General features: G+C 41.2%; 1 protein-coding gene and 1 long non-coding RNA gene across 2 annotated transcripts in view; both read left to right on the forward strand.

The window, feature by feature from the left end:
* Positions 1-16,561: 16,561 nt before the first annotated feature.
* LOC117268457 (serine/threonine-protein phosphatase 4 catalytic subunit B) lies at positions 16,562-48,593 on the forward strand. Its single transcript, XM_033644931.2, has 9 exons — positions 16,562-16,701; positions 17,374-17,662; positions 17,905-17,956; positions 18,069-18,119; positions 18,483-18,584; positions 18,791-18,964; positions 19,177-19,303; positions 19,491-19,680; positions 47,682-48,593. The coding sequence occupies exons 2-9, from the start codon at positions 17,553-17,555 to the stop codon at positions 47,809-47,811; spliced, it is 936 nt and encodes a 311-aa protein (XP_033500822.1). The 5' UTR covers positions 16,562-16,701; positions 17,374-17,552; the 3' UTR covers positions 47,812-48,593.
* A 21,431-nt stretch (positions 48,594-70,024) lies between these two features.
* The window catches only part of LOC144458662 (uncharacterized), a 2,143-nt gene continuing 78 nt past the window's right edge, over positions 70,025-72,089 (forward strand). The window contains exons 1-3 of the long non-coding RNA XR_013488045.1: positions 70,025-70,207; positions 70,378-70,524; positions 70,647-72,089. The exon at positions 70,647-72,089 is cut by the window's right edge and continues 78 nt beyond it. This is a non-coding gene — a long non-coding RNA (uncharacterized LOC144458662). The remainder of the gene's footprint in view (positions 70,208-70,377; positions 70,525-70,646) is intronic.

The following is a 72,089-nucleotide window of genomic DNA, read 5'->3' on the forward strand; positions in this document are numbered from 1 at the left end:
TTTTTGAGCATCACAGCCAGAGTTTATGTCATGCATATACAGGCTTTCAATCAATCAATCAGTTTTATTTATAAAGCCCAGTATCACAAATTACAATTTGCCTCAGAGGGCTTTACAGCATACAACATCCCTCTGTCCTTAGGACCCTCGCAGCAGATAAGGAAAAACCGTAATCCATATGACACAATGAGACAGAAAGAGAGACAGAGACAGAGAGAGATGCAGGACAGACGGTAATGACAGTAGCTTACAACAACATTAATTAAAGTAATAATTAGAGGTGCATCGATACCACGTTTTCCTTCCCAATACCGATTCTGATCCCTGAACCTTAGGTATCTGCCGATACCGAGTACCGATCTGATACCAGCGCATAAAATAAAAATGGATGGGATATGAATTGTTGTATGTCTCAACTCCTAAAACTCTATGTAAAATATTAAGAAATAAATACATAATAGTAGAATGAATGCCATAAAACCTTTTTTAGGGTCCGGGCAGCTAAACTGCCAGGACACTATTGTAATCCTAGGTATTCTTCTTCTTCTTCTTCTTCTTCTTCTTCTTCTTCTTCTTCTTCTTCTTCTTTCTTCTTCTTCTTCTTTCTTCTTCCGAGGAAATCATACTTCCCATGGGTGAAAACTCACCAAACTTTGCACAAAGGTCCAGTCTCATGCCAGATATCCTCAGCTGTAAACTCAAGCCAATAGTCCTGATGGTGGCGCTACAGCAAGCGTCTAAAGTTCAAAATTTGAAAATTTATAACAAATCAACCATACATGCTACAACTTCACAACTTTCATCCAACTGTAGCCCCAATACTGAAGAAACTTTTGTACATTTAAATCTATTAAAAATTATGAAGTTCATCACTGTTTTTTTTTCAAAAACTGTTAAACTTCTTAAACTTATCTCCTCCCACACTTTTTGCTCAATTGACACCAAACTTGCTATAGAGCATCTTCAGACTGTCCTACAAAAACTATGTTTCTCAGATTTTTGATTTATCAAAAATTCAGCCTACAGTGCATCAAAATGTTTGACTGTAAACGGTACTGTAAACATATACATGCAAATTCTTGCTATATAAATCTTCAATGTTCATGAAAAAAAAATGACAAAATTCTAGAGTCATGGTAGATGATGTGTGGCAAATTTCAGAATTTTATCTCAAACTGAATTTTTGACAGCATTTTGAATTTTGCTCTAATGTGAACAATTGGAGTCAATGTAAAAATGGCAATTTTAAACATCAGTTTTTCACTTATGGAGCAAATCAATCATTGTTACAAACAAATTACCAACATCTCCATGCTGTCTAGATGCAATACTGTATGTGTATTTTCAGATTTTTGTCTTAATAACTGAATTTTTTTTACAGTGGTTTCAAATCTGCCTTTCCATGCACGGATGGCTGCTTTCCTACACAACAGTGAATGGCTTACTCAATTTGTGAAGCCACTGTTGAGTTGCTACTTGCCAATTAGCTCAGAGCGGTAGATGACCATCTTAGGTTCCAGAGGTTGCTCAGAATTGCCTAAAAATGCCCGGACCCGACCCATCGCTGTGCAGCAGCTATAATTTATTATTATTATCCAGTGCTGACACAGATCAAGACATAGGTTAAAGTGCAGCCACACAATTTGGTAAAAAAGACATTTTAAAGGCTACAGTAGAATGCTTTTTAAACATAGGCTGTACTTGCCAATACCCAATACCGCATTTTAGGCAGTATCAGAGGCATTTTCGATACTGGTACCGGTATCGGTACAACTCTAGTAATAATATTCTAATTCTAATTACGGCTATTGTGATACAATATGTTGAAAGTATATATTATCTGATAGTATACATGTGTGACAATAATCATGTGTATAATAACAGTAGAAGTATGACTAATGATAACAGCAGCAGCAGACGGCATCTGGCAGGACCACGGCAGCAGCACAACCACACACGGCACACTATCTAGGCACCGCTGTGATATAAGTTAACCTGTGAGACAGTGGAGCACAAAGGCTCCGGAGAAGAAGCCGAGTTAGTGACATGCAGTACGGCCAAGTTAGCAAGATGCAGTAACAGGACAGAGGGACAGAGAGAGAGAGAGAGAGAGAGAGAGAGAGAGAGAGAGAGAGAGAGAGAGAGAGAGAGAGAGAGAGAGAGAGAGAGAGAGAGAGAGAAGGTGCCCGGTGTATTATAGGAGGTCCCTCGGCAGACTAGGCCTAAGTCAGCCTAACTAGGGAGGCAAGCCTGAGCCAGCCTTAACATAAGCTTTATCAAAGAGGAAAGTCTTAAGTCTAGTCTTAAATGTGAAGACGGTGTCTGCCTCCTGGACCGCAACAGGAAGATGATACCACAGGAGAGGAGCCTGATAGCTGAAGGCTCTGACTCCTGATCTACTTTTGGAGACTTTAGGGACCTCGAGTAACCCTGCATTCTCAGAGCGCAGTGTTCTGGTGGAATAATATGGCACTATGAGCTCTCAAAGATATGATGGAGCCTGACCATTTAGAGCTTCATAAAAATCCATGCCTACATTCAGAGCGAGGGGGTGACAAGGAAGTAGAACTACACATGGCATACCTACACACAAAAGGATGGCAAAAGCAAGCGCTTGAAAGTAAGATTCAGTGGCGGTACACATTACCAGGAAGAGGTGAGAGCAGCTGCCTGCTAAAGCCCATATTCAGAACCAGTCACGGCCGCACTTAAGGCCAGAAAATAGATCTGCTAGCATTATGTGCAGTTTTAAACACCACTTTGTCTGTTTCTTAATTGCTTTTAACTCATTCCGAATTGCTTCTGAACCGTCTGTGCTGTGTTTTGGTCCATGCTGGACGGTCACAGAGCCTTGTCCGGAGTCCGGACATCTTCCTTTCTCCCCCAGCCCCGAGAGTCCGGTGGTCTCCTATGAGCCCAGCCTTTGAGATATGCAACACTCCGTTAAATGTCATTCAGTTCATCAAAAAATATCCCAATTAAAATCAGTAGCATAATAAGCAGAAATGTTCCATTTTATTTTGTTTAATTAATTTCAACTACACAGAGAGCAGCTTGAACAAGCTGCGTCAGGGATTTCACTCTCAGCAGTATGTGACTGTGCATGCACGTCTACTTCCGAAACACAGCGGTTGAGGTGCGTTTGATTTATTGTACTGGGATGTTTGATTTTTCCACAACTGGACCACGGACGTCAAAAAACCGGGACAAGTCAAACAGTAAATGAAACCAAGGAAATTCCACACATTCTTGTGGTTGGCTCAAACGCTGTCAGTGTGATTTAAATAGTAAATATTCAAATAGTTTATTGGGGATGTTGATCAATAGGTAGGTAGATAGGAAAAATAGGTTAAGAGGAAAAGAGAAAAAGAAAAAAATGACATGCAGTGTTTATTAAGGTTTCATACATGCCAGCACCCTAAACATTAAAACAAATATGTTGTAATACACGTGAAGTGTTTCTAATTTCTTTCTACTTTATACAGGTACAGTAAAATATTGAAATGTTTTTATTTGTTTGTTTGGTTTTTGACTTTGCTTTTTAAAAATGTATGAAGCGAGGAGAGGTGAACAATATGAAGCAATGAAGGTTTTGGTAATAGTACCGGCAAAAATTTAAAACTACTTTCACCCCTGTATATAAGTAATATCAATCTGTTGATAACAATGTTATTTTATATGCAAATATTTTAATACAGTGTTTCTTGTTTAAGTACATGAGATCTTAGGATTTTTTTTTTTTTTTTGTACTGTGGTATGGACTTTGGTATCGCAAATCCTGTAATTATACTGGTATTGGCACCGACACCGAATTTTTGGTGTCCTGACATCCCTACTAACTATAAGCTTTATCAAAGAGGAAAGTCTTAAGTCTAGTCTTAAATGTGGAGACGGTGTCTGCCTCCGGACCGCAACAGGAAGATGATTCCACAGGAGAGCAGCCTGATAGCTGAAGGCTCTGGCTCCTGATCTACTTTTGGAGACTTTTGGGACCATGAGTAACCCTGCATTCTCAGAGTGCAGTGTTCTTGTGGGATAATATGGCACTATGAGCTCTCTAAGATATGAAGGAGCCTGACCATTTAAAGCTTTGTACTTTAGGAGAAGGATTTTAAATTCAATTCTGGATTTTACAGTGAGCCAGTGCAGAGAAGCTAAAACAGGAGAAATATGATCTTGTTTCTTAGTTCCTGTTAGTACGCGTGCCACTGCATTCTGAATTAGCTGGAGAGTTTTTAAAGACTTATTAGAGCTACCTGATAATAGAGAGTTACAGTAATCCAGCCTAGAGGTAACAAAAGCGTTACCAATTTTTCTGCATCTTTTCGGGTCAGGATAGGCCTAATTTTTGCAATATTACGCAGATGAAAAAAACGCAGTCCGTGAGATTTGTTTTAAATGGGAATTAAAAGACAAATCTTGGTCAAATATTACTCTGAGGTTTCTTACAGTAGTGCTAGAGGCCAGAGCAATGCCATCCAGAGAAACTATATCATCAGATAAAGAGTCTCTGAATTGTTTGGGGCCAAGAACAATAACTTCAGTTTTGTCTGAATTTAACATAAGGAAACTGGTGCTCATCCAGGTTTTTATGTCTTTAAGGCATTTTTGAAGTTTAGTTAATTGTTCAGTTTCTTCTGGGTTTATCGATAAATACAATTGTGTATCATCCGCATAACAATGGAAATTTACAGAGTGATTTATAATGATGTTACATAAGGGAAGCATATATAGAGTGAATAGGATTGGTCCAAGCACAGAATCTTGTGGAACTCCAAAACAAACTTTAGTACGTAGAGATGATTCATCATAACATGAACGAACTGAAAACGATCAGATGAATACGATCTAAACCAGCTTAGTGCACAACGTTTTAGGCCAATTAAATATTTCAGTCTCTGTAGCAGAATTTGATGGTCTATAGGGCTCAAAAGGGTGACGTAGCGGAAGTGGAAAAACTGCGATGCATTGTGGGCTTTGCGGGCAATTGTTAAGTTGTTTACGTTTCAGGACGCTACGCTTGTGTTCTGTTGTTGTTGTTTTAGCATTTTAAAAGTAACTATCGTTGGAAAATGGTGCAGACTTGCTGTGTCATTAACTGCCACCAATTGTTCTCACGATCGCTATGGGAAGAAAATCGACGGGCTGAGATTTTTCTCCTTTCCAACTTGGAAACAAAGCCAGGAACCCCGGATCTGTGAGCTAACAAAGAGGCGCAGAATGGCTTGGATAGCGGCAGTGAGGCGACCAAACCTGACTTTAAACAACATCACCCGACACATGTTGGTGTGTTCACTGCATTTTCACACCGGTAAGTTGGAATCAAAGCATGTGTTATGTGTTAGGCTGCTAGCGTTAACCAAGCTAGCAGAGGGTAGCCTTTGTACCAAGACGTTTCTGAAATAACCCCATTTTTTTTGGAGCAACTACGGGTCTTTATAGATTTACGTCTCCATAAACATTCAAATCAGGTGAGGTGAGTACATGTTTGATTTGAACGTTTATGGAGACATAAATCTATAAAGACACGTAGTTGCTACTGAAAAAAGGGAGTTGTTTCCAGCAGCTCTCCCCCAACATATAGGAGATTAAGTTCGAGCTTACATCACAACTGACCTATTTTTTTTGTCTTTAAGATTTCAGAGAGTCTCCCCTCTTCATATATGGTAGAATATGTCTTCTTCCAACTTGCTATGGTGAGATACATGTAAAAATGTAAGAATTTAGTCACACGGATTTGTTTTTTTCATTGATATAAAAATTAATATAAAATACAGGCACATAGAAGGACATGAAATGATGGCAAATCTGGTTAGCCCTGATTGACCTGAAAAAAAAAACAAGATATAGCATGTGTATGTAGCCTTTATAATGACTGTGATATGAGCTTAAAAGTTGTCAAGTGACCCTCACTCTTGGGAGGTTTAAACTGCAGCTTCCCCCACTTGAAAAGGCAACTTGCTTCAGAAGTTTGGACAGGGATTCACTCAATGACCAAGATTCAGCTTTCTTTCTTTTCTTTCTTTTATTTTTGAAAGTTGACGAGGCCAATAACAGGTGAAAAACCTTAAATACAAACACAAAAAGAGCTTTAAGAAAATGTAACCCAAGAAACCATAACCAACCAACATAACCTAAAGTTAAAAACTTAAATTTTAACCTACTAGAAATTAATTTAAACCTACTAGAGATTAATTTTGAAAATAAGTAGAATACCAACACTTAAACACCCAAAATAAATTAAGTACAATCTAAAGCACTGTTCAATAATGATTTAACCAATCTTTAGCAGTTTTTAACTCTTTTAAATACACATAAATCACATTTATTAAATTACTTTTAGCTTGAATACTTTAAAATACACACCATTTCTTAACTGTACTTTTAACCCACATGATTATTAAATATAATACATTTTAACTTCCATTTTAATCACATGACCTTTTAATTCACCACATTTTAACCTAAATTTAATCACATCGGATTTTCTCGCAAGAGTGTGTTGTTGAGACAGAAACAGGTCTTGAACAAAGTAAATTTTCTCCTGATTTGTCCGTCTGAAATTTGCCATTTTGGTGTCGGAATGTTCTGAAGATATGTGGCTTGTGATAAATGGGTCCAATATCTGCTTCCATGACTATGGGGCGAAAGAATCAGCCATAATCTGTAATCACGTTCATTTCTCCCACTGAAGTCAATGGACTCAGGACCTGCTGTAGTCTCCTAAAGGGGCATGGTGGTTGCGAACCCCACGTGACACTGATAGAGGAAACTGACTCACAGTGGACCGTCTTGGTTTATCCACCGTCTTTGATTGTGTCAAATGCCGCACTAAGATCTAATAAAACAAGTACAGAGACGAGTCTTTTGTCTGAAGCAATCAGAAGATCATTTGTAATTTTAACTAGTGCTGTCTCAGTGCTATGATGCATTCTAAATCCTGACTGAAATTCCTCAAATAAATTATTATCATGGAGAAAATCACACAGCTGGTCTGCGACTACTTTCTCGAGGATCTTTGAAAGAAAGGGAAGATTAGATATTGGTCTATAGTTGGCTAACACCTCTGGATCCAAGGTGGGCTTTTTAGAAGAGGTTTAATTACAGCTACCTTAAAGGACTGTGGTACATAGCCTGTTAATAAAGATATATTGATCATGTCTAATACGTGAGTGTTAACTAAAGGTAAGACTTCCTTAAGTAGCCTAGCTGGGATGGGGTCTAAGAGACACATTGATGATTTAGATGAAGAAATCATTGTGGTCAATTGTGGAAGAGAAATCGGAAGCTATCTAAATATATATTAGGTCTTACAGCTGTGTTTGAGGGCAGATTAGTTCCGTTTGAGGGTAGGAGGTCATGAATTTTGCCTCTAATAGTTAGAATTTTGTCTTTAAAAAAGCTCATAAAATCATTACTGCTAAGGGCTAAAGGAATACAAGGCTCAATAGAGCTGTGACTCTCAGTCAGCCTGGCTACAGTGCTGAAAGGAAACCTGGTGTTGTTCTTATTTTCTTCTGTTAATGCTGAGTAATAGTTTGCTCTGGCAATGCGGAGGCCCCTCTTATAAGTTTTGAGACTGTTCCCAGACTAAGCGAGATTCTTCCAGTTTGGTTAATCGGCAATTCCTTTCAAATTTTTGCGATATTTGTTTTAATTTTTGGGTTTGAGAGTTATACCAAGGAGCGAACTTTCTTTGCTTTGTTAACTTTTTTTTAAGAGGTGCTACAGAGTCGAGTGTCGTTTGCAGCAAACCTGCAGCGCTATTGACAAGATGATCAATTCGGGAGAGTTTAAAGTCAGTACGGTTACAGAAGGACATGGTATTAAATTCAACGTCGATGGAATCTTTGCCTGAAATTTTGTGACAGCACTATCTGATAAACATATAGTATAGTAACTGTTGCTGAGTGGCGTGTAATTGAGTAGAAAGAAATCAGAAGTTATTAAATAATGATCTGATAGCGAGGGATTCTGTGGAAAGACTGTTAGGTTATCAATTTCAATTCCATACGTCAGAACTAGATTGAGGGTGTGGTTAAAACAGTGAGTGGGTTCATGTACACCCTGACTGAAGCTAATGGAGTCTAATAATGAGATAAACGCGGTAGCCAGGGAGTCATTATCAACGTCAACATGAGTGTTAAAATCACCTACCATAATAACTTTATCTGATTTAAGAACTAAAGTGGATAAAAACTCTGAGAATTCAGATACAAATTCAGAATACGTGCCAGGAGCACAGTACACTACAACAAATAAAAGTGGCTGCGACGTTTTCCGGGTCGGATGTAAAAAACTAAGAACAAGGCTTTGAAAGGAATTTTAATCTAGTTTAGGTTTAGGGCTGATTAACAGACTAGAGTTAAAAATGGCTGCAACGCCCCCTCCTCGGCCACTGCCTCGAGGAATGTGGCTATTATTATGACTGGGAGGAGTGGATTCATTTAGACTGACATATTCATCTTGACACAGCCAGGTTTCAGTGAGGCTGAGTAAATCAACATGATTATCTGATATTAATTCGTTTACTAACACCGCTTTAGATGTTAGAGACCTAATATTTAATAGTCCACATTTAATTCTCCTGTTTTGTCTTTCTGTCACAGAAGAGGTCTTAATTTTTATTAGGTTGTTATCAGTGTTGGGGGTCGTTACTCAAAAAAGTAAAGTATTACACATTACACACTACTTAGGAAAAAAGTAATTCCTTACTTTACTTGATTACTCCCTGGAGAAAGTAATTAGTTACAATACTCGTTACATTACTAGTTACTTTGTAAAATTGCCTGAAATGCATTGTCACGTAATTTGCCAGTTAACGATATAGCATTAAACCTTACATATGTGTCACAATCCTAAGGTAGGTATCGTTAACTAGATGGATATACCCAGAGTCGGCTTCACGAGGGGGCATCAGGGGGCAGAGCCCCCCAATTTCATTCACTGTGCCCCCTCACTTGTATAAAATATATGTTTTCTCCCATCAGTGTAATGTAGCGATGACTGAAATCCATTATGCTATTAGGCTGTTGCATGAGGTGTCAGGCCAGAGCTTCTTGTTCATTGCACAGCTGGTTCACAAGGTAGGCCCCTAAGCAGACTTCCCTCTTTCTCTCCTTCAGTATTTGCAGGGTTTCTGCCAGAGAAGTTGTTATGCCAGGCGGGGGGTGGTTACCGTGTATCAAGGTGTTATGATTATATTACTTGCCCACTGCCCCACAGTCATTTAGTTCATTTTTGCATATCAGCGCCACGTTCGTCACATAAAAAAAAAAATAAAAAAAAAATAAAAAACTGTAATGTGATTACTGCATTTAGGGACAGTAGTGTCTTACGCTACTCATTACTGAAAAAAGCCATTTTTGGCAGTAACGCGTTACTTAACACTGGTTGTTATGCACAACTCCTCTTTGTTTAATTTTAGATTTAGATCATTTAGATGGGACTAGGGTTGGGATCCGGATCCGGTTCTTTTTTGGAACGGGGTCCAAAGTTCTGGTTCCGGAACCGGTTCCATCACATTTGGAGTAACGGAGTAAGGGTTCCTACAAACGGTTCCTAGATTGTAAAAAAAAAAAAAAAAAAACACGTCACGTGCATTTCCATTAGAGTGCGGCACGGGCTGCATATTTCTGTCCGAACCCGACCGAGCCCGACATTTAAGTACTAAAGCACTGAGTTTGTGTTACAGGCTATTTAACAGGCCAGAGGTCCAATGCTTCCAGAGAGGGGAGAGGGAGAAATATAACAAAATAAGATAAAATAGGAAAAACCTGTCTCCCTCTTTTATTTAATTTTCAGCGTTTAATCAAGACGGAGGCGGGCGGCGGAAGGTTCGACGCTTCCAGCGAGGGGAGCGGTAGAAACAAACAGCCAATGTGTGTGTGTGTTCTGTTCAGGTGTTGTCATGTAAATAACAGTGCCCAAGCATGAATGCATATAAGTATTTTTTTATTACATTGCTATGGTTAATTTGAGGTAATAGTGTTACTGTAGAAATCAGATAATCACTTTTTGTTGTTATATATTCTCAGGGAGATGATACAAGCTCTAAATCTGAAATACACACCACACACAAATGTGTATTTTCATCTAATTGTACTGTGCAACAGTTAGAATAAGGTTTTTGTATTTGTATGATTGCATTTGTGTTTATTATATTCTACCGAATGTGTGCAAAGTTGGGCTGGAAATATTTTGAAATTTTGTATGTTTTATTTCCAAAACTTTGTCCCTATATATATTGTACCATATGTAAAGGTCACATATCTAGTGAAATGACTGTAAATTTTTATATTGTATTTTCAGACTGTTTTGGAATGTTTTTCCTCTCCCAAAATGTGTCACTACTGAAACATATAGTATTATATTCTACAAAAATATATATACCAACATGTTATGCTTGTTCCTTCCCTTATTTAAAGATTTAAATTTTTACAAATTTTGACTGAAGGTTTTCACAATTTAAATCTATAAAAATTAATATTTTAACAAATTTCGAAGTTCAAATTATAGAATTCTCAGAGTTAATAACTGATGAAACGGAACATAAATGTAACTGATTAGCATCATAATACTTTAATTGATAACTCAATATACTTTATTTTTTACAAAACACCCAGTGTTTCGGTAGTGACTGTCCTGTTTCGGTAGTGACCATTATACTGTTTTTAAGGTTGCATCATATTTCCTCAAATGTATGCCTTATGGTGGGAATTACAAATTCAAAGACAAATGTTTTGTGGTCAATAAAACAATTTAATTTTTGAGAGGGGAGAGCAGAGTAGAGTAGAGTGTAGCAGAATAGAGCAGAGCATAGTAGAGTAGAGTGGAGAAGAGTATAGTGGAGCAGAGTATAGTAGAATAGAGCAAAGTAGAGCAGAGTAGAGCAAAGTAGAGCAGAGTAGAGCAGAATACAGTAGAGCAGAGTAGAGTAGAATACAGTAGAGCAGAGAAGAGCAAAGTAGAGTAGAGCAGAGTATAGTAGAGCAGAGTAGAGCAGAATATAGTAGAGTAGAGCAAAGTAGAGCAGAGTAGAACGGAGCAGAATAGAGTAGAGAAGAGTAGAGTAGAGCAGAGTAGGGTAGAGAAGAATAGATTATAGAGTAGACCAGAGTAGAGTAGAGTAGAGCAGATTATAGAATAGAGCAGAGCAAAGCAGAGCAGACAAGAATAGAGTAGACCAGAGTAGAGCAGAGCAGAATAGAGTAGAGCATAGTAGAGTATAGAATAGAGCAGAGTATAGCAGAGTAGAGCAGAGCAGAGCAGAATAGAGCACAGTAGAGTAGAGCAGATTATAGAATAGAGCAGAGTATAGTAGAGTAGAGCAGAGCAGAATAGAGTAGAGCATAGTAGAGTAGAGTAGAGCAGAGCAGAGTAGAGTAGAGCAGAGAAGAGTATAGTAGAGCAGAGTATAGTAGAGTAGAGCAGATTAGAAAGTAGAGCAGGTTAGAACAGAGCAGAGTAGAGCAGAGTATAGTATAGTAGAGCAGAGTAGAGCAGAGTAGAACAGAACAGAGCAGAGTAGAGCAGAGTAGAGCAAAGTAGAGCAGAGCAGAACAGAACAAAGCAGAGTAGAGCTGAGTATAGTAGAGCAGAGTAGAGCAAAGTAGAGCAGAGTAGAACAGAGCAGAGTAGAATAGAGTAGAGAAGAGTACTTGTTTGTTTTACTTGTATACTTGTTTAAGTATAGCAAGTATAATGAATATAATGTAGGAATCGGTAAGAGGAATCAGTAAGGAATCGGACCGTTAAGAAGGAATCGGTAAGGAATCGGAATCATTAAAATCCTAACGAGTCCCAACCCTAGATGGGACAGACACCGTTTGTATACAACTATGGGTGGGTAACTGCACTAGAAGCTCAGAGAAGCATGCAAGACTGTGACTCTTATTCCTGGTCTCAACTCTGGGTTGTCAGGGTTTTGAATTACTAATAAACATGGCCAGGTTTCTAGATATGAGAGCAGCTCCAGCTAAAGTCTTTCCTAATCAGACCAGGTTTTCCCCAGAAAGTTTGCCAATGATTAAGGAAACCCACATCGTTTGCTGGACACCACCTGGACAGCCAGCGATTAAATGATGACATGCAGCTAAACATCTCAACAGTGGTCCGATTTGGGAGGGGTCCAGAGAAAACTATGGAGACCGACATAGATTTAGCATATGCACACATCGAGGCAACATTAATTTTTGTGACCTCCGATTGGCGTAACTGGATGTCATTGCTGGCAACGTGAATAACAATCTTAATAAATCTATGTTTAGCCTTAGCCAGCAGTTTTAAATTAGACTCGCCCGCCCTGGCCCCAGGGATACATTTGACTATGGCCGCTGGTGTTGCTAACTTAACGTTTCACAAAATAGGGCTGCCAATGAGCAGAGTTTAGAAAAAAAAAAAAAAATGACCAGAGTTTCTCCTCAGCGGGTGTGTCGCTGAGTGGGGAAAAACGGTTGGAAACATGAACAGGCTAGTGGTGAACAGTGGGCTTCAGCTTGGTACTACGCTTCTCCTGGACAGTTACCCAGCCTCTCAGCTGCACGGGCGTTACCAGGGGACCGCTAACAGAGGCTATTCTAAGTGGCTCCGCGCCGGCTACAGGGGGCTGGCTAACTACCGCAGCTACCGAGTGATTTTCCATGGTGCAGAACCGTGCTTCCAATTCACTAAGCCTCGCCTCCAACACAGCAAGTAAACTACACTTGTTACATTTACCACTGTCACTAAAGGAGGCAGAGGCATAACTGAACATCTGGCACACCGAGCAAGAAAGAGCAGAAGGAGAAGCCATCGCTAAGTGTTAAGCTAACGTAGCTAACAAGGCTAATAATGTGCTACCAACAGCTAAGATTAGCAAGAAAGTTGTTAAAAAGAGGAGAGCTATAAGTGCTTAAACAGAACTAGTGTGGGTTAAGGCGTGAAGTAGATGTTAAGCAACTGAAGTGAGGAAAAACAGAAAACAAGCTGGTAGGAATTCACTAGAGCAGCACAAAGACGCTATCACAGAAACACCGGAAATGACACAACGCGCTTACTGCAGTATGTCAGCACGTCCAAGCACTTTCAGCCGGTATCAAGTGTAGTTCTTCTTCTTCTTCTTCTTCTTCTTTCGTTTTATGGCGGTTGGCAAACAACTTTTAGGTGCATTACCGCCACCTTCTGGACTGGAGTGTGGAACAGAATATACTACGTAGTAAATTCTATTTACAAGCCCTGTTGCTTCCAAAAACCTGAAAATCGCTCCAAACACAACATCCCCTGAATTTCTCCTCAATAGATCTGCTACATTAAACGGTATCTTATTTCTCTAAAATGCTGCTTTGAGTGTGTATCTCTGTGTTTGGTACTTTGGACACTAGAAGAGGATATGTTCTGCAGTTTCTCCTGACCCTCAATGTTCACAATTTCCTGTTTCATGTTTCTGTATTATGAATAATGTGCTATTTAACCCTGTATGACCAAACCTCACGCGTGATATGATGTCTTCTTCCGTGCTGCTCCTATGACTTTCTCTCATTTCTCCAACATTCCTTTGTATACTGTAAAACTGTCGACCTCTACTCTCTCTGTCCCATTGCTTCTGCCATTTCTTCTTCATCTCTGACTTTACTATACTTTTAATCTCAGCTTTACTACATGTTACAACCATTGATATTTGTTCCTTTCTTGTTGCACCCTTGGCATAGCCTACTTATCCGCCAGTTCATTCCCCTCAAATCCTGTATGTGCTGGAACCCAAATGAACTTGAGCTCTACTCCTGCTCTCTTTATTCCCTGTAATATATGTGCTATCTCGAATATTATGTCTTGTCTTGTATCTGACTGAATACCAATGCACTACTGGAATCTGATGCTATAAGCACTTTGCCTGGTCTGACTTCTTGTACCCAGTTCAGTGCCATATGAATGGCCAGTAGCTCGTCTGTGTATACTGCTAAATCATCATTGATTCTTTTATTCAATACAATATTTAAATCTGGAACTACAAATGCTATTCCTACCCTGTTTTGCCCTGATTTGGATGCATCTGTATATACTTTAATAAACTGACTGTATTTTCTATTTATATATTTGTTCACTTAACTCACACTCACACTTTTTCCTTTTTCTTTCTTTAATAATCTCAAATCAATAATTCATTAAGTCAAAAAAAAAGGTGAAATAACTGAAAACATGTTTTATATTCTAGTTTCTTCAAAATAGCCACCCTTTGCTCTGATTACTGCTTTGCACACTCTTGGCATTCTCTCCATGAGCTTCAAGAGGTAGTCACCTGAAATGGTTTCCACTTCACAGGTGTGCCTTATCAGGGTTAATTAGTGGAATTTCTTGCTTTATCAATGGGGTTGAGACCATCAGTTGTGTTGTGCAGAAGTCAGGTTAATACACAGCCGACAGCCCTATTGGACAACTGTTAAAATTCATATTATGGCAAGAACCAATCAGCTAACTAAAGAACAACGAGTGGCCATCATTACTTTAAGAAATGAAGGTCAGTCAGTCCGGAAAATTGCAAAAACTTTAAATGTGTCCCCAAGTGGAGTCGCAAAAACCATCAAGCGCTACAACGAAACTGGCACACATGAGGACCGACCCAGGAAAGGAAGACCAAGAGTCACCTCTGCTTCTGAGTCACCAGCCTCAGAAATCGCAAGTTAACAGCAGCTCAGATCAGAGACCAGATGAATGCCACACAGAGTTCTAGCAGCAGACCCATCTCTAGAACAACTGTTAAGAGGAGACTGCGCCAATCAGGCCTTCATGGTCAAATAGCTGCTAGGAAACCACTGCTAAGGAGAGGCAAGAAGCAGAAGAGATTTGTTTGGGCCAAGAAACACAAGGAATGGACATTAGACCAGTGGAAATCTGTGCTTTGGTCTGATGAGTCCAAATTTGAGATCTTTGGTTCCAACCGCCGTGTCTTTGTGAGACGCAGAAAAGGTGAACGGATGGATTCCACATGCCTGGTTCCCACTGTGAAGCATGGAGGAGGAGGTGTGATGGTGTGGGGGTGTTTTGCTGGTGACACTGTTGGGGATTTATTCAAAATTGAAGGCACACTGAACCAGCATGGCTACCACAGCATCCTGCAGCGACATGCCATCCCATCCGGTTTGCGTTTAGTTGGACGATCATTTATTTTTCAACAGGACAATGACCCCAAACACACCTCCAGGCTGTGTAAGGGCTATTTGACCAAGAAGGAGAGTGATGGAGTGCTGCGGCAGATGACCTGGCCTCCACAGTCACCGGACCTGAACCTAATCGAGATGGCTTGGGGTGAGCTGGACCGCAGAGTGAAGGCAAAGGGGCCAACAAGTGCTAAACACCTCTGGGAACTCCTTCAAGACTGTTGGAAAACCATTTCAGGTGACTACCTCTTGAAGCTCATGGAGAGAATGCCAAGAGTGTGCAAAGCAGTAATCAGAGCAAAGGGTGGCTATTTTGAAGAAACTAGAATATAAAACATGTTTTCAGTTATTTCACCTTTTTTTGTTAAGTACATAACTCCACATGTGTTCATTCATAGTTTTGATGCCTTGAGTGAGAATCTACAATGTAAATAGTCGTGAAAATAAAGAAAACGCATTGAATGAGAAGGTGTGTCCAAACTTTTGGCCTGTACTGTATATATATATATATATATATATATATATATATATATATATATATATATACATATATGTATATATATATATATATATACACATATGTTTGGTAGACTCGTCATGTTTGGTGAGGGACTAAACCTTAGAGTGATTGCTTGTGAACATCAGTGAAGAAATAATATGTGCCCAAGCAGAACATGTGTTTTATTAAAGTATGTTTTTGGTCCCTGTTAATATAATCTTAAAATGGTTTCATATAAATATAGATTCCAATCACCTGCATGTCTCCAACTGGGTGAGGAGATTGTATTCCAGTCTAGCAATGCATATTATTTGCTTTCACACTGTTTATATTGATATTACTTTTTTACTTTAATTTGTAAAATGTGTCTTATGATGTTTTCTTTTGTATATTAATGTGCTGTTGTTTCTTTTAGATTTCAGAATAAGAAACTAGAGAGGAGCTAACCACTGTTTTCCCCAGACTTATTGCATTTTAGTGTGCTTAACTAATTAACTGAAAGGGCCATCTCTCTCTATATTTGCAAAAGAGTTAGCATGGTGGTACAGTGGTTAGCGCTGTCTCACTGTAGCGAGGGTTTTCTGTTTGGATCAAACACATGCAGATTGACTCTACAGTCACTCACAGATGAATGAACTAAATTGTTGTCTGCTATGTGTCAACTATGTGTCTGCCCTGCAAACCTGTCTAGGATGTACCCAGCCTCGTACAAAATTGGCTGGGATAGGCTCCAGCTCCCCGCTGAATGTTCGAAAAGGAGTAACTACGAGGAAGTACCTTTTTCTTTATCATTTATTTTGAAACTTAATAAGCACTCTTTCAGCTTCGATTTCCTTCACGTTTAATAAAATCCTAGTATTTTCCTTTTGACTAAATTGTAAACTCCCCTACACACCCACTCCACCCAATATACACTGAGCAATGCGCGGTCCCTACACCGGAAGTTACAGTCAAGAAGCTAGTGTTCATGAGCTCGGCAGGAGTGGACCGGCAAAGACGATACCGGGGGAGAATAAGCGTCAGTTGACGGCGAAACAACGCACATTCCACGGAATGAAACGTATTGAGGTTTGTTCTACTATTAACATCTTAACGGTAATCACTCTTACTCGTGTTTCGTCGAAGTAGCGGGGGATTGTGAATCCTTTTTACGTGTGTTGTTTCCAAAATTAGCCGAGAAGCGCTAGCCAGTGTTACAACAGCCGTGGATAGCGGGCTAACATAGAGCTTTTCATCAGCTAATTACGATAAATAACGTTACATGTCTGCATTCCACAAGCACGCTTAGGGTGTTTAGTTCTTCGGTACTTGTTGGCAGACATTCGCGTTAGCCTTCAGGACAAATTCCCGAACAAAATGGTTGTTTAGTTACCAAACAATCAGTTGTTCGCTGACGTCGTTAGCTGTGATATAAGCTAACATGCTAATGGTTAGCTTACTGTTTGAGCTACGCCCGTAGGCCTTACCATTGCCAAACGAATAACGTCATTTTTCTCTGGTGCACTGTTCATCTGCATTCTGTGTAAATAAACGAATAATGTAATGAGAGTTTTCTGTCGTACAGAATGCGTTGTCGTTATTATGTAATGCGAGTTAGCAACCCGTTTGAGGAAATTCAAGTTAAATATCAAATCTAAACTAACGTTAAAGATATGTATCCTTTTGTGTGAGGGTTAGTGCATTGATTTTTATTCAGATACGTTGTTTGATTGCTTTACCCTGTCTTTTTCCCTGTTACAGTTACTTATTGTGAACATCAGCATTGCAAGAGCCTGACGTCCAAGTGTTGATAAGTCTTGTCTATTTCTGAGGAAGGAGTGTGACTGGCCGCTCTGTTGACTGGGGACAAGGATCCTGTTCTTTCAGTGACCCCGGTGCGTGTCTGTGTGACCATAGTGTGTGAGCAGCTCTACCTCCCTATGTGTGTCACAATGGGGGACATCAGTGACCTGGACCGACAGATAGAGCAGCTCAGACGCTGTGAGCTTATTAAAGAAAATGAAGTCAAGGCACTGTGTGCCAAAGCCAGGTAATCAGAACTTTACTTATATATATATATATATATATATATATATATATATATATATATATATATATATATATATATATATATATAATGTGTGTATATATATGTGTGTGTGTGTGTATCTATATGTCGATCAGTGTTTCCCCCACCATTATATTAGGGGGGCGCCGTGCGTGCGCGTGCAAATACATGTTTTAATATATACCTGTCAATTGGTGTATCAGTCAAAATTTATGTACTTTCAGAGAGATCCTGGTCGAAGAAAGCAATGTCCAGCGAGTAGACTCTCCTGTCACAGTATGTAACACTTTATTTTGGCTGTTGTTTGCTCAGAATTAAGTAGGTAAAAGTAGTTTAATTGTGGTAATAATGTTTCTCCGGTTTTGTGTTTGTTTGTTTTTCCTCATAGGTGTGTGGTGATATACATGGTCAGTTCTATGACTTGAAAGAGCTGTTTAGAGTAAGAACTGTTTCTTGTTATACACTACTGTACTACAGACTTGTAGTAGACTTGTAAAATTTTATCGTTATTTCTGTATGTAAGTTTTTCTAAAGAGATTTGTCATCACAGTGCCCACACCTGGCATGCCAGCTTGAAGCAAAGTGTAGATAAATCTTTTAGCATTGAGCTTGCAGGGACATGCTCTATGTGTTAGATGGAATTTGTATGCTAGGAGTGCTTCTCCCTTGTACAAACAAACAGATTCTATGTCAAGCTTGATACAGGTGAAAATGGCAGTGGTGTCTATGTAATGTTGATGCATTTACATCAAGTTCACAGTACCTCAATGTTAAACTAATTTTTTTTCTTTTTACGTGATAGGTTGGTGGTGATGTCCCAGAGACAAATTATCTCTTCATGGGTGATTTTGTGGACAGAGGCTTCTACAGTGTGGAGACTTTCCTTCTTCTGCTAGCTCTTAAGGTATAAAGTTTCTTCTTTCAGAAAAGCGGTCATATCTCTCTACCTGTACTGCACATCTCACAGATGTTTTTAACAGGAGAAGCGGCTCTGTGTTGTTTCTTGTACATATTCTACATTCTTGAGCATATATTTTCATCCCTTGAGCCATGCAGAAGGCTTATTACATTCCCATGGCCTCATCTCTTTGCTTCTGCTGTGCTTCCCAGGTGCGCTATCCAGACAGGATAACCCTGATTCGGGGAAATCATGAGTCCCGCCAAATCACCCAGGTCTATGGCTTCTATGATGAGTGCCTTCGCAAATACGGCTCAGTCACAGTCTGGAGATACTGCACTGAGATATTTGACTATTTGTCCCTCTCTGCTATCATTGATGGCAAGGTGAGATACATTGTGCAGTATTTTTTTCACTTTGATAACAATTAAAATCCATGCTATAAATTCCCAGAGACTTAAATGTTTCTGTGGAAGTATTGCAACAATAATAGATGGTTAAGTAACTTCTCAGTTTCTGAGGATCTTATGTATAGTCCATCAGTTGGTTGATACATCTCTCTCTGTCTCTTTCTCTGTCTGTCTTTCTATCTCTTCAGATCTTTTGTGTGCACGGTGGCTTGTCTCCCTCTATCCAGACACTGGACCAGATCCGAACCATAGACAGAAAACAGGAAGTTCCACATGATGGGCCTATGTGTGACCTACTGTGGTCAGACCCTGAAGGTATGCAAGCATCCTGCCAAGCCCTGTTTACTCACACATTTATGAATGTCCAAGGAGACTGTTTGATGAAAGGAAAACTGAAAGCCGTGGTGGAACTGTAGTTTAATATACAGCAATAATTATCAGAGGTTAACCCTGATGCCATGTCAGAAGCAGATCTTCTCTTGACTGACCTTTTCTTCCTCAGACACCACAGGGTGGGGTGTGAGTCCCAGAGGTGCTGGCTACTTGTTTGGGAGTGACGTGGTGGCCCAGTTCAATGCTGCAAATGACATCCACATGATCTGTCGAGCACACCAGTTGGTCATGGAGGGCTACAAGTGGCACTTCAACGAAACAGTGCTCACTGTGTGGTCAGCACCCAACTACTGCTACAGGTATGTAGATACAGTCCCTGTTTGAAGAGACATAACATTAGCACCTCTTTAGATAAGTTAACAGATTAAATCCCAGTTGATAACACAGCTTTAAAGATGGATCATACTACAGTACTGTACAGAAAAATACGGTGTTGTTATTCATTTGAGTTGTCTGTTGACACAAGGGGATGCAAATGTAGAGTTGTTCAGCAAAATAGTTGATACTGGCTCAACTTTTGCTGCAACACAATACAGTGCTGGTAAAAATAGTGCCACCAATACACACACACACACACATTCACACAGAGTGAAAGAGCTAACTGTTAGCATTACATGGCAAGGCTGACATCAACAGTTACATAGGGGACAGAGTTGAGCTGTTTAGACGTTGATGTGAGTGACCGCTAAACAGCTCTGTGCTGTTGTTGTGGTCCTGCATGCTAACTGGGCAGGCTAACTGACTGGGAGGAAAGTAGCTCAGAGATGGTCCTGCAGCAGTGCTTATAGCCTATGTAACATTAACAGCAGCAACAAAAAGTTTGCTGATTTTTCTTTGGTTAACTTGGAATTTATGTTTTTTATCGGGATTTATACGTATGCATTGACTCAATGCCGTACCAACAGTGTAGGCTCTGTCTAGATCTGTCTAGACTTCCTGATTGTTTGTCAGCTGAAACCATTTCCCTTAGTGGAAAGGAAGCCTTTATTTTCATTTATTTCACAGAAAAAAAACAATGAATAGTGAAGACAACAAAACCCCCACAAAATAGCATTGTAAGTCTTGTGTGTGATCTATCCTGGCTTCATATGAGTAGAGGAAAGTAGATAGCCACAAGGGTAATTTGTGCTATGTAAAATATTATAGGATCATGCTGATAACTTAAGCATGTTGTGGGAAAAGATGTCTAGTGTAAGACAATTGTTTTGTTGGTGAACCTTGTGAGTTAGAAGGCCACTTTGGCCTTTGATAAATACAAATTTATTGGGGCATCACGGCCAAAATGTGGGACACCAAGGCCAAAACCAATGGCGCAATAACAATATGTGCTAATTACATTGAATGAAGACAAAACAATATATGTGTTGAAAAACAGTACTGAGTTTATTAAAACTGTAAACTGAACATTTGACTTTTCCACGAAATGCTGTGTGATAAATGTTATTAAAATTAAATTAAAATGTGAACAATTCATAATATTCATTGTTATTGTTATGATAAAAAAGTCTAAATGGACTAAGGAAGATCAGATTAGACAGGAGTATTCACCTAACATAGCCTACATATTTTTAATTATATAATTATTTATATGTCTCTATGTATATTTTTACATAAATCCCCAATATTTTATTTGACTTTAAAAATATCCTCTTCCTTCATTTAATTTGACAGTGTTTATTGTATTGTATTATATGTATTAATTCTCTACAGGTTCTTGTATGTTCTTTAATGTGTGTTCAATTTATTAAAAGAAAAAAAACGTTTTGGTGAACCCTGCAGCAAAGTGAACCCTCTTACTCAGAGAGGATCTTTTCCTCCCAGTTTGTTCCTGGCGGCAGAGCAGAGTGATCCGTTTTTCTTCTCAGAGGATCTTTGTCCCATGCTCTCCGTGTCCGCAGTGTAAACAACTTTCGCTGGCGATTTGACAGTCAATAGAAGCACATTATGACCCTTTGTAAAAGTTTCTGTGTGGTACCTGTGTTGTACATGAGCTAACGTTAGCGGCTAAGGACTGAGAGGCTCTGTCTGACTGTCTGACTGTCTGACTGACTGCCGGCCGGCCGGCCGGCTGTCGCTCTGCATCACGTGGTATAAAGCTGCGTCGTTGGGAGCGCTTGTTTTCATGCAGATGATGTCCTGACTCCTGGCACGGGTGGGGCCGGCTGAATCGCCGTCATTGAAAAATTAGATTGCATATGCATATGAATCAAGATCACGATTTTATTACGATTAATCGTGCAGTCCTAATGCAGAGGCTACAATTGCAGTGAGCAGGAATGAGCTAGAACAGGGGTGGCAAACCAGTCAGAGACCAAGAGCCACAAACATTACCATGATACTACAAAGAGCCACATCATACACGTGTGCTTACTAGGGCTGTCAACGAATATTCTAAATTCGAATTTAAATTTGAATTTGAAAAAAATGGACCTTCAAATGTGAAAATTGATATTCGATTGTGGAGGAAAAAAAAAACACCACCGCAGCTGTCCTCTTTGCGAGTGGGCGTTGGCCTGGGCCGCTGCACCGAACGCACTGCATAAGGCCACACCGCCCGTGGAGGTGCTGCAAAGCGCAGCGCACGAGCCGGAGCATTTCCGTTCACATCAGACGCGCATTTCTCCATGCTGGTCGACAAGCAGTTCTGCTCCCAGCTGTTGTCTCCGTCACCTGGCTTGACACATTTGCTCACGCACAAATACACCAGAGCCGGCCACGGAGCTGCACGGCGCGGTGCAGCGCAGCCGGTGTGGATGACACAATCAGTTAACATGGGCGCCGAAAGGAAACTGGCTTCGCTTCGAGGCTATTCGCAGCGCTTCTGCGAGCGGTGTGGCCTGACGGGTCAGAGAGGGGGGGCAAGCGAGAGGTCCGCGGTCATAATATAACGTAATGTTATAGATAATTGTTTTATGTGTTTTAATGTGTAGGTATGTACATGTTTTCAAAGACGTTTATGTTGAACTAAAAATACCTACAAGTAGGCTAGTTATGTTTCCTTGTATTAGTTTGCCCTCTTGTGGACATAATGCGGAAAAAAAATTTGAATGGTTCGAACCTATGAGTTATTTTTAGAAGGAATATTCGAATGTCATTTTGGAGCAATTTTGACAGCCCTAGTGCTTACAAACGCACTCCATCTCTCACACAAACACAAAAGGACATAAAATCTAAATCCATACATTTCCAATTTCCAAAGCCAGATTTATTTATCTCACACACAAATGAATTACTATGAATAGAGATACACACAAACATAGTCTCTCCGCCTCATACTCTCTCCACGCAGTCTCTCCCTCTCTCATACTCTGTCCACAAACATCCACACACAGTCTGTCCCTCTCTCATACTCTCTCCACACACATCCACACACAGTCTCTCCCTCTCTCATACTCTATCCTCACAGTCTCTCCCTCTCTCATACTCTCCTCACACAGAGTCACTCTCCCACTCTGCTAAAAATGTCCTTTTAATGGATCGAAGACTGATAGACTGATAGGCATAGAGCCGCATGCGGCTTGCGAGCCGCGGGTTGGCCACCCCTGAGCTAGAAATATGAAACTTGGTTCAATAAATGGAATTGATGTGCAAATACAGTAGCCCAGGAATTGGTACTAAAACCCGAAAATGTGTTAGCATTATACCTGTCACAGTTACCTTGTGTCAGTGAGTTTTTTCAGTGGGTTTTTGGTTGGATACCTGAAAATAGGTTAGTGGTTAAAACAAGCTTAAGAGAGTTTCACAATTTGTTCTACCACATAAAGTACGTCACTAAATACCCCACTTGTTTATTTGAAGCTTTTGTGTGTCTTAAAATAAGTGGTTGCCAACAAATAATGATAATAATTTTATTTATGAAGCACTTTTCAAGCCATGCACAAAGTGCTTTCCAAAATAAAACAAACACAAAAGACAGTAAAAACCATAAAACATAATATGTGATGGCCTACAGTTGTAGGCCATAGTGTAGAAGTGGGTTTTGAGAAGGCTTTTGAAAGTTGTGATGGAATCTGTTGATCTTACGCTGAGGGGAAGACTGTTCCATAAGCAAGGGGCCATCACAGAGAAAGCACGGTCACCCTTTGTTTTTAATCTTGAGTGAGGAACCATTAATAAATTTTGCTCCTCTGATCTCAAAGGTCTGGCTGGTGAGTACTCCGTTAAAAGTTCTTTAATATATTCTGGGGCCAGATCATGAATTGCCTTATGGGTGATTAATAGAATTTTGAACTGAATTCTAAAATTAATGGGCAGCCAGTGCAGAGAGGCTAAGATTGGTGTGATATGACATGACCTTCTTGATTTGGTTAATAATCTAGCTGCTGAATTCTGAATAAACTGTAGTTGTGAAACTGAGTGACAGTTTAAGCAGGTAAAGAGCAAGTTACAATAGTCCAGGCGTGATGATATAAAAGCGTGAATAACTTTTTCTGTGTTGTTGTAGCTGAGCATGTGTCTGATTTTTGAAATATTTCTTAACTGATAGAAGCAAATTTGAGTTGTCTTTCCGATGTGGTGTTCAAAGGATAAGTTACTGTTGAAAATTACACCAAGGTTCTTTGCAACCGGTTTAACATTGTTACTGAGTGAACCAAGAGAAGACTGTATCTGTTGTTTATGACATTCTGGGCCCAAGATCAAGACCTCAGTTTTGCTACTGTTGAATTGAAGAAAGTTAGCTGCCATCCAGTCCTTGACACTTGATAGGCAGGAGGTCAGTGTGGTGAAATTGTTGAGTTCATGTGGCTTTAATGAGAGGTATAACTGTGTTGCTATACGTGAGACTACAAAACGTCATCTCGCCAGCATGGGTTTACACTGTAAACAACGTAGTCTTCACATCGCCCTTGCAGCATGGCTGTAAACTTTACAGCCATGCTGCATGGGCGATGTGAAGACATGTGGCTACGTTGTAGTTTGCTTATAGCCAAACATAAGCTTTTTACATCTTAAAGTGACGTTCATCTGTGGAGATTATCTTGCTGGACGTGTGAGTATATCATGAACATTTATTTGCCACAGAGTTTATTTTCTGCAATAATCTGAACGGCGTGGCCAATTTCCCATCTCCAAAATGTTCGTAAGCTGGGGGAAAAGTTTCTCCCATCAAGCCTCTTTCAAGCCTTATTTGATTATAAATGAGACCCCTGGTTTAAACATCTGAAAATACAGACCAAGTTTCATTCAATTCAGATTAAAGGGGGGCAAATGGCAGGATTTAGAGTGTACTGTAATTGAAATGTTGCATACGTTGTATTGGTTTGACAGGTGTGTGATTGGTTTCACTCCTTAAGACAGAACAAGCTGAATTGACTTCACTTAGCTTTGTGAAGCCCCAAAAGCATTTACTGTTACTTGCGGCTATGATTTTAGGAAATTGAGCTGCTTCCTGCTGTTGGCAGAGAAAGAGCTTGAACACCAGATTGATGCGTGTAGCTATATGATTTGATATTGTCTTTATTGAGCCATATTTAATGCGTGTTTATGGCGTGTTTTGAATCAATCAGACTTAGCAGCACTTCACAGAAACCCCACCGCCGACTAGCGTGTTGGAGGCCAAACTGCAGAGCAATACACACCACCGCGTAAGTGTGTAAATGATGCACAATGGCGTGGGCCACTTGCATAGGCCACTTATATAGTCTGGGGCTTCATATGCTAATTATGACAAGATTAACATGTATGTCTAAAAAGATAAAGTGACTAAGTGCTGACATTTTATAACAAAAAGCTCAAAGGTCAACTTCACTGTGACATTATAACATAACATGAATACTCTGGCCATTATTTAATTTTTTTTTTTTTTTTAATAATTATTATTTTTTATTATTTCCATCAAGAAGTAATACATATACCAGCATACTGTATAATTTCATACTCGAACAGAATACAACTCCTACTAGTAACAGTATTCCTCTGCTCCACAGGTTCTTAAACCACACTCATGCATGCTGATACTCATACTTATACATACACACCTCCCCAGCCATATGCATACAGTACTCTCCATATTTCCACTCATCCACATATACCACTTATCCACATTCCACTCATCCACATATATCATTTATTCCCACTCATCCACATATATCTTTCACACTTTCCTGTTCGCAGACCCCATTGGCACACATACACAAAGACACACACACCCACACCTACACCCACACACACACACACACACACTGGGTTCCCAGCTCTCAGTCATCATACCTTGTTCCTATTTCTTAGCCATTAAAATTACAAGGCTTCATATATGTCCTGCCATACCTTGTTGAATTGTTGCCTTTTGTTCCGGTCTTCAAACACTGATTTTTCTATACTTAATAATATTTCATTAGTCCCTTCCATTGCTGTAGTGGTGGGGCCTCTGTGTCCTTCCAATACTTTAAAATTAGTTTTTTGTATACCAAAGAGGAGAAAGGACCATCCATCCTATGGGGTATTTTAGCTTGTCTGTCTTTTGGAAGATACTGCTTAAGACTGTAAATTCAATTTTGATTTTACAAGTGTTGGTCATCCACTTTTGGATCTCTAACCAACCCTTATAAACCTCACATTCCCAGAAAGCGTGTATTATTGTCTCCTTGTATATGCCACATTTTACACAAACGGGAGAAAGAGGCATCGAATTTATTATTTTGGATTTAGTGTAGTATATTCTTGTATTGTATGAGTCGCAGATTCTCATTGGTGGTGATAGTATTGGTTAAGTTTAGGCAATCTTTCCAGGTTATATCAGCAGGGCTTGACGCTAACTTTTTTCCCAAGGAGCACATGTGCTCCTAAGTTGAAAAAGTAAGGAGCGCACAAAGAACTTTAGGGGCACAATGTAAATTGATCAGATAATGTGTTTTCTGTAATAAACGTGATGCAAATAGACATTTACAAGCAAAATTATTTAATTAATTTGCATACAAAATGTACAAAAAGGTAAAATCAGCAAGTTTTGAATTTAATTTTGTCTTTAATGTTATCTTATATATATTATCGTTGCAATATGATTATCTTATATAATGTTATTACTATCCTAAAACATTCTCCAGGTCCTCTGAAACTCTGCAGGACTTATTTCCACCCTGCCCAGCAGTACCGTGGCGAACGGTCCCTAACTGCGGGGAGAATGGAGCAGGCTTCCCCAGAGGTCCGCCGCTTTTCCCAGTCCCTCTTCTCCGCCACACTTTGACTTATTCCCACCCAGCCAACAGCTTGGCCGTGGAGAACGGTCCCTAACTGCGGGGAGAACGGAGCGGGCTTCCCTGTAGGTCCACTGCTTCCTCCACACTTTGACTTATTTCCACGCTGCTGACAGTGGGACTTATATTCATTGTGCCGACAGTGGCTTGGAAAACCGCCCATAACCATGTCACACGGGGAAGAGGGAAGAGGGAAGGCGGCTGGAGTTCCTCCAACATTTACGGTTAGATTATCATATTTTTTAATTGACAAAAATATAGGCTGCTTCGGCTGGTTTTTTTTATGCGCACATGTGCCCCTAAATATTTTTTACAGTTCGCACACACCTATTTTTAGTCGCAAATGCAAGTGAAATGCTCACACTGTCAAGCCCTGATCAGAGTTATTTCTTTAAAGATCTTTGTTCCAACTCATATAATTTTTGGAGTGAGTAATTATTTGCCTGTGCTTTTATAAGGTGTTTGTACACTTTCCCTATTAATTTCCTGTTTTCTCCTGAGTTTAGAAATAGCCTCTGAGTAACTGAGGGTTCTGTATTATAGTTTAAGACAAAGTTGTCTGTTATCCAGCTCTTTAATTGAAGATATCTAAAAAGTTCCTTATTAATTAAATTGATATATATAATATATATATATATATATATATATATATATATATATATATATATATAAATATAAATATATATATATATATATATATATATATATATAAATATAAATATAAATATAAAAGCAGAATTATAAGGCTACGAAAACCAAACGAATTTTATTTTATAGCGATCATACACTTGTATAAACATATTAATGGGTAGAATATTCAGATTCAGATTCAGATTGACAATAAACCATGCCAAATATTACACACTGGCCCTTTAAGGGTGAAAAATTATCTTTTTATAATTTTGCTTTGTCTAAACTGATATAACGCCCTAGATATTTAATCCTTTCCTTTTGCCATTTAAAGTTGTATTTTAATAAGTTGTGATTTTTAGGCGAAAGTCCTGTTGTTGATAGAAGTTCTGTCTTTTCTATGTTCATTTTGTAACCAGATAAGTACAGCTCACTAATTTCCATTATATATGGGATGGATTTTTCCGTGTTAGTCAGATACAACATGAGATCATCTGCATACAAACTAAGTTTATAACATTCTCTTCCAACATTAATACCGCCTGTCATGTTTGATTGGCGAATTTTCTGAGCCAAGGCAAAGAGTGATGGGGATAATGGGCATCCCTGCCTTGTGCCCCTAGTTATCTGGATTGCCTCTGATAGAATCTCATTTGAATAGACATATGGCACAGGAGACTTACATACAGTTTTGATCATTTTTATTATTTCGTTTGGGAAATTATATGCAGCTAGAACCTCATAGAGGTAGCTCCACTCTAAACGACGGTCAAATGCTTTTTCAGCATCTACCGCCATCAGTGTCACATCAAGTTTTTCCTTTTTAGTAAATTGTGTTAGAGATATACAGGTTCTAACATTGGTTTTTAAAGGTCTATCTTTAATAAACCCTTTTTGGTTAAAATGAATGATTGATGGAAGTAATTGGTTATTCTGTTATTTAAAACTTTTGTAATTATTTTGTTATCACAATTTATTAGACTTATTGGTCTGAAATCAGAGGGTTTATTGCGCTCTTTACCTGGTTTAGGAATTACATTAATAATAGTCTTACACATTGAAGGTGGCAGGATTTCATTTGTAGAGGCTTGTTTTATAACATCAAAGAAGAGAAGTAGGGCTGGATATTGTAAAGAACCTCACAATTCGATTCGATTTCGATTCTTTAGGTAACAATTCGATTCGATATCGATTCGATATTGATTTAAACACTTCGATATTGATTCAGTAATAAGTAGAAATACACAAAAAATTCATTAGAGTACCTGTTAATTTCAAAATTGTTTGTTTATTTTCATGCCCATATGAACAGCCATGGTATAACATGGTATAACATTTTTTTAGCAAAAACATCTGACAATAAAGAATTAGCACAATAGTATGTGTGCTGCTGAATATGTAGTACAAAAGTAAAAAATATGACAGTACTGTACTAAAACTAAAGTGCATGTAAACTTAAATTGAATTTCTTTTCTCTTGGCAATTGTGTTGTAACTCTCACAACATTTCTGAGCAATAAAACATCTGACAATAAAGAATTAGCACAATAATATGTGTGCTGCTGAATATGGAGTACAAAAGTAAAAAATATGACAGTACTGTACTAAAACTAAAGTGCATGTAAATTTAAATTATATTTCTTTTCTCTTGGCAATTGTGTTGTAACTCACACAACATTTCTGAGCAATAAAACATCTTAATACAAAGCATTAACACAATAATTAGTGATGGCTGAATGTAGCCGCATGAATCATTTTCTTTATTTTCTGAGCCCACTAGATGGCGCTTTTTTTTTTGTTCAACAAAAACCAGATTTCCATTCTTTTAGATTTAGCCTCTCTCTTTAAACCAAGAGCACCATCTAGTGGGCTCAGAAAATAAAGAAAATGATTCATGAGGCTTAATTCGGCCATCACTAACAATAATACTACTTATGCTGAGTATGGAGTACAAAAAACACAACAGTACTGTATTAAACTACAGTAAAGTGCATGCAAACTTAAATTATACTTATACTTTCCTCTTGAAACTGTGATATAACTCACATAACATTATTGAACAATAACACATCAGAACTAAGTGCCTTCATTTCTGGTTACATACTAGATGTGCACATGTAGATTTTTGTTTAAGAAAATCAGCTGGTCTACATGTTCAGGCTTCAGTGCATTTCTCTGGGCTGTGACAATGTCACCAGCTGTTGAGAAGATCCTCTCAGCTGGTACACTAGTTCCTGGGATACAGAGGTATCTTTTAGCTTGGCATGACAAAAGGGGGTATTCCCCTCATGTTCCTTCCACCAGTTGAGTGGATTGGTGGAGAGTGGCAGTGGTTTTACCTCTTTGTACCTCATCACCTCATCTTATGCCTTGTCATTTGCGATTCTGGACACTGCTACTGGAGTATATGTGTTCCCCAGGAGATCAGCCAGAGCACAAGAGTCCCTTGCTTTCTTTGATGGGGGTCCAGGGTCATCAGCTGGCTCTGCCTGCTGCTCCAGCACCTCACCTGCCTCACTGTATGCTGTATTTATTGGTCCACTCTGCTGAAAAGTAAATGAAGGTACTACAGGTACTGTAGGCCAGATGCTGCAGAGAAATCCGTATTAACAAGAGGCAGAAGAAAATAAAATAAATCCAATTAAATGACGTATTTGCTGCCACAGAGTAATTCTGTGAACTGACAAGGAATGACCAGTGTGTGTGTGTGTGTGTGTGGGTGTGTGTGTGTGTGTGTTTCTGTAAGTTATTTCTAACTTACTCAGAATGCTGCTCTGTCACTTTCTGACCCGCCCCACCCAACCTGCGGGTTGCTTGTCAACACATGCATCACTATTGGCAGGTGTATAAGTAAACAAACAACAACAACCACAAAGATCATTATTCAGTCTCATATTACATTTATGGGAAGTTATTACAGTTTAGATTTTCACCTTACACATGTAATAATTTCCTGCAAATGTAATAGTTATTACATTTGCAGAAAATTGTGTGTTACGTTTGTAGTAGGCAGCTGCTATTACGTTTGTGGGAAATTTATTACATTTGCGGGATTATTACATTAAAAACTGCAGATTTGTATTACGTTTGTGGTTTATTACGTTTGTGGGCTGTTATTACGTTTGCGGGTGTAACAACAAACCAACTTCTGTACAATTTACAGATTTTGTGCCAGGAAAACTAACCTGTCAACACTGTCAGGTTTCAGGGATGCGCTGTGGCAAGTTACAATGTTCCCACTGCAACTGAAAACCCTTTCGGAAGGGGAGCTGGTGGCTGGCACACAAAGGTACTTTTTTGCTAGGCAGCTCAATGTTGGCAACAAGTAGCTCGAAAGCTCATTTTCTACTACATCTACTAGGTGTGCTGTGCTCAAAGATGCTCGCCAGAGATTTCTTCTTTTTAGCTGTAGGTGGCACTGCCACTGCTGCCTTCCCTCGGTCTGTATGCTCAGTCACAGCTGGGTTAGGCATAGGGCTGGGTGATAAATCGATTTTATCAATTAATTCGAATTTGTAGTTTAGGTCGACATGTTTTAATGAACATCGAGTTTCTCTTTAAAATCTGCCACCGACACTCCCTGCTGGGCCTCTGTAGTTCAGAGTGGGCTCACCCCTCCTCCCTGCGTGCTTGATACACAAACAACATGGCAGCGGTTTAAATCGTGAATCAGATTTGTTGTGGAAAAAATAGATTTTTTTTTTTTCTTAGGCCATATCGCCCAGCCCTAGTCAGGCAGCTCAGACAAACAGCTGGCCTGGACACTGGGCAAAGACTCCGCCTTTGTGATGACTGTTGATGCTTCAGTGCATCAATTTTTTTCTCCTGAGTTGTACCTGGTCTTGAACCGGGGATCCAGTAAGGAGACGATGTCCAAGGTCACTGGTCGATGGGTCAGCATATTTATTGTTGAAGTAATCCACAATGCAGGACTTGATGGACTTGCGCAGCTCAGTATCTCCCTCTTCAGGTGCCAGGAGACTGGTGTTAAACAGGTGGAGCACAGGCCTGATGTATGACAGGTAGTGCTGCACGATTTGATAGAAATGTGTGATTGTGATTTGAGTGGACAATATCGCAATTTGCGATTGCGATTACAATATAATAAATAAATGGCATCATGAGTCTTCTTGCTTGATTCAGTGTTTCCCCTACATTATATCAGGGGGGCACTGACCTGACCTGACATAGTTATTGTTATGGACAGTGTAAATAACCATGAGCATACTGGACACAGTCAGACACGCTGCTCGCACAGCAGCGCAGCACGGCACTGTACACACAGCGGAGCGAGCCTATGTTGCGTTCAAGCGTTGTCACGTAAATGACAAATTTCAGCACACCATAGCACAACACAGCAGCATGTCAAGTGGGCCAAAACCGAGCAAAATTGCTCAATTTTTCATTTGTTATTATATTGTTTGTTATGGAGTCCGTGATTTCCGGGGACACCGGTGTATTATAGGGGGTCCTCCGGCAGACTAGGCCTAAGTCAGCCTAACTAGGGGCTGGTACAAGGCAAGCCTGAGCCAGCCCTAACTATAAGCTTTATCAAAGAGGAGATGGTGTCTGCCTCCCGGACCGTAACAGGAAGATGATTCCACAGGAGAGGAGCCTGATAGCTGAAGGCTCTGGCTCCTGATCTACTTTTGGAGACTTTAGGGACCACGAGTAACCCTGCGTTCTCAGAGTGCAGTGTTCTGCTGGGATAATATGGCACTATGAGCTCTCTAAGATATGACGGAGCTTGACCATTTAGAGCTTTATAATTTAACAGTAGGATTTTAAATTCAATTCTGGATTTTACAGGGAGCCAGTGCAGAGAAGCTAAAACAGGAGAAATATGATCTTGTTTCTTAGCTCGTGTTAGTACATGTGCTGCTGCATTCTGAATTAGCTGGAGAGTTTTTAAGGACTTACTAGAGTTACCTGATAATAGAGAGTTACAGTAATCCAGCCTTAAAGTAACAAAAGCGTGGACCAATTTTTCTGCATCTTTTCGGGTCAGGATAGGCCAAATTTTCGCAATATTACGCAGATGAAAAAAATGCAGTCCGTGAGGTTTGTTTTAAATGAGAATTAAAAGACAAATCTTGATCAAATGTTACTCCGAGGTTTCTTACGGTAGTGCTAGAGGCCAGAGCAATGCCATCTAGAGAAACTATGTCATCAGATAAAGAGTCTCTGAGTTGTTTGGGGCCAAGAACAATAATTTCAGTTTTGTCTGAATTTAACATCAGGAAATTGGTGCTCATCCAGGTTTTTATGTCTTTAAGGCAGTTATGGAGTTTAGTTAATTGATTACTTTCTTCTGGCTTCATCGATAAATACAACTGTGTATCATCCGCATAACAATGGAAATTTACAGAGTGATTTCTAATGATGTTGACTAAAGGAAGCATATATAGAATAAATAGGATTGATCCGAGCACAGAACCTTGCGGAAGTCCAAAACAAACTTTGGTACGTAAGGATGATTCATTATGAACGTCAACAAACTGAAAACGATCAGATAAATAAGATTTAAACCAGCTTAGTGCAGAACCTTTTAGGCCAATAAAGTGTTCCAGTCTCTGTAGCAGAATTTGATGGTCAATAGTGTCAAACGCTGCACTAAAATCTAATAAAACAAGTACAGAGACGAGTCCTGTCTGAAGCAATCAGAAGGTCATTTGTAATTTTAACTAGTGCCGTCTCAGTGCTATGATGCACTCTAAATGCTGACTGAAATTCCTTAAATAAATTATTATCATGGGGAAAATCACACAGCTGGTCTGTGACTACTTTCTCAAGGATCTTTAACATAAAGGGAAGATTAGATATTGGTCTATAGTTGGCTAACACCTCTGGATCCAGGGTGGGCTTTTTTAGTAGAGGTTTAATTACAGCTACCTTAAAAGACTGTGGTACATAGCCTGTTAATAAGGATATATTGATCATATCTAATGTATGAGTGTTAACTAAAGGAAAGACCTCCTTAAGTAGCCTAGTTGGGATGGGGTCTAAGAGACACGTTGATGGTTTAGATGAGATCACTGCGGTCAATTCTTGAAGAGAAACTGGGGAGAAGCAATTTAAATATATATTAGGTCTTACAGCTGTGTTTGAGATTAGATAGGTAGGCCTACTATCTGAGGACAGGAGGTCATGAATTTTGCCTCTAATAGTTAGAATTTTGTCATTAAAAAGGCTCATAAAATCATTACTGCTAAGTTCTAAAGGAATACAAGGCTCAATAGAGCTTTGACTCTCAGTCAGCCTGGCTACAGTGCTGAAAAGAAACCTGGGGTTATTCTTGTTTTCTTCTATTAAAGCTGAGTAATAGTTTGCTCTGCATTGCGGAGGCCCCTCTTATAAGTTTTGAGACTGTCTGCCCAGATTAAACTAGATTCTTCCAGTTTGGTTAATCGCCAATTCCTTTCAAACTTATGTGATATTTGTTTTACTTTAAGTCATCCATGAAATGCACCGTCACACTCATGCATGGTCCGCAGGTCCTGCTGGACCACATGTCAGTGGTCAGCACGTAGTGAGATACTTTTGCGAGCCGGGCAGCAAGACTGGCTCTGACATCTGTGTACATTTTGGGTAGTGCCTCTCTTGCGAAGTAATTACGACTGGGCAATTGGTATCTCGGATTCATTGTTTTTAGCAGCTGTACAAAGCCGGTCTGCTCCACTGTTGCTATGGGGGCCATGTCTTTAGCGATATGGTAAGCTTTGGTAATATCACGCCACTTTTCACTTGTTCTTTTGTTAGGCACAGCATGGGCGAATGAAGCTTGCAGCAGGGTTTGTTTCGGGGCAGTAGGCTGGGGAGGCTTTGTGGTCTGAGTCGCAGCACACATTTTGACACACTCTTCGTATTGCACTTCATGGCACTGTTGTAAGTGGTGGAAGAGATTTGTCGTGCTCAAACCTTTAGTTGCAACTGGTTTTCGACAGTCTTTACAGAAAACATTTTGCTGCTGGTCAGCTGACACTTTAAAACCAAACCATCTCCAAAATTAGCGAGCCATTGATTTTTTTCATTTACTGACCAACTCTTCTTCTGTGGCGCACTCCGTCTCCATGTTGTCGCTGAGTGTAGGTGAGAGTGGAAGGGGAGGTAGAAGGGTTGTGGTTAGGGCTGGGCGGTATGGCCTAAAATCACTATCACGGTATTATTTTGGGGGGATGCGGTGACGGTATGATATCGCGGTATCGTAAAAAATAAAATAAATGGATAAATAAAATAAAATAGAAAGATTTCTCTCTCTTTGACTTACTTACTTATACGTACTTATTTATTTTTTTCCCCCATGCTTTATTATCAGTGTTTAACACGGGAGAGGGCGACGGGAGGTTGGCCACTTCCAGAGAGTGGAGGGGGAGAAAAATAATAATTAAAAAAATAAATAAATGGATGGATGGATAAATAAAATGAATTAGAAAGAAAAATGTCTCCCTCTTTTGTTTTATTTCTTCTTCTTTTATTTTCAGTGTTTAAGACGGGTGAAGGTGGCGAGGGGGCCAGGCGGCTCCCAGGCCCTCTTTTGGGGCGGTTGTCCAGGCCAGGTGGAGGCCACCTCCATCACGTAGCGAGGGAGATGTGTGAGGCAGGCCGGCCACCGCGAATACCGCCCAGCCCTAGTTGTGGGCACAGAGCGAGGAAGGCGGAGCAGAGAGGTTGTGTGTCTGTGAGACAGGGACACAGGGAGAGGGAGAGGAGAAATAGGGGCGAACTTGCGGCCCATGTATCGTCATTTTAACACAAAATGAACTGTATTGATAGAAGCGATATTGTCTCGTGTTATATCACGTTTAGAAATATATCGATATACATTAAAATCTCGAGATATTGCCCAGCCCTATCTCAGTCCCACAATGCTGTACAAAAAAATGTGGTTTTAAGAGTTAAAATTCAATAAGTAGATGTGGCATTACTGTTTTTCACATTTTGCAAAAGTTCTTCATGGTGGACTTTAATGGTCCAAGAGGCTTTGTTGTACGGCACATCGATCTAGATATGTGTCCCAAATTTCATGTCAGTCTGACTTGTGTAAGGGGCATGGTCTTTCCAAAATCGTGCTTTTTGGCATTAAGCACAACGCCATCATGTGGTCGACTGGGGTCATAGTTCTAGGAAAGCATTTGCACAGCATTTCCAGTTATTTGGCCAAGGTCCTTTGTTTCTAGCTCATTCCATCTCACAGCAGTTTAAGCAGGGGCGCCTGACAGCGAATAATAATAATAATAATAATAATAAACCAGCACAGACTCAATAGGGTTCTGCCTCCTTGGGGTTCAAACTCTAACTACAACAATAACAGAATTATGGCCAATAATAGTAGTACCACATGCTAGCATACAGTATCTCACAAAAGTGAGTATACCCCTCACATTTCAGCAACCATTTTATTATATCTTCTCAAGGGACAATACTATAGAAATGAAACTTGGATACTTAAGAGTAGTCAGTGTACAGCTTGTTTAGCAGTACAGATTTTCTATCCACTGAAAATTATTCAACACACAGCCATTATTGTCTAAACAGCTGGCAACACAAGTGAGTACAACCCTAGTGATACCTGTACATGTCGTTCAAACATGCAAAGCCACCTATCCTATTCATCATGTTCATGTTTTTGCCTTTTCATGGATTAGAGCTGTAAAATTTGGTGCTTTGGGTACAGTTACCTCACACTGGCCACTGGATGTTCAACATGGCACCTCATGGCAAAGAACTCTCTCCCTGAAACTACAGATGTACCAATACCACTTTTTCCTTCCCGATACTGATTCCGATCCCTGAATCTTAGGTATCTGCCGATACTGAGTATCATACCAGCATGTAAAATAAATATGGATGGGATATGAATTGTTGTATGTCTCAATTCCTAAAACTCTATGTGAAATTATTAAGAAACAAATACATAATAGTGGAATGAATTCCATAAAACTTTTTTATTATTATTATCCAGTGTTGACACAGATCAAGACACAGGTTAAAGTAAAGCCACACAATTTGGGAAAAAAAGACATTTTAAAGGCTACAGTAGAATGTAGGGCTGCACGATATTGGAAAAAACTGACATTGCAATATTTTTTTTTCTCAATATATATTGCAATATTAAAAAATGCAAGAATTTTCACCAGATGACTTAAAGTAAGAAAATTAAAAAATAATGGCGGGGCTTTTGCTCACCACAACTGCAGAGGCTACCAGCTTCATTTGAAACAGACTACATTATAAAAGGGCCGTTATTTATCATTCCCTCTGTATCTTTATATTTTTACTTTTTATCCGCTCCCGTTGCCTTGATAAATTTAACGCATGGTGCCATCATTTCAACTCAACACTTCCTGAACTTGTTTCAAATTAAAAACCCCTTATAACCTCGGCTGAGAGAATCCCTCCATTTTCTAAATAGGCTTTTATTGTGAAACATTTCAATCAATCAGTCAATCAGTTTTATTTATAAAGCCCAATATCACAAATCACAATTTGCCTCACAGGGCTTTACAGCATACAACATCCCTCTGTCCTTAGGACCCTTGCAGCGGATAAGGAAAAACTCCCCCAAAAAAACCCTTTAACGGGAAAAAAGCAGTAGAAACCTCAGGAAGAGCAACTGAGGAGGGATCCCTCTTCCAGGACGGACAGACGTGCAATAGATGTCGTACAGAACAGATCAACATAATAAATTAACAGTGTTTTTTGTGACCAAATTTTTTTATTGGTTTTTTCTTTTTGTTTTCATCATGGAGGAAACACTACAACTGAAAAATACAGTATTGACAATACATGCCATATCTACATCTGTACTTAAGGGTATCCACAAATACATTAAGCATATAGTGTATTTATGTAAATTAGATGAATAGCAATACAAAAATAAATTGGAGCAATACTCAAAATGTAAATATACCTTCACTTATCCTCCTATAATCTAAACAATAGTTTGACCCCTACTCTTTACCCCCCCCCCCCCACTCTACCTATTGCCACTACAATAAAATGATGACTGCCAGTAACGTATATTTAAATCTTGTGGACGTTTCCATCTCATTACTACTATTTCTTTTGCTGCATTTAATCCACAAAAAAGAGTCTTTCTTTGATGGCTTGATAGAGCAAGCGAAGAATCATCATTCAATAAAATAATATTTGGAAGGAAGGGTATAGTTAATTCCAATATATTTGATACAGTTCTTGTTACTTGCATCCAGAAGATGTTAACCACCGGACATTCCCATAGCATATGTATATATGTTCCAATTTTCCTTTGAGAGCATAATGGACGTATTGGGCTTGAGGTCAGTTTAAGTAGGGAACGCTTTCTTGGGGATAAATAATACTTATGAATTACTTTATAATTAAGCAACTGATGTTTATAATTACATGAAGTGAGTGGAATGTTATTCCAGACTCTCTTCCAATCTATATTCTGTTCATAGCTTTTAAGATCTATGTTCCACACAGCAATGATACCCAATGGAAAGTTCAGCTGTTGTTGAAATTTTTTATACAAGTAGGACACAAAGCCCCTACCATGTTTATAACCTTTAATTATTTCAACCAATGGGTGAATAGGTACTGGCTGGGTCCATGGTACCCCATATGTACGCATGGCCGTGCGCAATTGTAAATAAAAAAAGAAGGAAGACCCCGGTAAATTAAAAATGTCTTTAAGATCTTGAAATGACCGTAGGCCATCATTATTATAGATATCTGAGAGAATATGAATACCACTATTTTTCCACTTTGGGAACTGTATGGGTTTTCCACCTATTTGTAAAATATTATTATTAAATATTGGCATGTCTGCATTCCACTTTGTTTCCCAATGGCCTATCTTTACACAATGCTGCCAAGTATGAATCGAATGTCCTATTATTGGTCCAAATTTAGTACTACATTGCTTATATGATAGACCTGAAAAAAGAACATCTTTAAAAGTATATGGTGATATGATATGTTTTTCTAATTGCACCCAGGGCGTCTTTAACTCCTCTTCGAACCACTTTGCCAGTGAACGAAGCATAAAAGATAAATAATACAATTCAAAATTTGGGACATTTAAGCCGCCTGATCCATTATCACGCTGAAGAACTTTATATTTAATCCTTGGTTTTTGTCCTTTCCGTATAAACTTTGATACAAGGTTCTGTAATTTATTCCAATAACCTGCTAATGGGGGCATTTGTAACATACTACAGAAAAAGATAATCCGAGGAAGTAAATTCATTTTTACGATAGAAATTCTAGCTGCTAATGATATTGTTAGTTTTAACCACTTACTTAAATCCTCTATAATAGAATTTGAAAGTTTTTTGTAATTTTTCATCACTGTTTTGTCCAAGAAAGAATAAATGTCAAGTCCCAAATATCTAAACTTAGACACTACTGGTATTCCTGAAAGAGAATTTGTGTTAATACTCTTCATCGCCGCATTTAAGGGCAGCAAAGAAGACTTTCCCAAATTGATCTTATAACCAGAAATGGAACCAAATTCGTTCAATATATTTAAAACAATTGGAAGAGAAGTTGATACCTGGTCAAGATATATTATCAAATCATCTGCATATAAAGATGTCTTGTGAATTGTGTCTTTTACTGTTATTCCCTCCAACTCTTGCGAATTTCGTATTTTTTGGGCTAGCGGTTCAAGGGATAAGACAAATAGAAGTGCTGACACAGGACACCCCTGACGGGTACCCTGAGCAATGGCGAACTGTGGGGAACATTGATTGCCCGTTAAGACCATGGCCGTTGGATTAGCATATAAAATTTTAAGCATATTTATGAACATTTTCCCAAATCCCATATGCTGCAGTGTGTACCACAAATATGACCACTGAAGCCGGTCAAAGGCTTTTTCTGCGTTGACGGATAAAACTGCACATGGTGATGATATAGTCTGACTAAAATGTATAATGTGGAGGAGACGCCTTATGTTGTCCGCAGATAATCTGCGCTTAACAAAACCCGTTTGGTCCAGGTGAACCAGCATCGGCAATACTCTCTCAAGACGACGTGCTAGAATTTTTGCATACAAGTTGATATCACAATTAATGAGGGATAAGGAACGCCAATTTGAGCACAATTTAAGATCTTTACCTTTCTTATGCAAGACAGAGATAATTGCGGTATTCACATTTCTATTGAATTCACCTTTATGTATAGATGTTTGTATCATATGTAATAATAGAGGACCCAATTCATGCCAAAAATTTAGATACACCTCAGGGGGGATACCATCCAACCCCGGTGATTTTCCTCGGTTCATCTCTTTCAATGCAGCATATAATTCATCTAACGTTATAGGAGAATCTAATAATCTTGCGTCCTCACTGGAAAGAGTGGGTATATTAATCCCTTCAACAAAAAGGTCAAAATTATATTTTGTATACTGTTCTTTTGAAGAATATAGTTTCATATAAAAATGTTGAAATTCACGATTAATTAGTAATGGGTCATACAGTAGAACACCATCATCGGACATAATTGGAGAAATATCAGCCATTTGATCATTTTCACGTATTTTGCTAGCTAACAGAAAACTAGGGCAACTTCCATCCAAATATTCTTTTTGCCTCCCTCTATGAACGAGAAACTCAGCTCTTCGTGTAAGTAGTGCATTTAATTCTGCTTTTACTTTGGATAATTCAATTTCATTTTCAGGATCAAAATTACTCTGCTGCTCTGCAATCAGTCTAGCTTGAATATGCTCTAGATCTGTGATTTTTTAAAGATTTGTCTTATTGAGACCAGAGGCAAATGCTATAGTATTATTTTGAATGAAACCTTTGGTAGCATCCCATAAGAACCTTACATCGTTCACAGAATTCTCATTGAGATCCAAGAATTCACGTAAAGCTAATCGAAACTGTTCACAGTACTTTTCATTCTGTAATAATGTTAAATTAAATCTCCATCTAGGGGCCCGAGTTGGAGTATTAAAAAATTCGAATGTGCATAAATTAGCATGATGGTCAGAAATGGACATGTATAAAATTTCTGTCTTCTGCACCAAATAAGTAATCTTAGCTGATATCAAAATATAATCAATTCTGGAGTATGTTCGATGTCTAGCTGAGAAAAAAGTAAATTGTTTCCTATCTGGATGATACACTCTCCAAATATCTACCATGGCATAATTTTTCACCATATTAGATAATGCTAAAGTTGAGAGAGAGCCAGTACTAGTTATTTTAGAGCGATCCATCAAAGGATCAAACACAGAATTCATATCTCCTCCAAAAATTAATTGAAAATCAGTCATATCATCCAAGATACTAGATAATTTAGCAAAAAAAGCAGGTTCATACATATTTGGTGCATATACTGACAGAAAAGCTATTCTTTTCTCACAAAAATTTGTTTTTATAAAAGCTATTCTACCTTCTTCATCTTGCCCTTTAGCAATTACATGTAATTTGAAATTATTGCGAAGCAATATTATAACTCCCTTGGTTTTGTTATTGGCAGAAGATGAAGCAACTACTTTATACGCATTATTTCCTATTTTGGGAGTGTCTTGTTGGATTATTCGGGTTTCTTGAAGTAATGCAGTGTGGACATCTTGTCTGCCAATAACATCAGGACACCCTATTCTCTTAGTCTGGTTATTAATCCCCTGGACATTCCACGATAATACTTTTAAATTAATCTTTGACTGTGTATAAAAATTGTTTGGTGAACCCGTTTCCATTTTAACTTTAGCTGCACAACTTATATGACATTACTTGTATGTGAAATGAGGGAGACTGTAACAACCCAAAAAGTGTACACATATAAAATAAAAATAAAATAAAGTAAATTTTACCTCCAGGCCACTTCCTCATGTGATTCCCCAGCTTTTTTTCCCAAAACCCACCAAGGGGAGTCATCCATTCATAATTATACACATAATTTCTCCCTATTTCTGTGACTACAACATTTGGGCTGGCACCTGAACAGACACAGTGACTGAAATAATAGTAAAAGTAATAAAAATAGGACAAGAATAACCCGGTGACATCACACACGTCGTGAAAGACGACCGGGGATAATTGGTGTGTACCATCATGTAGTGTGTCATGTCTGTCAGCCAAGTCACGGCACGATTTCATGACTCCACAATCGTGTAATGTGACTTTCAGAACGGGCAGAAAAGTCGTGTAGTGTGTTCCAGGCATTAATCCTCCTTTACCATTTCTCCCTCTTGCATGTCGCTCATTTTCAGTATGTGACTGCAGCATGTGCATGAGAGGGGGAGGGGCTGCTGTTGTCAGAGAGGGAGAGACAGAGAGAGAGAGGCGAGCGGAGTGGAGCTTCAGAGCTGCTTTTCTGAAGCAAAACAAAGGTTTACATGTTCTAAAAAGAGAAAACATTGCATGTCCTGCGATGTGACTATCGCACATGCGCACATCGCGATGGCGATGTTCAAACGATATATTGTGCAGCCCTAGTAGAATGCTTTTTAAACTCTGCTCCGTTTCCGTTTCGTTTGCCTGTAGCATGCGTATGCGTAATGATGTGAGGCATTACGTGGTATCGGATTGGTCATAGGCTGTACTCGCCGATGCCCAAAGCTGCATTTTAGGCTGTATCAGAGGCATTTCCGATACTGGTATCGGTACAACTCTATCTGAAACTGAGCTACACCGCGGTGGCTAAAATCATATAGCGGTTTTCCAAGATGGGTTCCACTCGGAACAGGCCTTGCCAGGGTCGATCAAAGAAGTTGGCTTCAAAAAACAGATGCATGAGTACTGCCAGCATTGCTGCAGAAGTTGAAGAAGCGGGAGGTCAGCCTGTCAGTGCTCAGACCATACGCCGCACACTGCATCAAGTCAGTCTGCATGGCCGTCATCCCAGAAGGAAGCCCCGTCTCAAGCAGGCTCACAAGAAAGCCCGCAAACAGTTGGCTGAAGACATGCAGTCCAGGAGCATGAATTACTGGAACCATGTCCTGTGGTCTGACGAGACTAAGATAAACTTGTTTGGCTCAGATGGTGTCCAGCATGTGTAGCGGCGCCCTGGTGAGGAGTAACAAGATAATTGTGTCTTGCCTACAGTCAAGCATGGTGGTGGTAGTGTCATGGTCTGGGCCTGCGTGAGTGCTGCTGGCACTGGGGAGCTGCGGTTCATTGAGGGAAACATGAATTCCAATATGTACTGTGATATTCTGAAGCAGAGCATGATCCCCTCCCTTCGGAAATTGGGCTGCATGGCAGTTTTCCAACATAACAACCCTGAACACACCTCCAAGATTACAACTGACTTGCTTAGGAAGCTGAAGGTGAAGGTGATGGATTGGCAAAGTTTGTCTCCAGACCTGAACCCAATTGAGCACATACGGGGCATCATCAAGCAGGAGGTGGAGGAGCGCAAGGTGTCTAACATCCACCAGCTCCGTGATGTCATCATGGAGGAGTGGAAGATTCGAGATTCCAGTAACAACCACAATAAATCTTTATGTTGAAAAAAATCGTGAGAGAATCGTGATCTCAATTATAAGCCAAAAAATCATGATTCTCATTTTTTCCAGAATCGTGCAGCCCTACCCTGATATAATGTAGGGGAAACACTGAACAGTTCAGTCACTGAACATTTATAATAATGAACTTTGTAAGAATAGTTAGTGTGATTCCGATACCCAGCTTTATGAATTATCTGTGTTGCTCTTTTTTGGAGAATAGAAAGTGAATGCAGTGAATTTTTGTAATTGTTGCCCCAAACTCTCTGCACAGTATTTTAGATATGGTAAACTAGTGAACAGTAGAGATTGTGTAGTGACTAGGCTTGTGCTGGTTTGAAAATTCTCCAACCGGTTTGATTTAAAGCCAAATATCTAACCGAACCGATATATCGAATTATATACCTAATTTTACCACTGGGGGTCGCAGTTTTTCCCAATAAAAGCCCATTATAGGTGTAATGCTCTTCCAATCCACTAGGTGGCGGTAATGCTGTATTAACCGCCAAGACACACAAGGTTACACAAGAAGAAGAAGAAACAGAAGGACACCAAGATGTTAGGGCAAAGACGGTGGATAAACCAGTAATAATAGTAGTAATAGTACAGTGTAGTATATACTGTATAGTACAGTACTAATCCAGTATCTTTGGTTAGGGTAACAAACTGAATGACTGCTGACTCCCTCGCACTTTTCCCGGCCCCCAATGAAATTTGATCTCTCGCAGCAGCAGCAGACAGCTGAGCGGAGCTGCAGAGTCCCTCTGCAGCCTCTGAGACAAACTAAACAAAACACTTGTGAGCTCCTCCACTTCATTTATAAACAAACATAAACCTTATTAAGTTGTCATAATGCATGTTACAATGCAAGATAAGTTGAATATAGTCCCTTGACATGCTACCGCCCCCCCGGTTTATCCGGTTGACGTGAATTAAACCGGGTGGAGCTCTTCAACCGGACCAAACCGGGTTAACCGGACATCAGCACAAGCCTAGTAGTGAATTGTGATTTCCAAACCTGCTTCACTTTGGTCAAAATTGAAATGCTTCTTGACAGTTAAATTTGTACATGAGTGATGTGTGTGTGGATTTTGTTGTAAAATAATGAGGTATTGTGTCAATTAGTCCTCCTTTCAACTTCATGAATCAGCTGTTTTCATCCACTGCAGCAGTTCAGTGATGGGAACAATCTAAACAGGACATCATATAGAAGTCCGGCTCTTAATGGCATCCCGCTTTGCTCGTGGCAAGTTAGGTCACCCCTTCCACTGGCTTCAAATTCAAAATGTTATTTGCACAGTTTTAGTTTCCTTTAGAGATTAACCCTGACATGTCTCCTCTAGTCACGCAAAAAAACAAATGAACTTTTGAACTATTGAGATCACGATTATTTATCATGATTATTAATTCATTTTAGGCACAAAATAATGTTACTGCGCTGTCAAATAAACAGCGCGCCTTTCACTCCCATGCTGTGCTACATTCCTGCTAATAGCCCCTTTTCCACCGCAGGAACTTTTATCATTTACCCGGAATTTTGAAAAACCTCGGCGCGTTTCCACTGAAATTACCCGAGGGGAAAAAACTTCCCCTCAACCCCAAACTTTCCCTGAAAAAAGTACCTAGTAGGGGGTAGGACTTTTCAGATTCCCCAGAATTCTTGAGGGGCGGGGCTGTGTGCTGAAGAACTCTGATTGGTGGAACACACACTTGCAGCGTTCCGCACAGTGTGGCTGCAAACTTTATTTAATTTCTACAAGCTTAACTTTGTTTGTGTTTTGATTAAGGATGGGTACTGTAACCCGGTACTAAATCAGCCCTGGGGCTAAATTATCAAAGACCGTAGTATTGATAAGCGCAAACGGTATTGGTTCTTTTGTGCCAGCGCTGAACTCCTCCACATACACACACACACGCCTACGCGACATGGTAACGGGTGAACAGCTGAGCAGCCGTGGTGGAAACGAAGTGAAGATAACTCGAAAATGATTCGAGTTGACAGCAGCTACACTCGTTGCTGTAAGTGACATTAACCATTGGCGAGTAAGAAGCTAATACTTTATTAATACATGTGTTCAGCAAGCATGAAAATGTAAACATGTAGACAGCAGCGATATTCAATATGCTCCATCCACAGTCTCTCATCCATGACTCTAATGTTATGTCTTACACAAGGACAGCACGCTAGTTCAGCTAATAGTGAATTGTTACAAATAAGCTCAAATGACAGCTGTCTGTATGTAGACTAACTTAGTTTGACACTTATCTTAAAATACTTTTAAACTTAGCTGCTGGCTGAGACAAACAGCCCTTATTCTCTCTACCAGCACTAATGTTACCATGTTACCAGCCAATAAGGTGGCGGAGCCAAATATAGGGCACATGCTGAATCATCTACGTCATCAGCCTGATTTGAATACATTTTCCGGAACTTTGAGGTGCGGTGGAAACGCAAACCACACAGATTGCCGGGAATTCTTTTACCCAGGTAAATTAATTCTTTGAAATAAAAGTTCCTGGAAATGTTGGTGGAAAAGGGGCTATTGATCAAATCTTTGGAGCATAATTTGTCTGGTCCTTATTCACAGTGCATCTCCATTAAAATTGTATTCAAACTTTTTACCTTAAATTAAATCAGCAGAGCACTGCTTGAACTTTACTTTGCACCTGAATTCAGTGCATCTGCTAGAAGCAAAATATAAATAAAGATGTACCAATTTTCCATTTTTAATGGAAACGCCTTCAGTAAAGGGAATTGCATCAATTATTTCTGTCTGTCTCGGGTAACTGGTTGAATTGGGTGATGCACTGTACAGTGTAGCTGTTATGGTGTCTGAGTGGTGGAAAAGGACAGGGACTCAGTGAGGTAATGCAAAGTAACATTGGTGATGGATGATGACCCGTTCTGAGGGCCTAGCTCTTTGCCCTCTGCTCCAAGGATGTTGTTTTGTCTATCTGCTCTGTTGTATATTACTCTTTTTCTCTAGATTGCAGCTGCAACATTAAATTAATTTAATTTATTTTAATTAAATCAGCAGCATGACAGTCCCCTAAAAAGGGAGGCTGACCGATAGTTATATCCTTTATATTCATAAATTTAGGCACATTGTATGACTCTAAAATACAAGGTTATTGTCTACCAGTGATCCTCAGGGACCCATTCCATACCTCTGACACCGCCTTAGTGCACATGCTTCGGAGAGCTGGGGATCACAGTGGGTGGTCAGGTGTCAGACCTGGGGGAAGCACTGGAACAAAAAACTGACACATCTGTAGCAACTCATAATGTAATAATGGCTCATAATGTAATAGCGCTTCATAATGTAATAACAGAAATGTAATAGAAGTTCATAATGTAATAATCTACTCATAATGTAATAAAATCATGAGCGTGTAACGTAATAACAGCTTTGTGCATAATGTAATAATGTAATAACTTACTACATTATGAGCCTTACTGGCGCCGCTCATAATGTAATAACAGCTTATAATGTAATAATGGCTCATATTGTGAGAAAAGTGTTGCATTATCATCATTTTTAGGTCAAAACTGCACACACTGACAACAAGAGTGCACTTAAGGGCAGAGGTTTGTGTTTGACTATGATTTGTTTATAGGTGGCGCGACAGTAACCAACTCAAAAGCCGGCTGGAGAAGAGGGTCTATTAGGGAAGAAGGAGGGGGACTGTAGTTCATGTAGTTCAAAAGAGCATTTCCTTTGTGTACTATTGCTACAATAAATGCAGGACACAATAACTTCTACAATAAAAACACATTTAAGATTGGTCTTTTCAAATAAGTAAGTGAACGCTCTGTCCTTCCATACAACCTAGTGAAGACCTTCCAGTCAAAATGTTGTTGTTATTGTTGGTCTTAATGCCAATTTAATAAAGACTTTTAATAAGCATTGTTTTCCTACTACTTCCGTTAAATACATGATAGCAGTGTAACATTCATTCAGTTTACTTTATTTTGGAATTTGTGCAAGAATGAGAAGAGCGTTTTAGAACCATGTAATAACAATAAACCAGCTCAAAAGTTCTTAAAATGTAAACACAGGGATTTAAAAAAAAAAGAAAAGAAAACTTTACTTCTTCCAATGAATGTCTTTAATATGGACCCATCCAAAGGATATATGTTTAGTCACGATCTAGGCTGTAATCCACCTGGCATTTTGGCTGAAGAGCTGCCTGATATTAGACGCAAGGCCACTATTGCGTCCAGCCACTCTGTATAACCTACTAATACTTATACAGCAGTCTTCATCCGTCACAATATTTAAACTTTCCACCAACTGCTTACTTGCAACAATCAGACAGTGGAAGTGAGCATGGCATTCTCAAAGGCCCAAAATACCTAACACGGGTGCCACCTAGTGGCTCAACCTTATACATCTTAAATAATAAAATGTGAGAATGCAATTACGATTAAATAATTCTTGGTTTCACTAATTTAGTTTACTATGCGCTGAAAGCCATGCCATTTGCTTTATTTGCACCTTTAAGATGTAAAAATGATGATAATGCAGCAGTTTTCTCACGATATGAGCCATTATTACATTATGAACTGTTATTACATTATGAGCGATGCCAGGAAGGCTCATAATGTAATAGGTTATTACATTATTAAATTATGGGCAAAGCCGTTATTACGTTATGTGCTCATGATTTTATTACATTATGAGCCGATTATTACATTATGAACTTTTATTACATTTAAGTTATTACATTATGAGCCGTTATTACATTATGAGCCATTATTACATTTTGAGTTGCAACATCACTTACAGTTTGATAATAGCATTAAAAACACAAGTTTCACTACTAGTGGTTTCTGTGACACAAGAAATACTTAAGTCAAACAATGTCACTGTTTAATATGGATCTGGTTTTCACAGTGTAATAGGGAGTCCCTTGGACTCGTCAGTAGTGAGTTTAATGCATCCTTTCAGATTTGAATGTGTCAAGGACACAGGACATGTAGCTGGCAACATCATTGTATGTGAATGTCCTAACCACTTCTTTCTCATCAGATGTGGAAATGTGGCAGCCATCTTGGAGCTGGATGAGCATCTACAGCGGGAGTTCATCATATTTGAGGCAGCGCCGCAGGAGACCAGAGGCATCCCCTCTAAGAAGCCAGTAGCTGACTATTTCCTGTGAAGCCTTTGAGAAGACGGCAATGATGTGTTGAAATCTCTGGTACAGTTTCACACCAGCTGCCCTCCATCCTGCTGCAGGACGGTCCTGTCAGTCTGAACTCAAAGCAGTTAGACAGAAAACCTGCCAAACCCTGCAAAGCTTCATACAGCTTCAGCTTAAAGAGCTGGGTTTTTGCCGTACTGCCTAAGGCTGACAGAGCAGTCATTGTGAAGGATGTATGGGCGAGGTGGATACTGGGCCCATGACTGTTGTCACTTCTCCTCATTTTCTCCCCTCAGCCTCCTTCCATTGCTTTCCCTCTCTCCCTGTAGATACCACATTTGACCTCTACCACTCTTTTAGTATTTCTCCAAGACAGACATTGTCATTTAGTTGAAGAAGTATATGGAGAGAGTTATATCTTTTTTTTTCCTTTTCTTTTCTTTTTTTTTTCAAAAATGTGCAGATGTAGAAAGTTTAACCATTTTATCATTTATGAATTCCTTCAGTGCATATGTTGTCTTGTTTTTGATTTTTGTGTAATTGTTGCTACCAGGATTAAATGCAAGATGACATATTTCCTCACCCCCTTTTTGTTCTTATGTTTAACTGTCATCTGTCATGTGCATCACTAGTTAACATGTGCTGCTGCTCTGCACCATCACAAATACCAGAAATGTAATGACTGGCCAACAGAAATCACTATATTCACTGTATTCTCTCTTAATTCATTTAAATCTACAAATCTCTGTAGGTCTGTCAATTTTGATATTGTGAGAATAAAGTTTTTGTATCAATGCTGATTTCTTTTCAGGTGTGGTTTAATGTCACATGCATACTAACTATGGCTGCAAATTAGGGGTGTTCACAAAATCCTTGTTTTATATTTTCAATTTTATTTTATTTTACTTAAGCTACAGTACAGGCCAAAAGTTTGGACACACCTTCTCATTCAATGCGTTTTCTTTATTTTCATGACTATTTACATTGTAGATTCTCACTGAAGGCATCAAAACTATGAATGAACACATGTGGAGTTATGTACTTAACAAAAAAAGGTGAAATAACTGAAAACATGTTTTATATTCTAGTTTCTTCAAAATAGCCACCCTTTGCTCTGATTACTGCTTTGCACACTCTTGGCATTCTCTCCATGAGCTTCAAGAGGTAGTCACCTGAAATGGTTTCCACTTCACAGGTGTGCCTTATCAGGGTTAATTAGTGGAATTTCTTGCTTTATCAATGGGGTTGGGACCATCAGTTGTGTTGTGCAGAAGTCAGGTTAATACACAGCCGATAGCCCTATTGGACAACTGTTAAAATTCATATTATGGCAAGAACCAATCAGCTAACTAAAGAAAGACGAGTGGCCATCATTACTTTAAGAAATGAAGGTCAGTCAGTCCGGAAAATTGCAAAAACTTTAAATGTGTCCCCAAGTGGAGTCGCAAAAACCATCAAGCGCTACAACGAAACTGGCACACATGAGGACCGACCCAGGAAAGGAAGACCAAGAGTCACCTCTGCTTCTGAGGATAAGTTCATCCGAGTCACCAGCCTCAGAAATCGCAAGTTAACAGCAGCTCAGATCAGAGACCAGATGAATGCCACACAGAGTTCTAGCAGCAGACCCATCTCTAGAACAACTGTTAAGAGGAGACTGCGCGAATCAGGCCTTCATGGTCAAATAGCTGCTAGGAAACCACTGCTAAGGAGAGGCAAGAAGCAGAAGAGATTTGTTTGGGCCAAGAAACACAAGGAATGGACATTAGACCAGTGGAAATCTGTGCTTTGGTCTGATGAGTCCAAATTTGAGATCTTTGGTTCCAACCGCCGTGTCTTTGTGAGACGCAGAAAAGGTGAACGGATGGATTCCACATGCCTGGTTCCCACTGTGAAGCATGGAGGAGGAGGTGTGATGGTGTGGGGATGTTTTGTTGGTGACACTGTTGGGGATTTATTCAAAATTGAAGGCACACTGAACCAGCATGGCTACCACAGCATCCTGCAGCGACATGCCATCCCATCCGGTTTGCGTTTAGTTGGACGATCATTTATTTTTCAACAGGACAATGACCCCAAACACACCTCCAGGCTGTGTAAGGGCTATTTGACCAAGAAGGAGAGTGATGGAGTGCTGCGGCAGATGACCTGGCCTCCACAGTCACCGGACCTGAACCCAATCCAGATGGTTTGGGGTGAGCTGGACCGCAGAGTGAAGGCAAAGGGGCCAACAAGTGCTAAACACCTCTGGGAACTCCTTCAAGACTGTTGGAAAACCATTTCAGGTGACTACCTCTTGAAGCTCATGGAGAGAATGCCAAGAGTGTGCAAAGCAGTAATCAGAGCAAAGGGTGGCTATTTTGAAGAAACTAGAATATAAAACATGTTTTCAGTTATTTCACCTTTTTTTGTTAAGTACATAACTCCACATGTGTTCATTCATAGTTTTGATGCCTTCAGTGAGAATCTACAATGTAAATAGTCATGAAAATAAAGAAAACGCATTGAATGAGAAGGTGTGTCCAAACTTTTGGCCTGTACTGTATATAGAGCTCAACAATGTGGTTCTGGAAATAAAAATCCGATTCATTTTCCCCATAGAGAATTTGATTATTAGCCATAATATCGTAACCATCCAACATTAACTTACCACTAGCTGAAAGGTTGTGAAACGATGGTATATGTTCCCGTAGAAGCCACGAGTTTGCATTATATCAACCTCGTTTAAAAAAAACAAACAAACAAAAAAAAACACGTTTTATTAGCAATGTCACAGAGAAGTGGTGATGAGATTAGGTGTTTGCTGACATATTGGATGTCTGTATGGTTGCAGCAGTCAAAAAAGAATCCAGCCTGTGGCCCTTTGCTGCATGTCATCCCCCTCTTTCTCCCCCCTTCACGCTTACCTGTCCTGTCCATTAAAGGCAAAATGCCCAAAAAAAAACAAAAACAAAAAAAAAGCCCATAAAACTGGCACGGGGGTGGCCCACCCAGCCAGAACCTGACCACAGCAGAGGAGCTGGCACTTGATTTGAATGAAGAGAGGCCAGTGATGGATGTGATCCAGGGAAGGACTGTGACAGACTCAGTCCCTGCAACAGAAAGTGGCTGCTTCATACAAGGTACATATTGCAGTACTACTGCACATGGAACACAATCAAAAATATTATACTGTCTGACTTTGGATTTCCTTGCAGTGTCTGGGGACACACTTCTACTTTTGGAGCCACCAGAAGATGATCTGGCTAGTACTGTACATTTTATTGAAATCACAGGCTTGGCATGTCCTGTCAAAATTCTTAATACATGTTCTCTTGGTACATGTATGTATATGGCAGGGGGAAGGCACATCTGCAGCTGTAGAATGCACATCTGCAGATGAGGAGACAGTGTCACTGGACTCCAGAAGGCTTGAGGTATCATGTCAATTCTGTGGAAATATCCTGCTTATTTAGTCCATAATGGATATGAAGTCAGTGATGTGGTGCTAATAGAAAATGTTATGTGTGTAACAGGACCCAGACACTGCACGGCCTCAGAAGCAGCCTGATAACATGTAAGTATTGGCTAAAGTAAGTCTACATTATGCACAGATCCTGCTGTGCTAACTGACATTTCTTTTACAGAATTCACTGTCAGAGTTCTATATGGAAAACATCTTGAGAGACAGATAGAGCTGGCAGAAGTAAAAATTCAAGTGGAGAAAAGACAGCTGCAAGAAATGGAGCTTGATCTTGAAATTAAAAGAAGGACCCTTGTGAAACTGGACCTAGAAATCCAGAAATTAGAAAGTGAAGTGAGTATTTCAGTGCACACTGTAACCATATCTGTAATATAGTGTATTAATAGTTGTTACTTTTGCTTTCTATTTCAGGTTCCAAGCAGACAAAAGAGGACTGGGAAATAAAACAATTGAACGACAAAACATTGTGGTGTCCTCCCTTTTTCATGAATGTGCGGTATACCATTGATTTGGTGAAGTGGAATTTAAAAGATAACCACACACTGTGTGCTACCAATGCCAGGTAAAATGCACATACACAGCAAAAAGTAACATAAAAGATCCTTTACTGAAGAGAGGCTAAATTTGTTTATTTAACCTAAGTGGAAAAATGATGCAACATATTTAGAAAAACCATGGAAATGCTGTAAAACACATGAATTTGTCACAGGATTGACAGTAAAACTACCAGATGAATCACTAGGATTAATCTTAGCCTGGTTGTTAGCCTGGTCTGGAGCAGGCTAGCTGCAGAGAATAAATCGCCATAGTAACTTGACCGGGTTAAATTTGACCTGCTTTCATGCAACTGACTTGAGGCTAAGTTCAGCCAGGATAACCAACATATCCCAGCTTAATCCCTTATCTTGGTTTTGTGCAATATCCCTCTGTACTACGAAGCCAGTTCAACTTACCTAGGATATCTTTTCGTTATCTAGGTCAACTAACTCTAACAATCGTAATCAAGCTAAGTGGTCACACGACGGTGGTTATCAACTTGGTAAATCAACCCAGGTTTTCCAAATCTAGTTATAAGTGCATTCACATAAAAGGGGCAGTATTCGCAGCATGTCGCCAATCACAGCCATGGAAAAGACCCACAGAGCAGCGTACTTCACTCAAGAGGAGCAGACAATTATGCTTCACAAATATGAAGAATTCAAGCATTTAATCCAAGCCAAAGGTAACACAGTAGCGGCTGCCAAAAGTCGGAAAGACGGCTGACAAAAAGTCGCAGACTGTGTGAATGTAATTTAAAAGGTTTATACTGTATATCTTATGACTTACGTATATTGTGTACTATACAATATCATAACCTTATTTAGGATATGAGTAGATTTGTCTGTAATTATTGTGCATTCCATTAAATTGATGTGATGTGTAGATGGTGTATATGACTTTTAATACTGTGAATTTTAAATGAATTTTAATCTCGTTCTTTAAGTTCTAACCCCAGCGGTGCGAAATGCACATGGGAGCAAATCAAAAATAAACATAAAAACATAGTTCAAAGCGGTAAGAAAACTTATTCTCATGTTTTTATGTAGTTTATGTTTTTTTAAGTACAGCAAATAACATACAAGGCTTTAATGCCTCGATCACTCTCAGTTGTTGGATAATATCAGTACAAAACAATAACAATCTGACATTGCTTGCAGCCAACAGGAAGAAAAACAAAATAAAGAAGACAGGAGGGGGCCCTCCTACACAGGATTTTATTCCTGCTGAGGAGCTGGCCTTCTCAAACAATGAGGGTCGCTCCTTAATGGGGGGAGTGGAGGGGGGAGTCTCCTCTTACCCTGTTGGAAGTGGCAGCTCCCAACACCCGCATTTGTACAAGGTATGTGTCTGTGGGTAAATGTAAACTACTGGGTTGCTGATAAAATACAGTTCATTAATATAGGTGCAGTATTGTGGGCATATTTATCATGTATTTCTTTTCTGTACAGTTGATGGAGACATTAGTGTTGCTGCCACCTCCCACATACACACTGTCTCGTACAGAGGTAACAGTGGAAGCAACAAGTCATATACACTGGTATGTCATCTGTGGTAGCTGATCAAGGATTAAATGGGCCATTTGTTTTCCCAGGTGGAGGACCCAGATGATGAGACGGTGTCTGTGTGCTCAGTGAGAGTTTTGGGGGTACACTTTCAATTTTCAATTCAATTTTATTTATAAAGCCCAATATCACAAATCACAATTTGCCTCACAGGGCTTTATAGCATACGACATCCCTCTGTCCTTTGGACCCTCACAGCAGATAAGGAAAAACTCCCCCCCAAAAAAAACCCTTTAACGGGGGAAAAAACGGTAGAAACCTCAGGAGACTTGGAGACTTTAGAGACCACGAGTAACCCTGCATTCTCAGAGCGCAGAGTGCTGGTGGGATAATATGGCACTATGAACTCTCTAAGATATGATGGAGCCTGACCATTTAGAGCTTTATAAGTTAACAGTAGGATTTTAAATTCAATTCTGGATTTTACAGGGAGCCAGTGCAGAGAAGCTAAAACAGGAGAAATATGATCACGTTTCGTAGTTCCTGTTAGTACACGTGCTGCTGCATTCTGAATTAGCTGGAGAGTTTTTAAGGACTTACTAGAGCTACCCAATAATAGAGAGTTACAGTAATCCAGCCTTGAGGTAACAAAAGCATGGACCAATTTTTCTGCATCTTTTCAGGTCAGGATAGGCCAAATTTTCGCAATATTGCGCAGATGAAAAAATGCAGTCTGTGAGGTTTGTTTTAAATGAGAATTAAAAGACAAATCTTGATCAAATGTTACTCCGAGGTTTCTTGCGGTAGTGCAAGAGGCCAGAGCAATGCCATCTAGAGAAACTATGTCATCAGATAAAGAGTCTCTGAGTTGTTTGGGGCCAAGAACAATAACTTCAGTTTTGTCTGAATTTAACATCAAGAAATTGGTGCTCATCCAGGTTTTTATGTCTTTAAGGCACTTATGAAGTTTAGTTAATTGATTACTTTCTTCTGGCTTCATAGATAAATACAACTGTGTATCATCCGCATAACAATGGAACCAATGGACCTTTAGTCCTTTGTTACCAATTTTATGCGGTTTTTAATCTGTCCATGTTAACACAGATGGTGTGAGTGTGGATACTTGGCTGTGATTGATTATCTTTAACAGTTTGATGGTGGTGGTCTTCACATCAGACTAATAAGAATTTCAGGTGCTCTCTGTCCTAGAAGTTAATTGCTGTCGTTGCTATGTTAATTTTGCAGGATGAGGGAAGTCTTCCTCCTCCTGCACCTGTGGCTTCCACCTCTAGGCCAAGAGCGTCACAAGCAGTAATGAATTAACCTTGAACAGAGTAGCTGATGTGACCTTTACACCTGTCTTTAAGTGGGCCCTGCAAAGGGACAACACTTGCATGTTAAATCAACTGTATTATGTGATTTGTTTCAGGTTGGAGCAGACAATCTGAGGGCTCTATATAAGAGGACATTAGAGTTGGACATTGAGTTGAAGAAACTGTTAATGAAAAAAGCAAAATTTGAGGTAGAGAAACTGGAACACGAAAATAAGGTAATTTAGTAATTCAGTTTAATTCCAGGCATGGAAAACATTCAACTAAAATGTCTTCTTCTTCACAGGAACGGGGAAAAAATCATAACAAAATAAAGATTCGTAAATGAAAAGAGAAATGCCTGTTCTTGTGTCTTAAACAAAAAATTGCTCTGTAATGACCTCTCACAGCCTTGCCAGGTGGTCTATGGTGATGGGGTCAACAACATCAGGGGGCTGGTGGAAGACGGGTGGAGCCCTTTCTTTCTGTATTGTGGCTATGTTATGGAGCACAACACAGGCAGATACGATTTTGCATGATCGGTCTGGGGCCACTCTGAGCCCATGAAGGCAGGCAAAATGGACGTTCAGTAAAGGTCATCTCTATCCTGTCCCTGGTTTTGGTAAGGGCCATGCTGAATCTGTTTTGTGACCCTGCGTCAGGGTCAGGTTGGGTGTCATCAAAAAGGGCTGGCAGGCGTAACCCCTGTCTCCAAGTAAGAGTCCATTGAACAGCCCTGAACAGGAAAAAGGATTATTGCCATGACTTCTCACAAAAAAAACAGTGCAAATAAAGTAATGTGCAATGTACAGTTACCATACCCTGCTCAAATCTGTGGCACAGTGCAGATTCCCTGAATATTCTGGAATCATGTACTGACCCAGGCCACTTTGCCTCAATGCTGGTGACCATGCAGTGATGGTCAAAGGTCATCTGCAAAACCATTCGGGGTTAAAATACTTCCACAAGGTAACAGCATTTAAAGTTAATGTGCACTGGAAAGGATTACATGGTAGGGAGAGAGAGAGTCCAAATGTGCATTGTGAATATTTTTGTGTCATTTAATGCAGGTAGTGTGCTGATATGATGAGATAATAAGATGTTGCCACTAATGTGCACAGTGAATGTGAAATTCAAATATTAACACACTGCAAGATTTACCTGAACATTGCTGTGGACTGACTTCCTGTTCGCATAATCTGATTCATTGTCACCCAGACGTGAGATGGGGATATGTGTGCAGTCGATGGCACCGATCACCCTTGGGAACCCTATGCATTTGATATACATCAGTTAATATAAAACAGTCAGTGAAAACAGTCACCAACAGTATACAAGAAATTGCATGTTACAAAAAAGTGCAAGGCTATACAAACAGTCTGAGAGACTGTGAGCGCATTGTTCCAGCGTGTTGCACTGCCGACATAGGGCTCAAGGAGCTGGCACAGATAAATCAGTCCCTCTGACAAGAATCTGTATCTTTCAAACAGGTGATCGTCAGAGAAAGCAAAGGGATTTTGCCGATCTCTAAAAACCCTTGCCCTCCTTAGAGATCCTCTCACGATCTGCGCACCTAACTCCACGGGATCTTCAATGAATGGTGATGCCATTTTCCAAGAGAATTGATTGGTCAGTAAGCAGTGCTTTCATACACGCTGATCACTTATCTCGAACATAACCTGGTCTGGAGCAGGTTAGCTGTTCAGCATAAGTTGCCTCTGTGATTTATCCCGGTTAAAAGAAAACCGGCTTCGTAGTACTGAAAAGCCAGGGTTAACCCTGAAGTTACCTCGCTAACGCCAAATCCTGCTTCGTTGTACAGGCCTCAGGAAAGGCCCACAACACCCTGAAGGAATTACATATCTGGCCTGGGAAGACCTCAGGATCCTCTAGGAGGAGGTGGAAAATGTTGCTGGGGAGAGAGATATCTGAAATGCCTTAGCCCACTGCCCTCACAACCTGGCCCCAGATAAGAAGCAGAGGATGGCTGGGTGGCTGGGTGGCTGGGTGGTTGGATGGATGGATGGATAGATGGATTTGTTTTGCAATAATGCCTGTAACAAGCTGGAATCAACAGAATACATATTGCTTTAGCAAAGCTCTTCTTAAATAGGGTTAGCACTGTTGGAATATCAGCTGAAGATAGGATGGACTGACACATCACAGTTTAAACCTCTTTAGTCTTACCACTGAGTAGACTCAGTGGTGTAAGGAAGTTATGACAGACCCCGGTGTACACTATTATGATGAGCCCTTGAATCCATAGATACAAAGTTTAACAAAAACTACTGTTCATTATTTTTTTAAGTGTTTTAGATGATCAGCTCTCAGGAGAGGTCATGGCTCTGAAAACACTAAACAGGAAAATCGTAAGTGCTATATCATAGGCAACTGGACTTGCTTGAAGACGTTTCACCTCTCATCCAAGAAGCTTCTTCAGTTCTAAATGACTGGTACGAAGTTGCAGGCTTGTACCAGTCATTTAGAACTGAAGAAACTTCTTGGATAAGAGGCGAAACGTTTTCAAGAAACGCAAGCAAGTCCAGTTGCCTATGATATAGCACTTACGATTACCATGACCTGGATGACTGAGAATCTTCACTGATAAACAGGAAAATGTGTCAGCAGACTAAATTCATGGCTTGCTCTGCTGGAGCAACACTCAAACTTGCTGTTGGGTTTTAGTTTAGTATCTTTAGACTCTGCTGCCACCCCTTGGTACAACAGCTGTCAGACTGATCAATATAAGTTCATGAAGAGTGTTATCTAAATAGCTGCAGACACATTTGGACGTATACATTGCCTTGAGGTGAAAAGTGAATTGTTCAATTTAAGCGAGGTCTCAGACTGATTCATGGAGTTGACAATTTTAGTTTTGCACTCATATCGACTCATTTTAGCCTCAGGTTTTGTCTGATCTAAGAGCTGTGTTTCCCTGGTAATAGTGACACATTATGGTTGAGTTTGTGGTGTGTACACTGAGGGCCGGATCTACTAAAGGTTTGCATGTATAAAAACGTGTGCAAACTCATTGCACACGCAAAAAAATGTACAAACTGATTTACTAACAGTGCGCACTAATGGCTAAAGTATACTTGCTGCACGAAACGCATGCGTGTGCACTTTTCGAGCACGTTTGGCTGCCACATGTATTTTGCGGTCGTTTGCCGCGTAGACCGCACACTTTGCTGCGAGGTAGCGTGACGCGTACGCGAGATGCAATATTGACATGAACACTAGAGGCGCTCGTGCAAAGTATACCTAGAGACTGTGAATGTGAGGTCGGAGGTCATCACAATGGCATCGAAAGCATCGACGGACATGCCGAAATACTCCCTGTGCTTTTCCTCATCGGTTGCTCGCATGGGTAAAACAAGGGAAACAAACTCCCCATGTTAAACACCCAGGTTAAGGGGCCGCACATACCATCTCTGATGGCGGCAGAGACGACGCCTTTTCCTCTGCCGAGATGTTAACAACAATAAAATTATGATCTCCTCTTCATCGAGAGTGTCCATGTTTGTGTTTATCCGGAAATACACTGTCACTGCCTTCTTCGCTTTTCATGACCTCTGTGTCTGAGTGCTGCGGTCTGCCCCTAGCAGAGACCACCAGTATCAGGTGTTTTGGCTGCATCGACAAACGTCTGTGCTGCAGTATACACACAAGTGCAGCACACCGTGTACGTGTACGTTTGGCCACGCAGCAAGTATACTTCTTGCTTAAGGGTTGTGTCTTTCAAAGGTGCAAAATAGTGCATCTGCATCCAGTTAGCACTTTGCTGCAATGAATATGCAATATGGGGCGTTTACACGCAATTGTGCATGTGCTGGAAGGAGAAAATGTAAAGTGATTTATCAAACCTGAAAGCAATTTTGCAAATAGAAACTGCGTCTATATTTAACACGTGTCAAAGGGAGGTGCAAACGGTTTGTATGCGTAATTGCGCACACATGGCTGCGGTTATTGTTGCAATAAGAATACATCGAAATGATGGAGGGAAGACGTGGGAAGATGGCGGCGCGCATGGACGCAGCGGCCCCTCCAGGGATCAGCGAGAGTGAGAGTTTTGAGTGTCCTGCCTACCCCAGACATTCAGGTAGCAAAACCAACAGCTGAGGGACTTTGCTAAACATCAGGGTAAAGCATGCTGCAAGAATTGTGGTACTTGGTTGTGATTTGGACATACTACGCCAGCATGGAATTTTATCGGTGTCTACGCCGGCAGCCACCCAGGAGAGGAGGAAGCGCAAGCGGTGCAAACGCAAACAAAGGAGGGGGGAGAGAGCCGGGATCCATGCTAGGCTAAAGGCTAACCCCTCCAGACCAGCAGTACCATCGCTTCTGCTCTCTAATGTTCGCTCCTTCGACAACAAGCTGGACAAGCTACGCTTGCTAAGAGACACCCGCAGTGGAGAGATTGCTGCGTGTTAGCTTTCACAGAGACATGGCTTCGCGACAACATCCCAGACGCGGTCATTCAGCTGGAGAGGCAGACCGAAAGTTACAATGGTAACTACGGTTCTATGAGTCCTGGATGACCGCCAGAGGCGGTGCATAAGCACTGGATAACTCCGCCCGCGCTAGCGCATGTCGAGTACGAATATCAACAATATCACCCGTGACCCCTGCATGAACTCCGGGAGGCTATATCTTCCGGTGTCAGCAGGTGATCTGTTCCCAAAATCTGCTCGTGAGCACACGAGGATTCAGAGTGACCAGACACTCTGGCGGTCATCCAGGACTTATAGAACCGTAGTTACCATTGTATTGTATTTCGTTCTATTTCGTCCCTACTGACCGCCAGAAGCGGTGCATAAGCACTGGATGACACATACCAACAACGTCATGAAGAATCCCCCAGACCTACCTCACTGATCAGAAGTCCCGTGGCGGAGGACCACGCCCAACGGGTGGGGAGCAGCAACACTGAGGCGATAAAAGCGATGGAACGTGGAAGGCGACGCCCAAGAAGCCGCACAGATGTCTTCCAGTGAAACACCCCTCAAAGCAGCCCAGGACATGGAGACCCCCCGCGTCGAATGGCACCTGACCCCGGCTGGCAACGGACAACCGGTAACCCTGTAAGCATACGAGATGGTATCCACAATCCAATGTGACAGGCGCTGTTTAGAGAGGGCACAACCTCTGTTATGACCCCCATAGCACACAAACAATTGGTCCGTTCGTCGCACAGGCACAGTGTCATTGAGGTAAGCAGCCAGGGTCCGTACAGGACACAACAACTGCGCTCCACAGTCGGCCGACGGGGGGTCGAACCAAGCCAGATGAATCGGCCGGTTGAGATGGTTGCGTGTTAGCACCTTTGGCAGGAGCGCAACATTCGGCCAGAGAGTCACTCACAAACCATCCGGCCCCCAACGCAGGCAGGACTCACTGACGGAGAGAGTATACAGCTCCCCAACCCGCTTTGCTGACGTGACAGCAAGGAGAAAGGCTGTCTTCATTGACAACCACTTCAGATCAGCCTGGGCTAAAGGCTCAAAGGGCGAGGAAGACAGGACATCCAGCACCAGGGAGAGATCCCATGCCGGAACCCTGGGGGCCACCGGAGGCCGCAGCCTCAGCGCCCCCCTGAGAAAAGAAGACACCAACCGCTGGCACCCCACGGTGGCATTCTCAACCAAAACATGTCGCGATGAAATTGCCGCCACATACACCCTCAAGGTGGAAGGAGTGCGACCGTCCTCCAAGAGAGACTGGAGAAACTCCAGAATGGTGGCCACCATACAAGAGGCGGGATCCTCTCCCCTGCCTGCACACCAGGCAGAGAACCTCCTCCACTTGCACTCATACTGGAGGCGGGTGGATGGTGCACAAGCATGCGAAATGGTGCATCTGACCGACTCAGTGCAAGCAGTCAGGAGCGGGTCGGGCTCAACTGCCGGCATGTGGAGGAGCCCCACCGACTCGGCAACCTCCATGGCAGCCAAGGCCCGATCATCCGACCCCGGCCTGGTGAGGGCTGAAGTGTCCCTCCAACAGGAGGGCAGCTCCTTCAAGAAGTCCGGAGAATGCAGCACTGTAACCCTCGCCGGGGGAGGGTTGCGCCTATGGAACGCACTGGGAGCCTGCCCCCGGCTCGGGGCATCGAGCTGTAGACGTGCCAGGGCTGCTCAGATGATCGCCACCATGGAGGAGTCATCAGACCCCCGCCGAGAACTCTGGGCAGAGGAACGGGAGGAGCCTGCTGTCGTCAGAGGGGCCGGACTACCCTGTGAGTCCCGAAACTGACTCGACGAAGCTGCGATGGAAAGCGCATCGTCCAGTGGCAACGGTGACTCCTGGGCCGGCACAACAGCAGGAGGTGCCACCCCACCAGCAGGCTGGAGATTCATGAGGAGCGCCTTCATGTGCTCCATGTCAGCAGCCAAGCGGTCGACCTTGGAGGAGAGCCGGTCCTTCGCCGCCGTCTTCCTCCTTTTCGCAGGAGCACCGTTCCCACTCCGTGCGGCAGTCCTCTTCTGCGCAGGAGCCCCACAGAAGTCCGCCCTCTCAGACTGGAAGGAAGGGAGGCAGGCCGGAGGACCCAGTTGGGCCAGTCAGGCCAACCTCACTGACCGAGGCATGATACTGCAGTTCATGCAGGCCTCGTCAGTGAGGGCCTCCTGCAGGTGGTCCACGCCAAGACAGGCCACACAGTGGTCATGGCTGTCTTCAGGCTCAAGGGGGTTCATGCAGTTGCCACAGGCGTGCTCCATCCGCAACCAGGTGGAGAAGCCAGCGAGGAGCCCAGAAAAGTATGACACTGCCGGGAGCGGAAACGTCAACACAACTGAACAAAACCACCAGACCAAGTTGGGAGAGGGGGCGGGCACGCAACCGTCACCAACAAGGTTATCAGCCTTCTTCCTTTTCCGTCCCTTTGTTTTTGTTTTTTTTTTAAATATATATATATATATATATATATATATATATATATATATATGTGTATATATATATAAGTCTGACAAACACAACTGAGCTGGGAGAGGGTAGCGGAAACACCACCATCACCAATCACAATTGAATCCTTCACTTTGAATCCCAAACTGCAAAAAAAAACAGAACACAGTTATCAGAATTCAACTTCCACTGACCTGCTCACACAGCCTTCAGCAGCTGCAGGCAATGCTGGAAGCGGGGGGCGGGGATGCCGCCATACCAGCAAAGCCACAACACCAGAGCAGGGACAACGACATACATACAATCGTGCAACACGCTGGCCACAGCCCCTCGGAGGACGAGCGTCAGCCCGTTATTCCCACCACAGAGGCACGAGGCTGCCCAGGGCCAGCAACACATGAATTCAACAGCAAACACTTACGTACACCTTGACGCGCGATCGCGAGAAGGATGAAGGAACAGATCACCTGCTGACACCGGAAGATATAGCCTCCCGGAGTTTATGCAGGGGTCACGGGTGACATTGTTGATATTCGTACTCGACATGCGCTAGGCGGGCGGAGTTATCCAGTGCTTATGCACCGCCTCTGGCGGTCAGTAGGGACGAAATAGAAAGAGTGGCAGCTAGCTCTGGTAAGAGCCGAGGCGGGGGGCTGTGTATCTATATCAACAAGGACTGGTGTGTTAATGCCACGTTAGCTGCTAAACATACATACGTACATAGCTCCCAGTGCTAATGCTAAAGCTAATGCTAACGAGTCACTCGGTGAGCTGTATGACGCTATCAGTGAGCTTGTGACTGAATACCTGGACAGCTTTGTTGTAGTTGCGAGAGACCTTAATCACACCAGCTTAAAGACTGTGCTCCCCAAGTTCAAGCAAATTGTGGACTTTAAAACCAGAGGAGAGAACATGCTAGACCTGGTGTATACAAACTCCCCAGATGCATACAAGGCAATCCCCCGCCCCCCCTCGGCCACTCTGATCACCTATCCGTGATGCTGGTGCCTGCCTACGAGCCACTTCTGAAGCGCAGCAAGCCAGTAAAAAAACTCATCAGGATTTGGCCAGAGGGCACAGACTCAGCACTTCAGGACTGTTTCATGTGCACTGACTGGGAGGTTTTCAAGACAGCAGCCTCCCAGGGAGATCAGACTGATATTGAGGAGTATGCTGAGGTGGTAACAAGCTACATTGCGAAGTGTACAGAGGATGTCACTGTAGTCAAGACTTTCACCACACGGGGCAATCGAAAACCCTGGATGACTACAGAGGTGCACTCGCTGCTGACAGTCTGGGACAGAGCCTTCAGGGCGGGGGACAAGGCTGCTCTCCGCTCAGCCAGGCATGCGCTCTCAAAAGGGATTAAAGCTGCGAAACACACCTATGCAGAGAAAATCCAGGACCACCTCTGCGACACAGGAAACACCAGACGGATGTGGCAGGGAGTTCAAGCTCTGACGGATTACAAATCCAGGCAGGGGGTCGATGACGACGACGCTACTCTTCCAGACAGGCTCAACAACTTCTTTGCACATTTTGAAATCACCCATCAAACCCGACAATCAGAGGAAGGGCTGGACCTTCCCCACCATCAGTCGGGCCCGCCTTCACCATCAGCACAGCAGACACATGGAGGACCCTAACCAGGGTCAACCCACAAAAAGTGGCAGGTCCGGACAACATCCCGGGACGTGTCCTCGGAGCCTGTGCTGGAGAGCTGGCAGATGTCCTGACTGATATTTTCAACATCTCTCTCACTCAGGCCACCGTCCCCAGATGCTTCAAAACATCCACCATCGTTCCAGTGCCCAAAAAAGCAGTTGTATCCTGTCTGAATGACTACCGCTCCATCGCACTTACACCAATAGTGACAAAGTGTTTTGAACGTCTAGTCAAACCACACATCACAGCCTGCCTCCCTGCATCATTCGACCCTCTTCAGTTTGCTTATCGCCCCAACCGCTCCACAGAGGATGCAATATCAACCACCTTGCACTCAGTCATCACTCATCTGGACCACAAAGACACCTACGCCAAAATCTTGTACATTGATTTTAGCTCAGCGTTCAATACGATCATCCCCGTGAGACTAATGGAGAAACTCCTCCAGATCAGCCTGGACAACACCACCTGTCTCTGGATTTTGGACTTTTTGACCGAGAGACCACAGTCCGTTCGTATTGGGAAAAACACCTCCAACTCCATCACGCTGAGCACAGGATCTCAAGGCTGTGTCCTCAGCCTTGAGGGATCCCGCGACTGTGCAGCGGGATACGAGGGAAACCACATCATTAAGTTCACGGACGACACCACAGTAGTGGGACTCATTCATGGAAAAGACGAATCAATGTACAGGAAAGAAGTGAAACAACTAGAGGGCTGGTGCCGAGATAACAATCTGCTGCTCAACGTGGACAAAACAAAGGAGATGATTATTGACTTTTGGAGGTCACAGCCTGAGTACGCTCCCATCAGCATCAGCGGCCGCACAGTGGAGAGAGTGGAGAACATCAAGTTTCTCAGACTGCAGATCTCGCAGGACCTGAGCTGGAACAAGAACACCTCAGCAATCACAAAAAGGGGCCAGCAGAGACTGCACTTTCTGAGGAAACTGAAACAGGCCTCTCTCCCCACCAACATCCTCAGAACCTTCTATAGAGGCGTGGTGGAGAGCATCCTGACATACTGCATCTCAGCGTGGTACTCGAGCTGCAGTGTGTCAGACAAAAAAGCCCTGCAGAGGATTGTTAGGGGAGCTGAGAGGGTCATTGGAGTTTCCCTCCCCTCTGTCCAAGAACTTTTCCAGAGCAGCAGCAGGAGCGAGGCAATGAACATTGTTAGAGACTCCTCACACCCTCTACACAGGTTCTTTGAACTGCTGCCATCAGACGAACAGTTCAGAAGCCTGAAATGCAGAACCACCAGAATGATCAACAGCTTCCTTCCACAAACTGTTAGACTTTTGAACTGCTGATCTTTTTATTGATCTTATCCTCACCCATTATTTATTATTATATCTTCACCCATTATTTATTACTGTCACCTATTTATTATCTACGCCTATTTATTTACAGACACTGCCTGTTGTCTCAGGGATGTGTGTGTGTGTGTGGGTGTGTGTGGGGAAGGGGGAGGGGGAGGTGAGTGCAATAATTGGGTGATGTGTGTGATGTGTGTTTTAAGTTATGTATTTTATTCTTGTGTTTTATTGGATCCCCAGTGAGAAACGCTGTCTCATTTTGTGTGCAATACAGAATGCATTTTTCACCCTCATGTGAACATTTTTGCAATGAATGAGGAAACAGTCATTAAAACATATCGCCTATCCAGCATTGCCATTTTGGAACTGTTGGAGGAACTCAGAGCGGATTTGGAGCCAGCCACGAGAAGGAGTCAAGCAATACCTGCAATGACAAAACTCCTTGCAAGTTTACATTTTTTTGCATCTGGGTCATTCCAGCGTACGGTAGCTATTACAGCTGGCATCTCCCAATCCCGTTTTTCAGATGTGCTGTCTGAAGTTCTAAATGCCATGTCGCGCCGGATGGCCAGGTTTATTAGGTTTCCACGCACTCTGCACTCCTTGAATGAGACCAAACAAGGCTTCTTTGTAGTAGCTGGATTTCCCAGAGTTATAGAAGCGATTGACTGCACCCATGTGCAGCTTGTGCCCCCCGCAGACACTGAGCATGTGTACAGAAATTGCAAACACATGCATTCATTGAATGTGCAGCGCTTTTGTGATGACAAAGGCATCATTACCAATGTTGTGGCAAACTATCCCGGGTCAGTACACAATTCTTTTATTCTGAGGAACAATTTTCTGTTTTCCAAGTTGCGAGATGGCGAGTTTGGAGATGGCTGGCTTGTAGGTGAGTCAATTTGTAAAATCCTTTGTAAAATAATTAGGGGAGAGTAGGGTGAGATGTGCCAGTTTTTACTTGAGGTGACTTTGAAGAGAGGGCATGGCATTAATGCTTCCAACTAAAATATGTACATATATTTCAGGATGTGGGGCATCCCTGGGAACAACCACTTTGGATCTTAAATAAGCTGTTTAAAAAAATATGGCTTTCCAAAAAAAAGTGGTCTCGTGGCACAATTTGCCCCCGATGCGGGGTGAGTTGTGCCTTTGGAGAAAATATGTTGGGGTAAATTGTGCCATTGATTATTTAAGTAAAACAGAACATTTTCATCTAATATACTGTAATGCTGTATCAAAGCAAGACAAATTCAATACCAAATTACTTAATAAAGCTTTTTTTAATAACATCAAAGGCCAATTTTAGCAGTAGCTAACATGTCAAATACATGAAAGATAGGCTAGAAGTAGGTCTACATCAGGGGTGCCCATTACGTCGATCGCGATCAACTGGTTGATCGCAAAGGCATTGTGGGTAGATCGCATGGCATTGAAAAAAAAAGTTGGCGCCAGCCTTTCATCCGTCCTCACAATGACATCTGACCTGACCTTTCTCTGACACACGCGTCACTGCGCATGCGCATACAACTGCGCTAAGTGCTGCAAAACTCTAGCAAGCTAGCGAGTAAGAAAGGGGATAAAAATGAGTGGAAAAGCTGGACCAAGTAAAAAATCGAAGACCTACCACTACCATACGTAGTGGGAGGAGGACTTCTTTTTCACAATGTCATTTTCGAAGTGCGTTTGCCTCATCTGTCAGTCTACAATTGCTTTACCGAAGAAGGGAAATGTGGAGCGCCATTTTCGGACTGTTCATAAAAACTACGACACCGAGTTCCCTCCGAAAAGCGAGCTGAGAAGGAGAAAGGTGAAGGAACTAAAATCCCAGCTGTCCGGACAGCAGTCATTTTTCTCACAGCTAACTTCAAAGGCAAGGGCAGCCACTGAAGCATCGTTCCGGGTGAGTCACTTCATCGTTAAAAACAAGAAATCCTTCCAAGATGGAGAGATGGTAAAAGAAGCATTTGTTGAAGCAGCCGACTCGTTGTTCCGAGACTTTAAAAACAAACCAGAAATACTAGCTTCGATCAAAGCTCTCCAGCTATCAAGAAGTACAGTAACACGGCGCAGTGAAGCCATGGCTGAGGATTTGACCCAGCAACTTTGGAAGGACATCGCAGATTGTGAGTGTTTCTCACTGCAGTTGGACGAGTCTACAGACGTGAGTGACACAGCACAATTGTGCATTTTTATTCGGATGGTGTTTACTGACATGACTGCAAAAGAGGAGCTGTTAACAGTACTGCCCATGAAAGAACACACGCGAGGAGAGGACATATTTCAGTCTTTCAAAAACTTTATCGAGAAAACCCAACTCCCAGTCTGCAAATTGGTGTCCATCACCACGGATGGCGCACCCGCCATGGTTGGCCGCTCGAATGGATTTATCGCCAAGTGCAGGGAGGACGATGATTTTCCGGACTTCCTCAATTACCACTGTATTATACACCAACAAGCATTATGTGCAAAAATGCTCAACATGAAAGAGATAATGGATGTGGCAACAAAGATCGCCTGTTCTATTCGGGCCAGATCTCTTCAAAGACGGCTGTTCCGTGCACACCTGGAGAAGGCTGAGTGCGACCACTCTGAGTTGTTGTTGCACACCGACGTGAGATGGCTAAGTCGAGGGAAATTCCTGCAAAGATTTCGAGAGCTCTTGCCGGAGATTAAGGAGTTTTTCCGTGAAGGTAAACATGCAGATTATAACCAACTAAATGACCATCAGTGGCTGCTGGACTTGGCATTTTTAACTGATCTGACCAACATGTTGAATGACCTTAATCTAGAGCTGCAAGGAAAAGACAAAACTGTGATCAATATGATCAGCTCAGTTAATGCTTTCAAACGAAAAATGCAACTTCTCTCCTCAAAGCTCCACCGCCATGATTTGGCAAACTTCCAGAACCTCGCGGCAGAGCTGGAGACACAAGAGCAGTCATGTGCGCAGCTTGACAGTGCACGCTACATAAAGCAAATTGACAATTGTCTGTCAGAGTTCGACAGACGCTTTCAAGACTTTGCTTTACTCGAGCCAGTCGCTACATTCATGTGCTACCCTTTCCAGGAAGATGCTGAGGTTGTTTCACTGGCATCAAAAGTTGCAACACTGTTTCACCTGAACTCTTCTGGAGTGGAGGATGAGATTCTGACACTTCAAGCCGACATTCAGCTGAAGGCCAGAGCTCATGGACAATTCTGGAACTTACTCACAGAGGACAAGTACCCCAACATCAGGAAATGTGCTACCTTCTTGACTGCATTATTTGGCTCCACTTATTTATGTGAGTCAGCCTTTTCCCACATGAAGATCATTAAGTCCAAGTACCGTTCCACCATGACTGATGAGCATCTGGAAGTCTGCTTGAGGCTGACTATCAGCAGCTACTGTCCGGACTATGCATCCCTGGCTGATTCCATTCAGTGCAAGTCATCAGAGTAAGGTAATGACAAAAAAAATGTACAGAGTTGTATTGTGCAATATAGGTTGATGCAGTAATGCAAGGTACACCAGCATATACTGTACATATAAAAATAATTCTCAATATATTTATAAATAATGTGTTTTGCATTTTTAGTAGGTGGTAGATCATTTTGACTCGGTCATGTCATAAGTAGCTCTCAGGCTGAAAAAGTGTGTGCACCCCTGGTCTACATAATATTTAACATTTTCAGAATAAAATTAAGTTAAACCTGAACAAAATCAACTGCAATTCTCAGAACCAGGCTACAACACAACATGCCACTTGTCAATGCTGCAGTATTCTTCAACAAGGCCTATTTAAAATGTTAAGAACAAAATGAAATTAAAAATGAAGGCTCCAGGTCATAAATGTCAACTCCTGGCCAGTAGTGTGTGTGTGTGTGTGTGCGTGTGTGTGTGTGTGTGTGTGTGTGTGAGAGAGAGAGAGAGAGAGAGAGAGAGAGAGAGAGAGAGAGAGAGAGAGAGAGAGTGTGTGAGAGTGTGTGTGATGGCGCCATAGCTGCAATCTTCTTCAACAAGGCCTATTTACAGACCTTCCCCTGTTGCACCTCTCTCACTGCTCTGTCCAACTCCATAAAAGGGGATGAACCCCTGTCTGTCTTCCTTTTGTAAAGGCATGGCATTATGGCTTTTGGTCTAAAATCAAAACTGTCCCATCATTTTAGTGATAAAATTTATAATTGTTCAGACACAACAATCAATAAACCATGATCATAAAAAAATCACTTTGAAAGGCAAAAAACATTTTTTTGGACTTAAATCTGCTGACCTCTTGTGCCATGTGCCTCTTTTCTCCACAGGCTGAGTAAAATAGATGCCTAATATGAGGTCACATGACCAATTTCTTCTATGGTTTTCTAGAAACAAGGGGTGGCACAACTCTCCCACTGGCACAAATCACCCCACTCTCCCCTACATTAAAAACAAGAGCGTGTTTCATATTGATTCATATGTTTTTTAAGGTGATAGTGGATACTCCTTACACCCCTTCCTCCTGACACCTGTTCTCAACCCGACCACTGCTGGAGAGATAAGGTACAACGAGGCCCACACGGAATATTGTGGGGCGCACCTTTAGAATCCTGAAGAGCAGGTTCCGTTGTTCCGATAGCACTGGAGAAGCACTGCTGTACAGGCCAGAAAAAGTGGCCCAGATTGTAGTGACCTGCTGCATGCTACATAACATCGGCAAGCAACACCACGGGCTGGAGCATAATGCCATGCCGGAGGAGAACGGCGACCCCCCCCCCCCCACCCCCCCGTATTGAGCAACAACCCAGTGCTGCGGGGATGCAGACAATCTCATTCAAGTCACTTCTTGTGAGCTGTTTGGTATATGCATTTATTTTTCTATTTCATTCAATAATATGTAATGCAGAAATAAACCTTGATTAAACATATAGACAGGTTTCTGTGCAACTTCATCGCAGGTATGCGCGCGCAGCCTGGGGGCAGAAAGCGGGACATTTCTCATTGTTTACAAGCGGAGTCAAGCAGCAAAAGAAAATGACAAGGAGTTGTTGTGCTGTTAACTGCACAAACCGGCAAAAGGATGGATGGAAATTGTATAATATCCCCAGGGGATCTCATCCGTTTGCCAAAAGAAGAAGAAGATTATGGCTCCAGACCATTAAAAGGGCGGACTGGGGTCCCGAAGGTCCTAAAGGCGGCGAGAGTCTGTGCAGCACCCACTTCGTGTCTGGTATGTTTGTGTTTGCCAACATGAGCTGGATAATGAGTAAGCATGTGATTTTACCATAGTTAATGAGACAATTTTAGTTTGATTCAGTAGGTCATAGCCTAACTAACTACTTTAACGTTTGTAAAGTTTAACGTTGGCTCTCTGTTGTAACGTTAAGTTTAGCTTTTGTTGTTAAGTACTGACATTAGCTGCATGGCTGGTTTAGGTTTCTTGGTCCAGGCTGAAAATCAGACGGGAAAGTGTCTTCAAACAGCTAATGTTACATGTAGTGTACGATTTTCTTTAACTCTGAATTAACGTTAACGTTAATGCTTGTGCTATTGGTGCTCATTATTATTATTATATGGCTGAGCTCGTAAAATAGCAAATCGGTTAAAAAAGTTTAAAATAAACAATAAGCAGAGCTAATCTTATTTCTTTCTCTTATCAGGAGCACCGTCCATGGATTGTGATAGTCCAGATTTTGTTCCATCTGTTTTTTCACACAGCAGCACCAGAGACACCTCAGGAAAGGTGGCAAGGTCAGTGTCATGTCATGTATTTATAATTTTCTACTTTCTGGGTAGCTTGTTAACTATCTGAGCAAATAAGATCTATTTGTATGGCCTTCTTTATTATGTGATTGCATTATCTCTTAATGTGTTGATTATTTTGGGTTTTTAACTTAACTGTACTCTGTTGTTTGTGCTAGATATGAAAGAAAGAGAATACGGGATGAAGATAAGGCCCCTGCTACCTGCCCCACAAGCGAGCCTGAGGCAGATCCTCTAGATTCTTCTGAAGTTATGCACAAGTCACACTATTTAGTGTGTGTTTGTGTTGGTTGGTTGATGGTCGGGTGAGTACAGTGATAGAGAAACAGACAGACAGACAGTCTGTGTGTTGTGTGTGTGTCTGTGTATGTTTGAAAGCTGATGTGTTGCACATGAAGAGTTAATTTATCTCCTTTTTGTGTTGTAGATGAACGTAAGTTTGTATCCAGAAAAGAGATGCACCAACTCAACCTGCAGTACAACCAGCTCCGTGATGACTATGAAGCCCTGAAAAGAGAACTGTATGCCACACAGGAAGAAAATAAACATCTGAAGGAGCAACTTAAGCAGTCCAAGTTTGGGTTTGATTCCATAAAAGACACAAATGCTAAAATTATTATTTTTTTTACTGTTACAGTCATTACAAATGGTTATGTGGCTGCTGGATATTGTAAAAAGAAGCACACTTGTGCTTAAGGGTGGGTTAAGTTGGGAGAACCACCTCCTTTTGGTTCTAATGAAAGTAAGACTTGGACTCACTAACAGAGACCTTGCTTACAGATTTGGGCTTCCATTCTCAGCTGTATCAAAAATATTAAGAGACTGGATACCCAACTTGTCCTCAATACTGAAACCTTTGATAATGTGGCCTAGTAAGGATGCAGTGAGAGCAAACATGCCAAAGTGTTTTAAACACAAATTTAGGAATTGTCGTTGTATTATAGACTGTACTGAGATCTTTATAGAAAGAACATACAATCTTAAAGCAAGGGCTGAAACCTGGTCAAATTATAAGCCCCAAAACACAATTAAATATCTAATTGGAATCACACCAGCAGGAGCTATATCTTTTTTGTCTAGTGGGTGGGGAGGTTGTGCCTCTGACAAGGTAATAACTTTAGATTCTGGCTTTTTGGGTAAACTTGAGCATGGGGATGAGATCCTTGCAGATAGAGGTTTCCTTGTTAGAGAAGAATTGGCCAGTGTAGGAGCAACATTAAGAATCCCAAGTTTCACAAAGGGGAAATCTCAGTTGCCTGGTTCTTGTGTTGACACTTCACGTCAGTTGTCAAGAGTCCGCATACATGTGGAACAAGTTATAGGTCAGCTTAAAACCTTTCAGATACTTTAGACTGTCATACCCGTCAGCCAAGTTGATATGCTAGATGACATTTTAACCATATGTGCTGGTCTTACGAACCTTAGGTGGCCCGGCGATAACTGTGTTTAGAGTCAAAGAGATGTACATTACTTTCCATGATTGTGTCAGGCTTTTAAGGGCTAATGAGGGCAATGATCATTCACTACTTGCTCTCTCTGTCTCTCTCTCACTTACCCATCACTCTCTCTGTGTAGCCTGACTGTAAAAGTAATAACAGTTATGAATAACTAAATTTTATCAGACAGGATCATTGAGAGTGCAAAAAGGTTGAGAACCACACCACAGAGCTATTTTATTTATGATAATGGCCATTTTAGGACCAAGGTTATGGGACCATTTAGGAAAAACTGCTTTTAAAGCTGACACGCTAAATATTAACATGCACTGACAATGTTTTAAATGCAATATATTGAAGGCAACATAATGGAATCAAAATGAAATGTACATCTGTAACCAAAAGTGTTTTCAACAATGACAAGTGTAAATAAT

This window comes from Epinephelus lanceolatus, chromosome 18, assembly GCF_041903045.1.
Source record: "Epinephelus lanceolatus isolate andai-2023 chromosome 18, ASM4190304v1, whole genome shotgun sequence".
In the NCBI taxonomy this organism is placed as follows: Eukaryota; Metazoa; Chordata; class Actinopteri; order Perciformes; family Serranidae; genus Epinephelus; species Epinephelus lanceolatus.

What these genes read in the sequence shown, in the direction of transcription:
- LOC117268457 (XM_033644931.2), top strand. Translation starts at nt 17,553, where the DNA reads ATGTGTGTCACAATGGGGGACATCAGTGACCTGGACCGACAGATAGAG. An exon ending in CTGCTATCATTGATGGCAAG is followed by an intron (nt 18,965 to 19,176) that starts GTGAGATACATT and finishes CTATCTCTTCAG; the next exon opens with ATCTTTTGTGTGCACGGTGG. An exon ending in GCACCCAACTACTGCTACAG is followed by an intron (nt 19,681 to 47,681) that starts GTATGTAGATAC and finishes CTTTCTCATCAG; the next exon opens with ATGTGGAAATGTGGCAGCCA.